Source organism: Dipodomys spectabilis, unplaced genomic scaffold, assembly GCF_019054845.1.
Source record: "Dipodomys spectabilis isolate Male_0828 unplaced genomic scaffold, ASM1905484v1 ptg000197l, whole genome shotgun sequence".
Taxonomy (NCBI): Eukaryota; Metazoa; Chordata; class Mammalia; order Rodentia; family Heteromyidae; genus Dipodomys; species Dipodomys spectabilis.
Genome location: NW_024870874.1, coordinates 13,435,726 through 13,507,814, shown reverse-complemented (window position 1 = coordinate 13,507,814; position 72,089 = coordinate 13,435,726).

Here is a 72,089-nt window from a genome sequence, read left to right as displayed (position 1 = left end):
TCTGCCTTCCCTTCCTGAGGCTAATTTGTCATAGACTAAGATTGTCCTGTTTTCAGCCTACAAGTAGTTTCTTTTGGAGTGAAAACACAAGCTCATAATTTTAGTGCTCCATCCATCAACTTTAAATAGTCTTTTTCTGTTCTCATATTATTCTTCCCCTTTCTACACTTTTAGAGTATAATATGAAGTATATAAACTTACCAATTATAGAACTTCATTTTTTGTTGTTACATAAGAAAAAAATCCCCTGATATTTAGGTTTAACCTTGAATTTAAGTGGTTTCAAGAGCCACAAGCTGGCCTTCAGAACAGATTTTCAATTCATCTCTCACGTGGCTGGAGTATTGCCTTGAAGGATTTTTATTGAGGTCACCATATTTATAGTTACTATATTTCATTGACTCTTGGATAAACAATATTATGAGTTTATCTATTTCTCTTTTTTTTACTGCCTAAACAGAATATTCTTGGGATAATATGTTCTTTCCTTGAGGATTCTGCAATAATTCTCTCATTTACCATAATTTTTGTAAAAGTCTGATTATTCTGTTCGTTCTTTATTTATAAATATTAACTCAATTTTATTAATCAAAGCACCATATCTTTAGTCAATTGAACTTTTCATTTTTCTATGCTACTTTTTGTTGAGCACTGTCATATCCTTTAATTTTTTAAAATATAATTTCAGGGAAAAAATGATGAAATTTGCTTTTTGAGTAGCTTCCTTTTCATTCGGTTTACTTCTGTAGGAGTACCTGTCAAGTTGGCTGATGCTTCTTGTCTTTTTAATCTCTAAAATGTTTTCCAGTTTAGTTTTGATTTCATTTCCTCTGAAACTTGTTCTCCATGTCCCTGTGAATTTTAGCAGTGTTTGGTTTTTATTTTGAAACTTGTTGCATGTTGTTACCCACTATGTAATGGTTTTCTTTTCCTCATTCCTTCTATCTTGTACTTTTTTCTTGTATTTTTTTCTTGACCTTTTATCCTGTGGGGTTTTTTCCTTTTTTTTGAATTGAGGGCTTGTAGTTCCTTGGTGCCATTGTCTTTAGACAAGCACCCTTTGTCCTTGAGGCAGAAATGCCTAAAAATCAGTACTCCTAATTAAGAGGATATATTAAAATATATTTTAAATATTAAGAAAAAACTTAAATATCTCTGACTAATTATTTTTGGTAATGTTAGGATAAACCTGTGCAACTGTAAAATATTCCCTAATGGTGAAGCATGTGAACTGTTTTCTTCTGTTTCCATCTTGCATCCTCTTTTTTGTTCTCTAATCTTTCTGACTGAAGTGTCTTTTAAAGTGGTCTCTAAATTCCCATTGCTCATGCCTGCTTAAAGATGCTTATTCCATGATATTTAGGACCTATTCCTCTTCTACTTTTAACAAAACTTCCTAGCCTGACAGGATTTCTCTAAGGTCCTTCCAAGTATTTAGTCAACATAAGGTGAAATGGCTGGAAAATTGCTTAAATGATATCCTCTCAGATACAAAAGGTTGCCAATCTTTTTTTATTATTATTCATTTTAGGTGTACATACTTATAAGGTACAGTGCAATAATTTGATTCAGGTTCCCAACAAGCGATGATCCCTTCAGTATAGTTAATAATTTGTTCTCAATATGTTTTTTTAGAATTGTTGATTTATGTTTTTTGAATACATGTGTGTTGACCCAGTTGAGGCAGTCTATAAAGCATAGGGAAAGAAGCAACTGCATTGAGGCTAATGGATGATGGAACAGAAGAGCTGTGTTCCATCAAAATGTCATGGTATTGCACAGCCATGAGAAACAGGACTGCTAACATTGGCTATGACAACTGGATGACTGAGATGGCTTCTATTTATCCTTTGCTTACATATCTACATCATTTACTTTGGAGAATTCAGCTACTCCCATCATGAATAGAATTCTATGCAGTAGTCCTAAGTACTATACGACAGAAAATAAGAGCAGATATTCAGAGAAAAATCCTGACTTATTCCTGAAAAGCTGTGCCTTTTCCCACTAGAATCTCAAGAATTATCATCTTGCTTATTAAGTTTACCCATGACAAATGTGGTGAACCAAACTCCACTTGTCTGATTCACTCTGAGAATTCTAACATCTCATCAATGTATACTTTCCTTCTGTAATAAACAATTTTCCCCATTTCCTTGCTTTCTATAGTTTCTGAGTTCTTTCTCTAATGGCAACAAAACCCTGAAAACACTAAGTTGATATCTCTGTACCTCGGTATCTCTATGTCCCCTTGAGACCTTCAAGCCCTCACCACAATCAGAATCTTATAACCACTCACTAATTGAATACATGAATTGAATCAGGATTGTAGCCTTTGGGTTGAAGCTATAAGGGAGGGACTTCAAATGGCAAAAGCTAGTGAGTTTGTTTATGTGAGCCCAAGGCATTGTCTCTAGGTAACATTTTAGAGTTGATTAAGCCTATTTGAATGAAATTTCTGTTATCAAATTTTAATCAGTCTTGCAGAGGAAAGGTATGAAATTGTGAACTGAATTTAGTCACACCTATAAAAGCAATCTTAATATCTTCATAGTGAGGTTGAATAGTTGTTTGTTCACCTTTACAAACTGATACTCTGCAAATGTTTAAATATATAAATTTTAGTAAGGCTTGATTTTTGACAAATCCTAAGAACAACAACTTTGTACATTGTTATTATGCTTTGTTGATGTGCATTAAGGGATGTTAAAAATGTCTTCTATATCTTATTGATATTCCATTAATTTTCAGAGCCACTGTCATGCACAATTGTCTTTAATGGTGACTGTATGAGGATAACTCACTCATAATTCCTTCTGTGACAAACTGAAATTCACACAGTTTTGTGGATACTATGTTTTAAAAGTACTTAGGGAACTCTATTTATTAACAAATTGGACAAAACATGTAGGAAACAACTTTACAAAAGTGTTTTTAATATGTATTTTTATTGTAAAGTTACTATACAGAGGGGTTACAGTTAACATGAGTAAGGTAAGAAGTACATTTCTTATCGAACATTGTTACCCGCTTCATTGTATTTCCCCTGCCATCCCTTCCCTCCCCACCTCCCCAACTCCTGCCTCCCCCCCACACCCAAGTTGTAAAGTTCATTTTCAACTTAGTGTCTTGTACATCTCATTGTTACAATGGGTCGACCTGTATCCTTGATTCAGCATTTTGTTATTTCCTTTCCCCACCCCAAATTAGAAAAATGTATATACAAGATGCAGGACACTGGAACAAATACAGTGAAAACAGGGATTATACCATGGGGGAAGAACATACAAAAGAAACAAAAACACATAGTACATTATAATTACATTAAAACAACAGCAACTAAGATAAACTTCTTGTGTCCCTATCTTGTTGGTAAGAGTGTAAACTTGTACAATCACTTTGGAAAGCAGTATGGAAGTTCCTCAAAAGACTACACATAGAGTCCAGAGGAAGATGTCAGAGGAGAAGCTGGGAACTAAACAAGCTCTTGCATAGAAACCAGTTTTAGTGTTCCAGTGAAATGTCCAAGGGTAGAGAGTCACACCAAATGTGCCATCATAGTACAGACAGTTTGGACAGGGAGGAAAAATTCAGACAGCTTGCTAAGGACACAGATTTGAGCACTTACTGATGACCAAGGGGGCAGCAGCAGAGGCTGCTGCTGCAGTTGCCATATCAACAGAGAGACCACAGGACAAAGGCACCAGAGGCAGTGTGCAAGTGGATTCTACTCACCTACAGCAAGAAATGACAAGGAGCAGACATTTTTATCCTGCTGACCACAAACAGTCAGAGATTATAGATGGCCTGGAAACCAAGGGAAAGGCATGAGTACTCCACAAAACATCCTCACTCCTTTTCACAGAACAACAATGGGAAAGTAGCCCCTCGCCCACCACCAGAGAAGAACTCTATCTTTGATACTGACAAAGACCAGGTGAGCAGCTAGCCCATAACTCAGGCCTTGGAAGAAGACAATAGAAGCCATTCAATAGGTCAAAGGAACCTGACCTGTGGGGCTCAGCTCCACCCCTGGGGAAAGTTGACCCCTCCCAGGAGGAGGAAGTTCTGCCCATGGAAGAGTGACTTTCTTCGCTGGGTAAACAGAACCAGAGGCTTCCCCACCCCACCATAGCACAGGCAGCAAACCTAGCAGCAGGATGGTAAAAGATAAACAATGGAAACTCAGTAAACATAAATCCTGAGAATGGCTCCAGGCTGGGCTGTGTGAGTCTCAGGAGCTAGCCCCTCAGGGAAAAGCTACTGATTGCTGACAAGCCTCACCCCTACCCACAACCTAGCCCCATCACAGCAACTTCAAGCTAGAGAAAACAGCCATCTCCCTCTTTTGTGATATTCAAAGCTGATCATCCTCTCACTGAACTAGCCTGGAAGGATGGTCAGAAAGGCCCTGGTAAGGAAGAACTTCCTTACTCCTGCTGAAACTGATTTAAGAAACCAATCTAGTCAAAGGAAAACCAAACACCGCAAGGAAACCAGAGACTGGTTAGGGACACAGGGGAGACATAAGACCCCACATGAAAAAATTGAATAACTCTTTTCTCTACCTATTTATTTTAAATTTAAAAAAAGTTTTCTACTTTTTCATCATTTTTATTTTAGCTTTTTAAAAAATTCTATTTTTATTCTTTTCCCTTTTGCTCCTTTTTTTTTGCTCTGTTCATCTCTTGATATATACCTGTATTCAATTATTAGACCTTATCCTTCATTGTGTGCAAACTTAATTCAGATATTGATTACTCAATTCACAAACTCTCAGGCTTAACTCCTTTAATTGTAGTATTATTTCTTTATACTTACATTATAATTTTTTAAGTGTTTCATTTTTAAATATTTTATTTTTCCTATATAATTTTTTCAGTGTTTCATTTTTATTTTTTTTTTAGTTTTCCTTTTTCTTTATCTCTCTTCTCCTTTCCTTCTATCCTTTTCCATTCTCTGAATTTAGGTATTGGTTATATTCTTTCTCTCACTTTCCTTCTCCACATTCCTCTAATCTTATTTTCTCCTAACAATTCTCTCTAAACCTATTAATTTCTGTTCTGCTGACTCCTTCTTTGATTTTCTTAGTCCACTGATCCCTAGTTGTTTGTTGCCGAACTAGACTGAATCTGTTGAACTAGATTGTATTTGTACTCATTTTGACTGCATCAAACAATCTGAGCAACTACAGGACTCTGATTGATGCTTGACTTAAAATAGTGTTCTAGCATGGAATTGGTTCTGGTGTCATATCTAAATGGGCAGAACAATCTGGGGAAACACAAGAGAAATGGCAAGTCCAGGTATCTCAACTCCTGCTCACGATAATCAGGCAATGGGGCAGTTAATGAATAATATAGAGGAGACTTCCCAAAATGCTCTACAAACACTACCAATAAACATGCTGGATGAAAAGATAGAAAGCCTGCAAAGGACTCTATGTGAGTGTGATAGAGAAATGAATGAGCATGATGAGGCTAACCAATGATTAATACTGGAATTTCCTGAACATGAAGGGACTAATCAAAGATTAATTGAGGAATTGCTTGAGCAGGATGGGAATAAACAAAGATTAATAGAGGCATTCATGGAATCCACAAACAGAAAGCTGGAGGAATCACTGGAGGCCACAAAGGGAATGCTGAATGAAGCCCAACAGAAGGAAAGGGAGTCCAATGAAACTATAACCAATCAACTAAGGGATTTGAGAATGAACACTGAAAGCCAAATTAAAAAGGTGAGGGAAGTGATGGTAGGGAAAACCAAAGGAGGAGGTAACAATGCTTGAAAGGAATTGTACTCATTACCTACTCATGTAACTATTACCCCTCTGTACAGTATTTTTACAATTAAAAACATATTTAAAAAAAGAAGTACATACAAGATCTAAAACAAAGCTCCAACAAAGTACTTGAAGCCATCAAATCTGACCAATTAGAAGGAAAGGAAATAATAAACAAAGTAGAAAGTCTTGACAGTAGGTTAGACCATGCAGAAGATTGCGTCTTTGGAATTGAAGGCAACCTATATATTATAGAGAAAAAAACATACAACTATCCAAGACAGATCCAAAAAATATGATAGATCTATTCAACATTTAGAAGACACCATCAAAAGGCATAATTAAAGGGTAATGGATGTAGAGGAGGGCATAGAGACAGAAGTGAAAGGTCGAGGAAATTTATTTAACAGGATCCTAGCAGACAACTTTTCAAACATGCAAAAAGATGGGCCAATTCAAATACAAGAAACCTTTAGCTTCTCACAATAAAAATAAATGAATGAATAAATAAATAAATAAAATAAAATAAGAAGCCTTTAGAACCCCAAATAGACCAGACCAGAACAGGACATCCCACTGTCAAATTTGTAATCTGCACAGTATCAATGGACACCAAAGAAAGGATACTTAAAAATGTCAGGGAGAAAAGATCAATTATACATAAGGGGAAAACAATCAGAATAATTTCAGATTTCTCAGCAGAGACAAGCTAAGAAGAACCTGGAGTGATATATGCCATGCCCTAACAACAAACAACTATCAACCAAGAATAGTGTACCCAACTAAACTCTCTTTCATAATGGAAGGACAAATAAAAACCTTCCACAGCAAAGAAAAACTGAAACAATATATCTCCAGCAAACTAGCCCTACAAGAGATACTTAAAGATTCCCTATACATAGAAATCCAACAAGAGCATGATAAAGGCCAAGAAATAGCCCCCAAACAGTGAATCCAAAAATCATAGAAAGAACTGAGTTGGCACAGCCCCCAAGAAGGTGGATAACATGGCAAATACTTCTCAGTCCTGACTCTCAATATTAATGGACTTAACTCTCCAATTAAGTGATATAGATTGTCTAGTTGGATCAAAAAGCAAGATCCTTATATCTGCTGCCTTCAAGAGACACACCTTGCCCACAAAAATAAACTTATTCTGAAAGTGAAAGGATGGCATAAAATCTACCAAGCTAATGGCCACCATGAACAGACTGGAATTGCAATCCTAATATCAGATAAAATAGACATCAAAATGACATTTCCCCATTTGTTAGAAAATGGAAAGGCTTAGAAAAAATTATATTAAGGGAAGTAAGCCAAGCCCAAAGAAACATAGGTCCCATGGTTTCCCTTATTTGCAATATCTAGTATATGTATGAGTCAAGCAGGAAAGGTCAGATAATGTGATGTTAGGAAAATGAACCCTTAAATATGTATTTAAATGTTTTTTTCTTTCATGCATTGGTTTCTAACTCATTCATAAGATTATTTCTTTGTAGCTTTGTATGTCCCTCCCCCACAGTATAACCCCTGCTTTCACTATAGTTGATGTCGGTATAATTTGTGGAGGAGATGGGGAAAAACAAGTCGTTTAAGGATACAGGTGGACCCGATGCAACTATGAGAAGTACAAGTTGTCATGTCAAAAACGAACTTTACAACTTTGGTGTGGGGGGGGGGGATTAGGTGGTGGGGCAGGGGGAGGCTGCGAAGGGATGTGAAGGGTAAACAAAGGAGGAGGCTGCAATGCTTGATAAGAAATGTACTCATTATCTTGCCCATATAATTATAACCCCTCTGTACAGTATGTTCACAAAAAATGAAAAAAAAAACTTGGAAAAAAAATAGACATCAAATTAAAATTAGTGAGAGGAGATAAAGAAGATCATTACATACTAATTAAGGGATCTCTCTTTCAGGAGGATATTACAATTCTAAATATTTATTCACTAAATAACAGAGCACCCAAATTTATCCAAGAAACACTACTTTCCCTGAATCTCATAAAGATCCAAAGACATTAATTTTGGGGGACTTTTAACACACCACTATCCCCACTGGATAGATCAACCTGGCAAAAACTCAATAGAGAAACCTCAGCTCTAAACAACTTCATAGATCAACTAAACTTATCAGACATCTACGGAATATTTCACCCAGCAACATCAGAATACACGTTCTTCTCAGCAGCATATGGAACATTCTCCAAAATAGACCACATTTTATGTCACAAAGCAATTTTGTCCAAATTCAGAAACAATGAAATTATGCCTGCATTTTCTGAGACCCCAAGGGAATAAAATTAGAATTCAACACCAAAAGCCACCAAAGAAAATCCTGTAACACATGGAGGCTGAACAACACACTGTTAAACCAGTAGTGGGTCATGGAAGAGATTAGAAAGGAATTTCAAATGTTCATGATTTTCAACATAAATGAACACACAAATTGCCAGTGCATCTTAGACACAGCTAAGGCAGTACTCAGAGGCAATTTTATAGCTTTGATTTCCTACATCAACAAATTGAAGAGATCTGAAACCAACAATATAACGAGGCACCTGGAGCTCCTTGAAAAAGAGAAATAAGCTAAATCCTAATCCAATAGATGGAAACAAATAATCAAAGTTAAATCAGAAATAAATGAATTAGAGTCTGAAAAACCATAGAAAGACTCAACAAAACAAAGTGTTGGTTCTTTGAGAAAATTAACAAAATTGAAAGATATTTAGCAAATCTTATCAAGAAAAGAACACACCAAAATAAGCAAACTCAGCAAAGAGAATGGAAACCTCACCACAGAAACAACCAAGATTCAGAACATTATAAGGGAATACTTCTCAAACTTTTATGTTAATAAGCTTGTGAATCTCGAAGCAATAGATGAATTTCTAGCAAACATTGACATGCACAAACTAAGCCAAGATGATTTAAAATAACTTAACAGACCCATATCAAGCATCAACATAGACATAACAATAACAGCCTTCCCACACAACCAAAGCCCAAGACCAGATGGGTTTATAACTGAATTCTACAGAGACTTCAAAGCAGAACTCACACCAGTATTCCTCCAACTCTTCAATGAAATTGAAAGTGAAAGTTCACTGCCAAACTCTGTGAAGCCATCATAATCTTAATCCCAAAACCAGGCAGGGAGTTATCAAGGAAAGAGAACTATAGATCCATTTCTTTGATGAACATTGATGCAAAACTTCTCAATAAAACTTTGACCAATTGACTTCAATAATTCATTAAAAAAATCATATATCAGGATCAAACAGGATTCATTTTAGGGATGCAAAGCTGGTTCCATCTACAAACATCAATTAATATAATTCATCACCTCAACAAGAGTAAGGATAAGAACCAAATGATTATAGTAATAGATGTGAAAACAGCATTTGACAAGATCCAACACCCCTTTATGATGAAAGCTCTGGAAAAACTAGGAATCTATGGAGCATTCCTCAATACCATAAAGGCTGGGTATGACACACCTACAACCAGCATTATGCTTAACGGTGAAAAGCTAAAGCCAATTCCTCTAAATTCAGGATCTCCACACTCTCCACTTCTCTTTAATTTAGTATTAGAATTCCTAGCTAGAGCAATAAGACTAGATGTAAACATAAAGGGAATCCAAATAGGGAAAGATGAAGTAAAACTCTCCTTCTTTGCAGATTACATGGTCTTGTATTTGTAGAATTCCATGGACTCCACTCCCAAGTTACCTGAGCTGATGCAAAACTTTGGCAAAATAGCAGGGTATAAAATTAACCCTCAAAAATCAATGGCTTTTCTGTATGCCAATAATTACAAAAGTATGGCTGAAATCAGGAAAATAACTCTTTGTAATAGCCCTACAAAAAATAAAATACATAGGAGTTAATGTAACTAAAGAAGTGAAGGTCCTATATAATGAAAACTTTAAAAACCTGAAAAAAGAAATTAAAGCAGATCTAAGGAAGTGGAAAAATCTCCTATGCTCCTGGGTTGGGAGGATTAACATTATGAAAATGACAATACTGCCAAAGGATATCTACAAATTCAATGAGGATACCTATCAATATCCCAACCTCATTCTTCAATGAAATAAAAGAAGCAATCCAAAAATTCATATGGAACAATAAAAGACCCCAAATAGCAAAAACAATCCTTAACAGAAAGAACAGTGGAGGAGGAATATCAATACCAAATTTGAAACTCTACTACATAGCTATAGTAATGAAAAATGCTTGCTACTGGCACAAGAACATACCTGAGGATCAGTGGAATAGAATTGAAGACCCAGAAATGAAACCACAGACCTATAGCCACCTAATCTTCAATAACGGAGCTAAAAAATATAGGAAGAAAGACAGCCTCTTCAGTAAATGGTGGTAGCAAAATTAGTTAAACACCTGTAGATAACTAAAACTAGATCCTCCAAATGGATCAAAACCTCAAAGTCAAAGCAGACATCCTGAAAACATTACAGAAAAGAATAGGAGAAACTCTAGGACTCCTTGGCACAAGCTGAAATTTTCTTAACATTTAAGTCCCAGAAACACAACAAATCAAAGAAAGGTTGGACAAATGGGATTGCATAAATTGCAGAACTTCTGCATGGCAAAGAACATAGCTAGCAAGATCAATAGAAAGCCCTCAGATTGGGAGAAGATCTTCACTAGCCATACAATGGACAAGGGTCTCATATCTAAAATATACTTAAAACTCAAACAATTAAATCCTCCAAAAACAAATCCTCAAAATATCAATTGCCCCATTAATAAGAGGGCTAAAGTCTTAAAGAGAGACTTCTCTGAACAGGGAATAAGAATGACTAATAGACACATGAAGAAATGCTCAACCTCTCCTGCCATAAAAGAAATGCAAATCAAACCAACATTGAGATTCCACCTCCCGCAGTTAGAATTGCTATACTCAGGAAATCTAACAACAACAGATGCTGGATGGGATGTGGCCAAAAGGGAACCCTACTGCATAGCTGGTGGGAGTGTAAACTTGTTCAACCACTTTGGAAAGCAGTTCCTTGAAAGACTCCACGTAGAGCTCCCCTATGACCCAGCAATCTCACTTTTGGGCATTTACCCAAATGATCACAAACAAGGCCATATTAAAGCTACCAGCACAACTATGTGTATTGCAGTATTATTCACCATTCCTAAGATATAGAACCAACCCAGATGCCCTTCAGTAGATGAATGGATCAAGAAAATGTGGTATATATACACAATGGAATTATATGCCTTGATCAGAAAGCTTGATACTGTCCCATTTGTTAAGAAATGGAAAGAGTTGGAAAAAATCATAATATATGAGGGTTTTGTTTTATAGAAAAGTAAACACTTGCAGTTATTCCTTCTGTTTATCTGTCTATAAGCCTATCTAAAGAGTAGATATCATAGGGTCAAAACAGATGGCTATAATTAGTGAACAGGTTCTAGTAATCAGGAGAAAGAATAATCATAACATTTCTTTCCTCTTCATGTTAGTGATGAGGTTATGTTAGTGAGGTTAATGTTAGTGAGGTTAGTGTTAGTGAGATTACTCATACAGTCAAGGAAATCTAAAATATCAAAATAATAAAAATATGTTAAGGCGGGGCACTGGTGGCTCTAACTGTAATCCTAACTGCTCAGGTGGCTGAGATCTGAGGACCACAGTTCAAATCCAGCCTGGGCCACGAAAGTCCATGTGACTCTTATCTCCAATTGACCTCCAGAAAACCAGAAGTGGCTCTGTGGCTCATAGTTGATAGATTGCCAGTCTTGGGCAAAAGAACTCAGGGATAGTTCCCAGGCCCTGAGTTCGAACCACATGATTACCACCAGCAGCAACAATAACAGCAGCACAAAGGTGACAAGAAAATCTAGGGAGGGATAATATTTTATAGGTTGTCATAAAGAGCACTTTGTTAATGTGATGCTGAACCAGAAATCTGTAGCTAAGTAAGGGTGGACCAGACAAACTTGAAGAAGATATTTGATCAGAATTTTGTGATGTAGAAGTAGAAGCCAAGAGGATGTATAGAAGATATTGGTAAAGCAATCTGTAGCAAGGAAGAGTAAGCAAGGCATGTCTTCCCATATGCTGATTTTTGGTTTTTGGCTTGTTCTTGAGGTAGGAATTTGAGGTATATCCCATGCTATTTATTTGAGATCACTATATTTCTCTTTCTCTTTCTCTGTCTCTGTCTCCTCTCTCTTTCTCTGTCTCTCTTTGTCTCTAGGTCTCTCTCACAGAAACACTCTATCTCTTGGTGTAGGCAATCAGCTATTAATTTTCCTGCTAACAATGCCTTTACTGAATGCCTTTACAAAAATTCTGGTATATTGTGTTTTCATGTTTGTTAGAGTCTAGGAACTTCAGGATTTTACCCTTTATATCCTCAGTGATCATTCAACAAAGTGTTGCTCAACTTCCATGTGTGGGAATATATTCTGCCATTTCTTTTGCTGTTCAGTTCATATTTCCTTTCATTGTCAAATAGAAAACAATGAGTCATTTTGACTTTCTTATATTTGCTGAGACTCACTTTGTGTCCTATAATATGAAATATTTTTGAGGAAGTGCCAGGGATTGCCAAAAATTGTATATTTTGCAGATTTTGAATGAAATATTCTTTTTCAAATCACTTCTTTTTCAGATCACTATTTTCAAATCGCAAAGTAAAGAAGTCAGACACAGCAGAATCTATACTTACTGAATAATTCTGCTTTGAAAATACACAAGAAGTGACATACTCATTCTGTTATCATCTAAAATAGCTCACAAGTCCCAAGGGACCTCTTCTGGGAAATGAAAAGGCTGGAAAGAATTTTACTAGGACTTTTAGGATGGAAGACGTGTGTTACAACCTGATTGTGTGAGGGATAAATACATTTGTCAAAATATATCAAATTTTGCATTTAATATGGATGACTATATAATGTTTGATATTAAAAACATGGAGACCACAGAAACACATTTATAGTTATATCACACAATGTTGATCAGAATGCATTTTACAACCTTAGGCTGATAATTGGGACCATTATTAACAGCTGGGTGCCAGTGGCTCATACCTCTCTATCATCCTAGCTATTGAAGAGTCTGAGATTTGAGGATTTTGATTGAAAGCCAGACCCTAGTGAAGCACATAACAATAGAATTTACAAATTGCTCAATCTTACAAATTTGTTAACTAAGAGGCCAAGTGTTAGTCTTTAAAATGCTTATTTTTATGGACAAGTTATATATTGTGTGATATTAAAGATGTTTCCTCTGTTATCATCAGTCAATAATTTTACTTATTAGTCTTTTCAACTTCCTGATAGGTTAGTGTTGGTTCAATTTCCTTATAGACCACTGTGTGCCTTAACTTTTAAAATCATTTTTAACTTTCAAAAACCTTACCTTAAAAAAAAAAGTACACCAAATCCTGCATACATCAGGTAAATAGAATTGTTCTGCAATTGGTGAAATCAAAATCTAGAGCCCCGGGCTCTCAGGAGCACATGGGGACCATCTGCAAACCCCTAAAACATAGTTTCAAGGTAAGTAGATTCAATTCTCTGCACTTTGCCTACCACTTTTCAATATGCTATGAGTTTGTATCAAATGCACATCAGTTATTGAAGACTTGGGAATGAAAGTACAGATGTTATAAATTACATTTTGCATTTCTTTTAAAAGTTTTGCTCATTTAAACCCTTTTATCATCTAACATTCTCCTTCACAGCTCCCAGTTGAGAGTTATGTGATCTTTGCTGATTCTTGTTCTAGAGCCAGTTGAACTTTGACAGAAAGTACTTCTCTGTAGATTATCACTTCTATGTTTAACTGAGTGATACACTCTGCATCCTTCTTTATTAAGTGAATGGGACAAGGTTAGATATTGAGTAAGACTTTTCAAAGTTAAATTTTCAACAATTCATTGAATCTGTCATAAAGGTGACCAAACTTACATATAGACTAATTGACAAAGGATATTATAATTAAAATAAAATTTGGATTCAATTCCTAGTTAAGCAAATTTCAGCTAAAATGAATTGATGTAAAAGCTTTACTCTTCCTAGAATCCATGGAATCTTATGTATTATTTCTTCATTTTTTTAATCAGCATTTTCTTTTCTATTTTACACACTAATGTTACATATCATTGATCTTCACACTGGAGTATCTTTCTTTTTTGGGACCACGCTGCTTGAGGAAGTTTGTATTACGTGAATAGTTAATATACTTGTTTTTCTGGCTAACCTTATATCATACTTGATTTGTAGAATGCAGAAGATAGGATATTGCAGATGCAAGCCTAAGTTTCAAGATGCATTTTTTTTTACCTGTTTTCTCTGGTGATGAGGTGGTCAAATCTGAACTGGGCTGGGGACAATGGGACATGTAATGCCTTGTTACCTTCATTTCCTCAGCTGTCAGCTAACTGACATGTGTGAATGATGCCATCTTCACTAATCAGGGCCCTGTCCTAATGACTCACAAGGCAAAATCAGCTTGGCTTGGTCCAGATAAAAAGAACTGCCTAGCCCACCATAAATAGCAAGCGACTACTATATTAAGTCAGTATGTTTGGCAATGATTTGTTGTGACTAAAACTAAAGCCCAGTTCTCTATATACCTTATGCTTTCAATGATTTAAAAGTAAAAGTATTCTGCTGATCTTGCTCCAGTCTTTATATTCTCTATTTAATTGTCCTCTATACCTTAAAATTCTAGATCTATAATCTTGCTAGTGGGAAAGGTTTGCCAAGTTATACAATGGGTCATAGAATTTTAAGATCTGTTTGCAGATCTATAATGTCCAATGTTGACGCTTCTCCAAGCTGACCTTCCTGAGAACACTGGCTTCTGCTGCTGTTGCATCTCCATTACATTCGTTCCATTTCCTCTTCATACGTTCCCAGTTCTAAAGACTGCTTCCATGGAACATTTTTAAAAGAGTTTCTACATATTTGTGATGAGCATCCACATTTTCCCCAAATATTGTTTTTTAGGGAATATGAAAGCAAAACAATTTTGGCAACCTGCCCCAGTGATAGCCAAGTGCGTTTTGTAACATCCAAATCCTTTTCATTTTCTCTCTGGTTTGAAAGTATTTCAACAGCTTACTGTTACTCCTGGATGGAAGTCAAATTCCTTGGCAAGGTGCTGAGACCTACTAAGCCCAAATCACTTAATCTTCTGGATTTATTTCTTTAATAAAATCTTTGTTGGCATTATATCTGACCACTTCAAAGTCTCCTGGGATGTGTGGGCCTGCCCTCCTGACATTACTTTGAAGGTCCCCTCCTGAAATGTGTTTGTTTACCCCAGAACAGCTTTTTCTTTTTTGTCCAAGGTCCAGTTCAAATAATTCCATGAGCCTTTCTCTGTGTTGAACCTTATCCTCTCGGACAAATTATCTCCCTTGCTTTCACCTTTATATCTCATCTATTATTATCTTTGCTTTATCTTTATTTTTATGCTCATGTCTTCTTCTTTTTTAAGGTTGTGATGGTAATATTGGAGTTTGAACTAAGAAGAACCTTGTGCTTCTGTGTGCTTGGAAGAGCTCTAATCTTTGAGCCACAGAGTTCAGCCCATTATCACTTTAGTTAATTTTCAGAGAGGGTCTTACAATTTTTATCCCTTTTCTGAGCTTCATACTCTGATTATCTTACCTATAACTTCTGTGTAACTGGGACCACAGAATACCCACCACATCTGGCTTATTGATAAGTATGGGGGTCTTCCTAACTTTTTGCCTATGTGACCCTTTATCTCAAGCCTCTCAATTTCTACTTTTCTTTTTTTTTGGTGGGGGTCTGGTCATGGGGCCTGAACTCTGGGCCTGGGCACTGTCCCTCAGCTCTTCAGCTCAAGGCTAGCGCTCTACCACTTGAGCCACAGCGCCACTTCCGGCTTTTTTCTTTTTGCTTATGTGGTGCTGAGGAATCGAACCCAGGGCCTCATGCATGCAAGGCAAGCACTCTACCACTGAGCCACCTTCCCAGCCCCTCAATTTCTACTTTTCAAGAAGCTAGTATTACAGTTGTGTCAGAAGTCTAGGCCTGACCTTATGTTCATATCTTTTGATTGTGACCGCTTGATATAAGAATTTACTCATGTCAATATCTCTTCAGCACTTGCTCAAAGGAACTTTAGGGAAATAATTTTTAGATGAATAATTGAGTAAATACAAAATAATTTATTCTATGAGAAATGAAGAGCTAGAAAGTTGTTAAAATCTGGGACAGGGGAGACCTTAGGGAATTGGTTTTCATGGAAAAGTAAACTTTCTTACATTTTCTTGATACGAGGCAACTTTAGAACTTGGACCAAGAATAATGAAAGGATATCAGAAGCGTATTCTTCAGAAACTGTCAGGTGATACATAGTTCAGAGGCATGTTAAAGAACTTCATTTAAAAATAAAAACTATTACAACTCATAACTTTTTATATTAATTCTGTTGTCTCTCGTTATGGAGAAGATATGAAAGTGGAGTAATTAGCAGGAAGTGTCAAAAGATTTGATAGAGATGTTGAGTCCTCCCGGTTATCAGTAAAGTACTTGCTCCTATTTCTTACATGTCTCAGGAAATTTTGCTTATATAAACAAAAATTGTAGGCAGCCAGAAAAGGCATACAGATAAATGTATGAAGCCATGAAATATGCTATGTTCAAGTTTGCCTAGAGGCCCCACTTTATGTGCTGTTAAATTCACCTTCCTTTGCAACAGAGACAGTGATATTTATAAATATTAAGGTGCCAGCTCTTCTTTCTGTATCTGATTCCACAGACTCTCTGTGGCTAGTATCTGGATATTTCCAAGCCCAGGGCTGAGGCCTTCCTGGTCTTCCTTTCACCACTGTAGGTAACTTATTGAATCCAATGCCACATGTTTTGGAAGGTTGGGTATGGTTTTATACTCAACAAGAAAGGTGAAAATTACAGATAGGCCAATGGCTTTTGAAAATCCACACACTCTTTTGTGGTTTAAATGATATTATTTTTTCATAATCTGAATCCCTTTATATTTCTGTTCAAAATTCATTTATAGCAATTTGAAGTTAGCTCAGGCAGACAAATCTGCTAAGGTCTTATCTCCAATTAACCAGCAAAAAGCTAACCAGAACTAGAGCTGTGGCTCAAGTGGTAGAGTGCCAGCTGTAGGCAGAAAAGCTGAGCCAGGGTGTAATGCCTAGAGCACCTCCAATGTAAACACATACAAAATAGCAGACACCATAGAGACAAACTTTAAATAGATAACATGTGTGCTCAGATTACAGGACTGATGTAAGTGGGAGTTATGCTTTGCATCTCAAAAAAAAACTCATCAGGAGCTCTATCAATATCCAACATTAGCTAATTAATGAATATTCTCCCTTTCCATTCTTTCTCACATACACAAGCACAAACAAGCCTATATCCACACATGGCCATTAGAATTCAATTCTTCTAGTTTATGAGAACTGAAACCGAAATAATTTCCAATCCTTGTGTTAAAATATGTTGGAACCAAGCAAAAATAATTTAGCTGCTTGCTCCAGGAAATACCTGCTAGTAGAAGATAAGAGAATGAACCAACTAAATGGACTACTTATCAGGGCGAACAGCTTCTTGATCAAGACTTGCTTCAAGACCCTTGGTTCTACAATCCTAGCAACCCAAAGTTATGACATCTAAAACACAGACAGTTTAACTAATGTCTACTTTTTCAAAACTCCTGGAAAAAATCACTTGGTTCAGGCTCTGGAATCTTTATACATATCTTGCTTTCATTTTGCACTTTGAAATTGATAAGTGGGGCCAAGAGAGAGATGTAGACAAATGAAAGGGGGAAAGGAAAGAATTAAGTCAAGATGTGTATATTTCAAAATTAAGAAAAAGGCAGCGGTGGGTCGAAGAGAGGTGAAAATGTTGAAGGGGGGGTGACACTGCTCAAGATGTATTGTACTCATAATCTGCTTTGTTATATGATACCTCTTTTGTATAACTACTTAAAGATAATAAAAAATTACAAAGAAATTGCTAAGACTTTGTTAAGGCTATATTCATCACTATTCTTCACTGTGTGAATCTAAGAAACTCAACTTTGGTTAGCAAGATTGTCTGGTGTCCTATTTAGGGAGACAATGAAGAAAGCTGTACATGAGATGGAATTATGAAGGAATCTAGAAGGATTAGTAGGTAGCAAGGGATCAAAGATGGTGATCCTGAGATGGAGAAGATGACACTGCCAAAAGACTTTCCTTGTCCCATGGACCCAGGGATTCTTGCCTGAGAGATGACACTGAGATTAGACAGGGCTTGTGACATCGGATGGGGTATCCATCCTCTCTAAACCTGAAGACCAGGACAAGGAAGCACAAACACTTCCATGCTTGTGCTCAGTTCAGAGACTAATAAGGGACCCAAGTCAATGCATAGACTTTTGCTGACCAATTGTGTCTTGAGGCAGGAAGAAAATTCAAAAAGCATTAAAGACATTTTCCTTCGGGGATTTGATCAGACTCCAAACGCTGATGTCCCTCCCTACAGAGAGTCTGTATTCTACTTAGATTTCAGTAAACTTGCTACTGTGCTTCATTTTTACTTCATATTTTACTTCATTACTTCATTGGCCACATTACTCCTCTGTGTCATAATCCTAAGTAAAGGATCCATGCACCAAGATGGCACCAGCTGTGCCACCGTTCTTATCTATGAAATCCCATTCTCTTTCATTTCTCCACTAAGTCATAATATAGGCAATGGGAATCCCTTTTCCTAATTCTCCAGGGTCAGCCTTTTAACACATTGGCTTCTAATTTCTTTTTAGTTGATGCTCATGTACGTTGAGTCCCTAGACATGAGGCCCAGACTTCAGTGACCCATCTTCTTCACCCACCACACTTCTCCAGGAGATGCCACACCAGAGCTGATTTCTTTCCATAAATGTTTCCTTGATATTCCAGTCTGTTGGCTTTGTCTACTAGACTCAATCCAGGAATTTCAGTGCAGGTGCCACATTTTGTCATTGTATGACAGTGTTCTCACTCTCCAACTCACCCATCTTGATACTCTCCCTTTTCTAATATCTTAACTATTGAAAAACCCAACTTTTACCATTGTCCTTATGAAATTATTAGTAACAGAGTTCATGCATAGAAATAGAATTAGGATAGTTTTTAAAGCATGTTTGAATCCATAACCTGGTAATAACTCCCTGAGTAACATTTAGAGTTACACAACCTGTTAAAGCCTGTTTCTTCAATGAAAACCAAAAAAGAGAAAGAAATAAACAATATCCTATAGGTGAGTTTATCTTATAGATAGAAATTATTGTGGAGACACAGTTCTTACTATTCTATCTATAGGCTGGGATGCATAGCATATTAGAGAAGTCTGAAAAGAAGTCCCATAGACCATTGAGTTCAGATCAATAAATGAAGTTTTAGGTGAGCTATATTTTGTTGCAGGTGGAATGTGGGATATAGCAGCCTAAAACATCAACACAAATGTTTAAGAAGCATTTTTTCAAATATTTCCATGTTCTAGGACACTCACCTTCTTATTTTTCTGGCTCTAGCTGCTGACCTTATTTTTTTCTTTACAGTGATTATTAGCTTCAGAGTGTAAGTCTGAGAAGGAGATGTGTGTAACTTCTTGTTAGCAGCCCTGTGTAGTACTTGTGAAGACAAAGGATTTTCTTTGGCTCGTATCCTCTCCTCACTCAGGGATAGAATAACCACAAGCCATAGCCTATAAATACTGAACTTTATGATCTATGTACAATGACATCACATGACTTCAAAGAGACAGCAATGCCAAAATGTATTATAGCATATCATTAATTTCCTATGTGTCATTATTTTTTACTACTTGGGGCTATAATTTTTACTGTTAATTTCTTCAATTTACATGTTCATAATATGTGTATATTTTCTTACTGTACTTTGATACCATCTGAGGATACTGGGTCTTTTTTTCTCCATCAAATTAAAAATATGAGTCAGGAAAAGTGAGAGCAGAGGCACAGTTAATTTGAATAAAGTGAGAATAAGTTCATGAAAGCTTCCTGGTGACTGGCAGGTTGATCTAAGCCTCAGAATAGAACTCCCAGCTGGGAGGGTTGCCTTATGCTTTATTGAAATGCTACCCACCTGCTTCCCTGGGAAGGAGGAGGAGGAAGGAAAGAGAAAGTGGAGGAAGAGATGGAAGAAGCAGAGAAGAGTACAGACTTCTTGGTGCAAGAGAGAGAGGAATCTTAGAAATCCTCCTACCTGGAATTCTCACAGGAACTTCCATCCCCTGCTCCTTATAGCCCTTTGAGTGAGTCTCAGCTGCTCTGGCAACATATTGGGTCATTGTCCACCTCACCCCAGGGGCGAGAGGTGTCAGTCCTTTGACTAAATCTGCTTCAAGATCCTCAAGGATATTGGTTTTGTCTGTCTGCCAGGATCTTTCTGGAAGAGGAAATGGTGTTTTCAGGCTGCTATGTTTCCCTGTCTGTCTGTCCCTCAGCCTGAGTATACCTGGACATATTTTAAGGTGATGGATAAAAATCATTAATTGTGTGATGAGTATTTGCCACTTTTGTGTGAGTGTGTTGCGACCATGGTAGATACATCTCAGCGACTGTGGTTAAAAAAATAGAAATAAATATATGCAGTGATATTTTCAGGTTGACCTGACACTGATTTTTTTTTCAAACCAAAAATGATTAGAAGTTTGAAACATAAAAACACTCCACATACAGCAGGGGCTTTCTTTAAAAAAAAGTTTCTAAATTCACTGTTTAAGTGATTGGAACAGAATGTCTCAATAAGCAAGTTTTGATTCCACCATTAATATCAAATGAAACACCTCAGGAGTTGGACATGGCTGCAGGCATTATTTGGAGACAGAATCTCTCCAGAACCCTCAGGTACACAGATAGCAATCGGAGGCAGTTAACAAGCTCTGTACTGTTGTTCTCTGGTTGAAACTGCAAACTCAGGAGCAGTTCTTCAAGAATCCCTTGATCAGAATTCCTCACAGTAGTCCAGCATGGAGGGCATTGAGGGCAAACCAAGTGGTACTTGGCCACATATATGTGTGTGTGTGTGTGTGTGTGTGTGTGTGTGTGTGTGTGTGTGTGTGTGTGTGTGTGTGTGTGTGTGTGTGTGTGTGTGTGTGTTAGTGATAAGGAAGAAAAGTCACTCCTAACACTTGTTTCGGAAACAAGTGACTTACCAGGATACACCTAAGTATTTCTTTATTCTTTCCACCTGCAAAAGAAAATGTTATAAAATACACTTACTAAAACGTATACCTTTATGTCATTGCACTTATTTTTGGTAATAGGCAATCAATGAATGCCAAGAATTATGGATTTATGACCAATGTTTTAAAAGTAATAAATATATCCTAATAATTTAGCAGTAAGAAATTTACTCAAGTATTTCTGTCATGTTGGGAGCTTCCCGAGCAGTTCTATGTGGTCAGAATTTTCTTCAAGGCTATGGTAGCTTGAATGTAGGAGATTCTGCATCTGGATCAATCAGGAGTGTACTCCTGTTCACAAGGCCCTCACCTGCCCTGCTATTTTCATGGAGAAACTGCCAAGGTTTTCTCACTATGTGATACTGCAACAGAGAAACTTAAACAGGGCTCTCAGGGATAAAGCAAGCAATTAAAAATACACCATTAAGAAAATAACTACGCAAACCACAGAGTGGGGGAAAAGTCTGATATTTATCTGGAAAAGGATTTGTATCTAGTCTGTATAATGAACTTTTACAAATGACAATAAAAAGACAATTAGCAAATGAGAATGGATTTGTGTACCTAGCTTATGAAAAGAGATATGAAAAAGTCCACAGGTATATTGAAAACACATTCATCATAATTAGTTTTAGAGAATGCAAATTTAAAGTACACTAAATTGGTTAAAATTAGAGACAGTCAATAGAAAATATTAGCTAATAATGGGGAACATCTATAACCCTTATATTTTTAGGAATGTAAAATGCAACAGTTTTGAAAAACTGGCAATGTCTTGTAAATGAAATATACTTTTAGAATACAATTCTTGTAATACATTCTGCCCCATTACACTTTTATGTATTTACCCAAAAGAATGACAGTACATTTCCTCACAAACTTTTAATTTAAGAGTGCTTACATTGGCCTTTAAAGTGGCAAAATGTTGATCATAATATAAATATCTATTAAGTAGGACATGAATCATCAAGGTATGGTATACTCATAAACAATAAGGAAAATTTAGCACTATGAGTGATCAAGTCACAGATAAGGATCGATCTTATTATAAATATGTTGAATGAAAACAAATGGAATATTAATACATACACAGATATGTCAGGACCCATGGAGAAACTCCCAAAATGTATACTAAAGGATGTCTGTAAGTGTATACTTCAGGAAAGAGATACATTTATTTCTTTAAAAAGAGATTTTATTAATTTATTTACATTTTCTTTCCTTCTTTCCTTCTTTCTTTCTTTCTTTCTTTCTTTCTTTCTTTCTTTCTTTCTTTCTTTCTTTCTTTCTTTCTTTCTTTCTTTCTTTCTGTTTTCTTTAAGTAGTTGTACAAAAGAGTTGTCATTTGATAAAGCAATTTCTTAATACAATGTACCCCTTCAATATTCTCACCCATCCCTCCACTACCAACCTTTTCCCTCACTCTTCATCTTCTTTTTTTAAATATATATATATATATATATATACATATATATGTATATATATGTATATATATACATATATATGTATATATATATACATATATATACATATATATGTGTATATATATATATATATATATATATATATATATATATATATTGTAGGTAGTGGCACTGTGGCTCAAGTGGTCGAGTGCTAGCCTTGAGCTGAAAAGCTCAGGGACAGTTCCTAGTCCCAGAGTTCAAGCCTCCAATGGACAAAAAATAAAGAATATGTTTTTTATTGTAGAAATACAGTACAGAGGGGTTACAGTTGCATGAGCAAGGTAATGAGTACATTTCCTATCAAGCATTGTTACCTCCTCCTTTGATTTCCCCTACATCCCTTCCCTTCTCACCTCCCCAACTCCTCCCCGCTCCCCAATAGAGTTTGTTTTCAACATAGTGTGTTGTGCATCTCCATTGTTACAATGGGTCAACATTATTTCAGTATTTTGTTATTTCTTTTCCCCTCCCCAAATTAGAAAAATGTATATACAAGATGCAGGACACCAACATCAAATACAGTGAAAACAGGGGTTATACCATGGGGGAGGAACATACAAAAGAAACAAAAAAAATCACTTAGTACATTTTAGATATGTTAAAAACCAGAAAGAAAAAAACAGTTGTGTCCCTATCTTGGGGGTTCACTTTACTTAACACCATCTTATATGGTCATATGTACATAGCTTTTGACCTTTTCTGCTTGTCCTAGACTTACACTAGTTATTGCAAATAAGGGAAACTGTGGCTAAACTAAAGCTACCAGCACACTTATGTTTTTCACAGCATTATTTACCATAGCTAAGATATGGAACCAACCAAGTTGCCCCTCAGTAGATGAATGGATCAAGAATATGTGATATACACACACACACACACACACACATTATATATATTTTAGGAAATGGAAAGACCTGGAAAAAATTATATTAAGTGGAGTAAGCCAAGCCCAAAGAAACATAGGTCCCTCACTCTTCTTAATGTTGTAGGTTATATATCGAATTCTCTTCTTTCCCTTTTCTTGTTTATTCATTTATCTGTCTTGCGGGGAGGTAAATAAGGCACAGATGGAAAGACAAAGGGTGAAAAAATGCAGCAGTGTTTTCAGTATTGAAATGAACTCTTTCCCTCTCTTTCTCTCTCTCTATTTACTACTTTTGAGATAAAATATTTAGTATTTGTTTAGGCCAGTTGATGTAAGGTTTTTATTTTTATGGTGATAGAAAATTTTTAACTATCATGACATGTAACATAAAAACCTTGGCATATTCTGGTAGAGAGAAAGATGTGACTCATTAGACAATTTGTAACTCCAATTTAAAAATTTTGTTATTCTTTAGGAAAGACTTGTATTTTGGCCTGCTCATGCTATGTGTTTGTGTGTGTGTATGTGTGTGTGTGTGTGTGTGTGTGTGCATGCACGTGTGCAGTATGCTTGTGTATCTGAGAAAATTGCAGAGGAAAAAGAAGAAGAAAAATGTATGTAATTATTGGCTTTTTAATGTATATAATCCACATATTAATATATATATAAACATATAGAATATGTATGTGAATACAAACAAGAAAAGTAAAGGTATGATTGAATTTATATTTGATTTTAACCATATTTTATTCATTCAGTAAGTATGAGGGGTATTTGCATAATTGAAGCTCCAAAACTGGGTTGATGTATGAAAAAGGATGGGATGAAGGTCAATGATATTCAGAAAAAGATTAAGTCTTTCTGTTTGTATAGATAGTTAGATTATATAACCACTTCCTCTATGAATTCTCATAAGTAAATAACTAGCTTTTAAAGCGACTTGATGCAACTGTCACTCTATGAATAAATGAAGTAGGCATAGGACAGGATGAGGATAAGATAAAGAGCCAGGGATCAGGAATAATGGGACAAGAGAGCCAAGCACTTCCCTGAATGTCTGACTCTGTAGTCTAGGACAAGGAATGTCTCAGTAGTTTTACAGCTTCATCATGTGCCAGAAAATCGTTGAAAAGAGATCTCCTAAAGGTATGGAAATTAAATAAGATTATGATATTACCAGATTATATTTAAGAATTGGTGGTTATTATAATTGTAAGGAAAGGCAACCTTACCATATAAAAATGATAAAAAAAATTAAGAGAAGGAAATATATCATGGAGGGGCTGGGAAGGTGGCTCAGTGGTAGAGCGCTTGCCTTGCATGCATGAGGCCCTGGGTTCGATTCCTCAGCACCACATAAGCAAAAAAGTAAAAAGACCAGAAGTGGTGTTGTGGCTCAAGTGGTAGAGCGCTAGCCTTGAGCTGAAGAGTTGAGGGACAGCGCCCAGGCCCAGAGTTCAGGCCCCACCACCAGACCCCCCCCCCCCCACCAATAAAAAGAAAGAGACATACCTAAGTGGCCCAGCAGGAAGCATATCAAAAGTGAGGCACTAGGAGGTCAGCATAAGGGACCTGTAGTACGCCAATGCCTTAGCAGCCAATTCAGGGTGTAGCTCAACGCTGGGGAGCTTTGTGGATGAAAATTGCATTATATGGATTTTTTGCATCCATGTGTCTGTATCAACATGGAGTCATTAATGTGCAGGGGATACAATGCAAATTTAAGTCACCATGGAAAGCGCTTTGAGAAGGAAAAATAATAGAAGGTCTTTTGGAAAGTCTAGACTGGCTAATTATATTTGGTGGATCACGAACAGTTACACTTTAGGTATTTGAGGACAGTATTTTATAGGTGGATAGATCAGGCACTTGGAGGAATATAATTAAAAATAGACATAATAGTCTATGTGGATATAACCAAAATAAGTTTGAGTGTATGCAGAGCTGAAATGCAGGGACATGCATGCTGGTACTTCTTGAGGCAAATCTGCAAGGCTTCTTTGGGAGCAGAGTTCCTGATAAGTGCATGAGCACTTTCACAGCAGGTTTGGGAGTGTTGTGGGTTCAGCAGGAACATGTTCTGCTGATGCTTCACACTCCAGAGCCATCAAGTAGATGGAGAGCAGACACACTTCGTGCACAGCCCCCATTGTATCTCTCCAAATGACAAAATAGTGGCTTATTCAACCAATGAAAGCAATTTTAGTCATTATGACATACAGGTGAAGAGATAAGGAAAATCTAGTAGTGCTCCAGAAAGATTTTTAAGGAAAAAGAAATATTGCCTTCTCACATTAAGTTCAATTAACCACAGAGTTGCTGTCATTGGGAATGAGCACATTTTAGAATCATTATGTGTTTAAAGCTTTCTGTCATTTGCCTGTATGGTTATGCCTAGAAACAAGTGAAACTTGTAGACCATGGCTGAGTATGGCAGAGCGAGGCTTTAAGGGTAGGGACTCCTTTCCATTGATGAGAGGTATAGAATTTCTTTAGGTTTTATGAAGAGCCGCTTAAGCTCTCATTCAACTGACAGCAATCCAAGACAAGCAGATATATTTGGGCACTTTAACTTTGCATAAAGTATGTGATCAAGTCTTTTCAGCGGAGCCCATCATTTAGAAATGATTACAATCACAGCTGCTACAATGATAAAGCACTTCCGAAGAATTCTGTCTCCAGGTATAGAGCAAGTTATGACATTTTGTGGAATGGGTTTTCACTTGCTTTTTTATCTTAAAAATTTAGATTACTCATCTATATCCAATTATACCACTGAAGATGGAGATTTACGTCTCTGAGCAATGTATATATTTTATTACACTGAATAGTGACAGCAGCTAGTGCCTTTTATGGAAATGGTAACAGGGGAAGGGATTGCAGAGCAATTCTCAATCATCTGCAGAAGCAATCTCAGGAAGCTTGTAAACAAGACCAAACTAAAAATCCTACCATTGCATGTGGAACTAAGAAGTCACGATAGAAATCACAGCTGTGTTTCTCAGTTTCAATTAAAAAATAACCTACTAAACATATAAAATGCCTTAACCTTGATTTTATCCACTTTTTTCCTTTTTGCCTTAATGTTTAAGTCAAAGACAAAGCATCATTTATTCTAGTGGAGATTACAATGAAAGCAAATGTCTCTTGTCTATATACTGCTATAAATAAATATTAAAATAGTCACAAAAGTGGCATAGTTAAGTCCCACTAATTTCTGAACTGTGTGATTTTGTGACAACCATGCATGAATTTAAACTTTATTGCATTAAATTTATTTTCATAGACTACATAATATACATAAAATAGTTCTACAGCAAAATCCAAGTCTGGAAGATCCAGAAGTTTATGACAGTGGGAACAAAGGCATAAAGCCTTTATAAATGTGTTTCCTAGGTGAAGAAAATCTGAAAGCATTCTTCATTTTGAAAGCAGATTTATTTTTTTAATTCTTTCTTTTTGAATATTTTTCTTATCTTTAAATAGTTATACAAAGGAGTTGCCATTCAACAAAGCAGTTTATGAACGCAGTGTGTCTTGATCAATGTCACTTCTTTCAACTTTCTCACTCACCATTCCCAACCCATCCTCTCCCTTACTTCTTAATTTTTAGGATATGTATTGAATTTTTTGCCATTTAACAAAGCAGTTTATGTACATAATGCATCTTGATCTGTGTCATCCTTCACCATCTTCATCACCCTTTGACTCACCTCTACCCTTTGTTTTCTTTTTCTTTCTTTACTTTTCTTTTTTTTACTTTGTTGGTCATGGGGCCTGAACTCTGGGCCTGGGCGCTGTCCCTCAGCTCTTTAGCTCAAGGCTAGTGCTCTACTACTTGAGCCACAGTGCCACTCCCAGATTTTTCTGCTTATGCGGTACTATGGGATCGAACCCAGGGCTTCGTGCATGCAAAGCAAGCACTCTACCACTAAGCCACCCTCCTAGCCCTTGATAGATATAGATTTCTTAATTCTGATAAATATAGAACTTGTGTACTGCGACAGCAATGGTTAGCAAGCCCAGCACTTGTAAGAATGACTTCATGGATGTATGAAGTGGCAACTTGGTACTGACAACACCATCTTTGAGTACTATAAACTTTTAGGTGTTGTTCCAGCATTTTATACGCATATTTAGGTATTTGCATTTGCTTTAATATGTGCACAAATTAATATTGGAATGATGAGTTGCAATTTCAGCAAGGGGGCATTTTAAGATTCATTGTTCACCATACATCTTTTCAAAATGAAAGTTTTGCCAAGCTCTGGTAGCTCACACCTCTCATCTCAGATATTCAGGAGGCTGAGATCTGAGGAGCTCCATTCGAAGATAGCTGGGACAGAAAAAGTCCCTGTGAGTTGCTTATTTCCAATAAACTACACAGAAAAGCTGGAAATGGTGCTACGGCTCAAGTGGTAGAATGCTAGCTTTGAGCACAAAGAGGCACAGAGACAGGACCACGCCTTGAATTCAAGCACCAGGATAAGAAAGTAAGAAAGAGGGGGGTAGGGGGAGAGGGAGGAAAGGGAGGGAGGGAGGGAAGGAAGGAAGGAATGAAATGTACTCATTGCCTTACTCATGCAAATGTAACCCATCTGTACAGTCTCTTTACAATAATAAAATTATGAACAAAAATTAATTTTGCACGTCAGTCTTCGCATTAATTAAATGACGGCAGTTGAGAAGGTGCTGCTGCTGAACATGGTGATTTGTAGGAAAAACATGAGGAAGAAGAAGAAGAAAAGGAGGAGTTGGAAGACAAGGAGGAAGAAGAGGAGGAAGAAGGGGAGGAAAAGAAGACTACTGATATCTTTGTAGAATATTGTATTCTATAAGAAACTCACTTGCAGGATATTTTGGACAGAGTTACTGAGGCCAAAGAATAATTACTTCCTTTGATACAATTCCAAATTTACCTGCTTCCATATATCTATTTCAAAATAATTGCTCATTCAGGGCTGTCTCAATATATGTTTCAAGTCATATGTATTTGAGCTCCAATGATAACATTCCTTGACTTTTTTCCCTATGAAGGTTGCTCCTTCACCAGGTTTTCAGATTCTTTATTAAGCCATGTATGAACATTTCTTCCTCATTCTTAACTTTCTATACACAATTATAATTATTGAAAAATCATTATCAATTATTCTTTTGCAGCTTCCAAAACCATTTCTTTCTTTCTTTTTTTTCTTTGGTCGGTTGTGGGGCTTGAACTCTGGGCCTGGGCGCTGTCCCTCAGCTCTTCAGCTCAAGGCTAGCACTCTACCACTTGAGGTACAGCGCCACTTCCCAAAACCATTTCTTAATATCATTTTCCCTTGCACAAATTCTTTTGTTTAAAACCAATGAAAGACTGATGAAAATCCTCAAGGGAGAATTCTTTAAAAGGCAGGTTTTTACATGTGATTTATCTTTTCTAATGGCAAATCACACTGATCTTTATTTGCTTTTAAAGTACAGTAGAACATTTTTCATTTTGTAGCTGTGCTACTAAAAGCTTTCTAATATTTTGTCAGATATTGTATCTAATTGCCTTAAATAAGTACCAATTTCTTGGAGTACTTGTCAGCAGAAACAACAAAAAATAATTTTCCAATAAATTTTACTTTTAGCAATTCAAAACATTCTTTTCATTCTCTAAAAGAGTTTTGAAATAGCTATGATTAAAATGAAAACAGGTGTGAACATTCTTTCAGGACCAAAAATATTATAGAGAGAAGAGTGGAGATATATTGATAAATCTTTAATGACAAGTTTATGTGAACTTTTTGTTTTGCCTGTTCTGTTTTGCATCACAGATGTGTTCGACATTTCTATCTCCCCTTCATAGGAACTGTTTGGGCGGTGTCATTTTTTTTTCTCTTTTAAAACTCCAGTCCGTTGCATTTCTTTAGTCTGACTGCAAGAGGATGAGTAAGCATATTGTGTACCTCACATTTTTCCCCATGCAACACCTTTTGGTGTATGACAGAAACATCACTATCTCTTAGCTTAACCAGACTGAGCAGCTCTGTGAATGGTTCCTCCACGAGCAGGTTTGCTCCGATGGTCCCTGCAGACCCTCCAGGAGAGTTGCTAAAAGGTTCCCTCAGGCTAAAGCTGGGAGCAAAAAAGAGGAGAGGAGATTTGTGCTGACATTGCTACCTGAACTGCTTTAAACCGTTGTTCCCATCTTACCCCAACACAGAGACGCTCAAATGTGGGATACACAGAGCTCCACCACTCATTCCTTGAATATTCCTTTTGTAACTCACACTGAGTTGTACCCTACACTGGGTACAGCTTTCATTTTGTGGGTGACAGCAAAGATTTTTGTATGTGTGGTCAGGAGTATAACTGTTAGCAAGTCTTCCTTTTATCATACTTTTATCATAAGTATCTACTTTTATTATAATTAGAATTCTGCAAGTATTTTTTTAAGCTTGTGTCTTCTTATTCATGAGAAAACACGACTTGAGTCAAGAATAAAAATCTTTCCGGTTGTCCCACTTTGCGGATTATTCTTTGTAAAGTTTGTTTTAATGAAATGCCAAGAAAGAAAAGAGTATCACAGGTAAAGTCTTAATTTAAGGCAGTTAGGAGAATATTACCCTTTTAACTGGAAATTCTAGAGTCAACCAACTATGATAAATGTAGGTTATTTGCTGTACACTTATGGGAAAAAGTTAAAATTAATTTCCAAGGTATTTTTGCTATTTTACACACACACACACACACACACACACACACACACACACACACACACATTTCTGAAAACCACTGTCTTGGCAACTCTTGGAGTTAGTGGAATAAGAGCCTTTGTACTCCCTTCGGAATGTAGAGAACATTTGAAACAACTGTATCATTTTAGTCAATTAATTCAGTCCTTGGGTAAATTGACAATAGAAATGAAATTGTGCTTAAGTATAAAGTAATTTAAATGTTCTCAGCAGTCACTCTGCAGATGAGGTTATAGCCTTATGCCATTTTTTGAATCATCTTTCCTAATCCACTCTGCTCTAGGATTTTGTCTGCCAGAGAAGCCCCGCAAATATTTCTGTTACACTTACATAGTCCAAATTCTTCGAGATTTTCTACACTGAAGCAGAACAAATATCTACTGAAGTTGGCACAGGGTTGCTCATGTATGTAATCCCGGTTAATCAGGAGACTGAAATCTGAAGATCAAGTCAGCCTGGACTAGAAACGTGGGAAGAAAACTATGGCTCAAGAGTTAGAGCATTGTCTTTGAACAAAAAAGCCCAAGATAGGGTGCCAGGTCCTGAGTTCAAGCTCCAGGATTGGCAAAGAAACAAAAACTTATCCACTATAGAAATCCTTCACATATTTGGTTAAGTTACTTTACGTTGGTTAAGTTACTTTACTTTAATTTGTCTTGTTGTAATTGAAGTTGCTGTCCTGATTTCAGTCTCAATCTTCTCATTGTTGGCACACAGAAAAGCTACTGATTTTTATAGGCTGATTTGATACCCTATATCTTTATGAAGAATCCAATGTATGTCCTACAAAATGAAGAAGAGAGAGGGAAAAGGTGTGTAGGGGGAAAATCGATGAGAATGTAGAGAGGGGTGACATTGATCAAGATATATCAAAATTATAAACTGCTTTGTTAAGTGTCAACTCCTTTGTACAACTACTTAAAGATAATACTGAAAAGAAAAATAAAGTGAGCAAAAAAGTAAGCAAATCCAAAAAGAAAAAATACTGCACAGCAACCTTGTAACTTGCTGCCTCTCCAGTCTCCGTAGACAAGAATAGCCTTCTCGCAGGTGTCCTATCAGGTATAAAAAGAGCCCTACACTTGCGGTCATGTTCAAGAGCACCCCATTTCTGAAGACAGATCAAATTCAGCATTTAGCATCTTTACCTCAGGGCTGGAAAGAGCCAGCAAGATACATAATGAGCAATGATGTGATACCTAAAATTTCAGGTCACAGTTTTAGAGCCCATTGTGTAAGCCATAGATTCTTTATTAAGACATGTTTGGGCAACTGAAGGTCTGCATGTTTGAACTCCTAGTCTCTGTGAAACATGGCTTATGTGCTTGTGCTCTAAATTATTCCCGTTGGGGCATATAAAATAGTGTTGTTACTCGAGGAAGCCATTTCTTCTCAAGATCAACATAGATTTCATGAGAATGTCCAGTTTGTTTGCAGAGAAGCTCAAATGATGGCAATATGAGAACCCCATCATTATATGAGAGACATTGGTATCTTTATGAAACTCCTGAGGACTTGGGGTAGATCTATTTATTCTCTTAAGATATAATGTAGGAAATATTGCTCTAACACAGTGACAGTGGTCTGGAGTTACTGGACAGGCACCTGGTGCCTGTGGCATCAGAATCCTGCATCCTTCCATGCTGCCGGCCAAGATCACGTCCCAGCTGGGCGGTTGTGACCATTGCAGCCAGGGCCCCGGAGTCCCAAACTCACTCTCCCCAGACTCAGGTGAGGTAAGGCTGTGGGCCAAGGCCATATGGTACAGCTTCTGAGTTCTTAATAGTTCTCTCTGGAATATTCATAGGGAGGATAAAAACTGAAGTCAGGAGTTAGATGCTCCATGAGGCAATTAATAATAAGTTTTCCTATCACATCCACAATTAAAATTATATTGTACATGTCATTATAACACAGTACTCAATATCCCATAAGTTTTCCAAATATGCACTGATTTACTTAACCCTTGTTGTCTCAAGTTCTGATTTACCTCCTTTCTTCCAGAGGAAGGCTGTTGAGCTTGAAGGGTTGTGTTAGCTTTGTTTTTGCTACTCTGAGAAATATAGATTGGGTGTGAATTCTTGTTTCATTGAGGCTTATATTTGATACTGAAAAATCTAGAAGCCTAGGGATGTTAGGTATGGCATATTAGTAGTAATTTTGCCATGTATTTTGTATCAGGAGTTGTTCAGTGCTGTCAAGATTAAAACATGCAATTAAAATAATTCTCACTTGTGTTAAAAAATTAGATCACTAAATACATACTTGTTACCAGCCTCTTGTCTACCAGGCTAAGTGAGGCATGACCTACCGCTTTATGAGTGTATAGCAGAAGAGGCATTTGTGGGTGGAAAGGGTGTGACAAACACTGGAGATGGCTACTGTTTCCTATTCTCTTTATTCATCTCCTCTGATCCTAAGAGAAAAAGGGAGGGAAAAAAACCTCTCTCTGTAACTTCATTTTCAGTTCTATTGAAAATGACCTTGTGAGGACATTACTCCCACTGAGAAGAAAGTATTTCTCTTCTCCGTCAAAGGGCCTTTGGACCTATAGGGAATTTTGTCTATACTTTAAAAACTTCCTGGCTTTATTTGTTTTATGCAAGAGCTGCACAGCTGTTTCAAATGAACCTTAAAATATAGTGTTTGCTGGAGAGGAAAAAAAATCCATTTGTGAAATCAAAGCAGGGTAATATTATTCCTCTACAATTATACAACAATTATAGATACAGAGATGTCTGTCAGCTCCAAGAGAAGTGGCTGCGCTGCACTCAAAACCCCAAGAGACAGATCTGTAAGGTTTTGGCATGATATTAGCCTACAAAGACATTTATCCTACATCCTGCCTTCCTATATCCTCCCATCCTGGATCTCTTCCCAGCTTTTGGATTTAAACTATGAAAATGTTCAGTATCTTAAGGGAGATATAGTAAGTACAATGGATAATTTGTTTCACTGCTGTATTTTTAATGTGTCTCGAGACAAAGAAAGTCTTTCTGTGCCAAAATGCGTATGTACTCTTCTAGAGAGGAAGTTATTGGGCTATGGTAATATATTGGATCAATTTGATTAATTCATCTACACAAGAAGTTGTTCTATATATTTTTTAAAAATAATGATTGCCAAGACTTTCTCAACAAGGATGTTTTTATGAACAATTATATGTTTGATATAATATCTGAAAAATGTTTTTTCACTTATTATATGCACTTGGTTTTCTATGTCTGTACTAAAAACAAAATCACAAAAGATGAGCAGATACAATTTTTCAAAGGCAGGAAATTGCTAACAAAAGTTACTCTCTGACATTTGAAAACATTTCTCTTTTTTAGGATTTTTGATTTATAGTCTAACAAAATGAACACCAGGGAGCTGGTAGTCACTGAGGAATATGGAAGAGGGTCAGAGGAAGGGGAGTATAGGTTATTTGTAACGTGGATAACTAAGAGTCATTCAGCAAATTTATTGTGACCTATTTCCATGTAATGCATGTGCGCTAATACGCGCACGCGCACACACACACACATACCACATACACACACACACACATACACACACACACAAACTAGTGGTTGGCAGTGTTCCTAGTAATGTATGTTGTGATGCTTTGAAAACAAAATTGTTTTATATGCCTATTCTTCATATTGATTATAAAAAGACAGCATGGAAATGAACTTTATCACTGTATTTATGTAGTCTGTCGATTGCTTCCATGAAAAGAAGTATTTCACATTAAAAAGTACCATCTTTAACTTTTTTTATGTTGGGTCAAGAAATCGCAATTGTGCTATGAGTGAACATATTCCTTTACATTTTAGATACCTAATTACATTCTTATCCCTTGATAGATTTGCAATGATAGAAGAACTCCAATTCTTTTTTTGGCTGTTAAAGATGTTATCTTGTCAACAAAAGTATTTTCAATATAGCATAACCTACATACTGCAATCAATATATGGTTCTGGAAAAGGCAGATACTGAGAGTACAAAGGGTTAAGTTGTTTACAAAGCTGTCTTACTGTTAAAAGACAATAAATACATAAAATTAGTAAAAAGTCTAATTATAAGGAGGAAAAAACACAGCTAATGTTTCTCAAGTATTGGTGATTTGACCCTCCCACTGAGTAATGGTCTATGTGTTAAACAATGGGCTGTTATTTAAACTGCTCAACAACTGACCATGGATTTTATTAAGTAAAATATATTCATAATTTTTTCCTTATAAAATATTACAGAGAAGTTTTTCTGCATAGCATCAACTATTTTATTACACAATCATAAATACATTTTCATGAGCTGTATATCTGACCTTGAAAATAAGGTTGGAATTCAAAGTTATTATATTTCAATTTCCTGAAAGAATGCCATGAAAATATATAGCCTTTTGTTACTGCCTGATTGTTAAATTTGATAGGGCAGTCATGAAAACAAATACTGTCTTGCACCACCAGAGCTTAAATGCATCTTCATGGATCTAAAAGAACTACTCAGAAGCCAAAATGAGAGTTGTACAACGTGTAGGTTGAGAAATTTAATTTAGTTTACTTTTCTTTTTTATTTATTTGCAGAAGAATGTGGATTGTAGTCCACATTCTGAAATATTTCATCTGATTCATGCTTTATGAGTTTCAGGAATTAGAACAATAGAAGCAGAAGAGTTGGGGGAAAAAGAACATGGATTCTGTAATTCAGCTTCAAATGTGTTAATCTGCAAAGAACAATTAATTGTGCTCTGCGCGTGTCAATCTGTGCACATAATATGTTGACTTGTGAAAAAACAGTCTGAGATGGTTCAAAGGTGAGTCTTCCTTCAATCGGAGTATCGGTAAAATATTCCTACCTATGAAACTACTTTATGCTGTGTAAGTGTAACCATGCATGATCTCAGAAAATCTGAAGGGAAACCAGTCCTCCGCTAAAAATCCTTGGAAATATATCTCATCCAAGAAACACATAGTATAACATTGCAAGCATAGTTTGAATTTAAGTAATCCTTTGAAAGAAGATAAAGCAATAGTTTTAAGATAATCTTAGAACACATCCATCTGTCCAAATACATGGATGTTTGCAAGATTTATATATGTTGTAAGTTACAATCATAAATATCAGTAAAACAAAGAGCATCTTTAGATTTAAAAGTCTTCTCTCAGTTGTTGAAGATACTGTATTTTCTTCTTTAATTTTATTTTCAAGTCTTTTCTGGAGAGTTAAATACAATTACAATTGTTCACTTTTTATATTTTGGTTATATTCATGAGTTACTACTACTCAGATGTCACTGATAACTATATTTTATTCTTTCTTTAATTTTATTTTATCTTTATGTAGTTGAACAAAAGAGTTGCCATTTTATTTTATTCATTATTTCTATGTAAGCCTTACTTTGGCATTATATTGTACAGTGTGGTTTTTTTTTGTGCCAGTCCTGGGATTTGAACTTGGGCTTGAAGAGCATTCCTGAGCTTTTTTGCTCAAGGCTAGCACTCTAAAACTTGAGCCACAGCTCTGCTCACAGCTTTTTGTTGGTTCTTTAGAGATAAGAGTCTCACATACTTTACTCAGAGCTGGCTTTGAACTGCTACCTTCAGCTCTTATCTTTCTGAGTAGCTTAGATTACAGGCATGTGCCACCAGCACCCAGCTTATACAGCATATTTTAAGCAACTTATTTTTGTTCAATAAAGAATATTTTCAGGAAATACAGATACATGTGGTTAAATGAATATTTGGTTTAATTGTTATCCTTGCTAAATAACTATATCCATTGTGTAACTGAGTAAGGTGTGATTGCTTCAGATATTATTCTCTAGTGGACATTTGAGAGGATTCTGATTTCTTGATATTATAAATAATTTTCCTATATCTTTATATCTGACTGGGAGTACACATGTGTGACAATTTGTCTAAGGTGTATACATGTGAATATTTAAAATGTAGCATCAAATGCAAAGCATTTGTAAGTGTCAGTCTTTTCTCCCACCTGCAATAGCTCTCCTTGCAATGAACATAGACTATAAAGGATCCCATTGCACAGAAATTATGCATATTCAAGATAGCAGATTTCCTTCAGACATATCACAAAAACAGGGATGAGAATGTGGCTATAGTCTATTAAGCTAAGCATTAAATAGATTTGTTAAATTATAAAGTAGTGTTATATTTTAATAGAAAATTGGCTTTAGGGGCTGGGAAGGTGGCTCAGTGGTAGAGCGCTTGCCTTGCATGCATGAGGCCCTGGGTTCGATTCCTCAGCAGCACATAAAAGCAAAAAGAAAAAAGCCGGAAGTGGCGCTGTGGCTCAAGTGGTAGAGCGCTAGCCTTGAGCTGAAGAGCTGAGGGACAGCGCCCAGGCACAGAGTTCAGGCCCCACGACCGGACCCAAAAAAAAAAAAAAAAGAAAAAGAAAATTGGCTTTAAAATAGCATACCCAAAATATGTCTGTTAAAATACAGCACAGAGTTTTAGAAAGACAATAAATATTATTGTGATTTTAATAACTGTGTATTAGAATTAAATGTACATTAAGTTTAGATACACTTATTGTAATAAATTAATATTTAAAACTTCTTAGAATATTGATTTATAATATGAAGTATTGCCTTTTAGTGCCATCTATTGATAAACATAACCTATGGAACACAAAGATCTTTTTGTTTGTTGGTCGTGAGGCTTGAAATCTGGGCCTGGGCACTGTCCCAAAGCTCTTCAGCTCAAGGCCAGCGCTCACCACTTCAGCAGCAAGCCACTTCCGGTTTGAGTCTCACAGACTTTCCTGCCGGAGCCGGCTTTGAATGGCCATCTTGAGATCTCAGCTTCCTGAGTAGCTAAGATTACTGGCATGAGCCACTGGCACCCGGCCACAAAGATCTCTTGTCTTTAATAATTTCTCATTTGTTTGGACAGCTTCATCAACTCATCCTATATATACAAAGTGTTCCTTTTTCTCTGTATCCTTTATGATACTTGTCCTAAAGCCCATGATTTTTTCCAGGGGTATGTATTATCTCATTTTAGTTTTTATATGTATTTTCATGGTTACTTGTGACTTGTGATGTGAAGAGAGTTTTCATTGCAATACTGGTTATTCATATATATATATATATATATATAAATGGGTACTAGTTTTATATATATATATATATATATATATATATGTCTGGTACCCATTTTTTAACTAGTACCCATATTAAGTTTTGAGGATGCCTTACATATCCTAGTTATTTGCTTCCATGTTGTATGCTTATTTAATGCTATTTTCCCCCTTGCTTTGTGTGCAGAAGCCTTTTTTTAGTTCAACATAATTCTGTTTGTCTATTTGCGTTTTCATTTCTTGCTTTTGATCCTAGTTCAAATAAATCCGTGTCAATTCCAAAATCTTGTATTTGTAGGTTCATATTTTATATCCTATCATTTCAAGTCTATAATTCACTTTATGTTGATTTTTATGAATGCTGAGACATATGGACCTAGTTTTATTCTTCTACAAAATGCTTTAGAAGAGTGAAATTAGGGGGCTGGAAAGGTGGCTCATTGATAGAGTGCTTGCCTTGCATGCATGAGGCTCTGGGTTTGATTCCTTTGCACCACATAAGCAGAAAAAGAAAAAAATCTGGAAGTGGAACTGTGGGTCAAGGAGTAGAGCGCTAGCACTGAGCTGAAGAGCTGAGGGACAGTGTCCAGGCCCAGAGTTCAGGCCCCATGACCAACTCTCTCTCTCTCTCTCTCTCTCTCTCTCTCTGTCTCTATGTATATATATGTGTGTGTATATATATGTATGTATATAATATATAGTGACTTTTTAGTATTACTTTTTATAGGCATATAATATTAAGGGTCCAATATTGCTATTGCTCTTTAGCACTGTTTTATCTATTTTGGATGAATTGCATTTGTGCATATTAGCTTGTGACTGAATTTAGTTTGATGTGGTATATGTAGAATCTATATTTAAATTTAGGAAATATCCTCATCTTAATATTGAGTCTATGGTTCAATTTATGATACCTTCCTGTTTATTTATATGAATAATTTTTCTGAGATATATTTTGTAACTTTCACTATACAAATATGATCCATTTTGCTATATGTGTCCCAAATCACATTTTAATAATTTTTAAAATGGGAGTTTAAAACGTTTCATTTCTAGATTTTTTTTCTGCCAGAATCTATAATACAATTGATATTATCTATTCAACTTACATTCTCAAGAATGCTAAATTCAGGAAGTGGAAAAGCCTCCCATGCTCCGGGATTGGGAGGATAAACATCGTGAAATGGCAATACTGCCAAAGGCTAACTACAAATTCGATGCAATACCTATCAATATTCCAACCTCATTCTTCATTGAAATAGAAGAAGCAACCCAAAAATTCATATGGAACAATAAAAGATCCCAAATAGCAAAAACAATCCTTAGCAGAAAGAACAGTGCTGGAGGAATAACAAACTTCAAACTCTATTATAAAGCCATAGTAATCAAAACAGCTTGGTACTGGCACAAGAATGGACCTGAGGACCAATGGAATAGAGCTGAAGACCCAGAAATGAACCCACAGACCTATAGTCACCTAATCTTTGATAAGGGAGCTAAAAAATTGAATGGAAGAAAGATAGTCTCTTCAGTATATGGTGCTGGCAAAATTGGTTAAACACCTGTGGAAAACTAAAGCTAGATCCTTATATATCACCCTGCACCAGAATCAACTCCAAATGGATCAAAGACCTTGAAGTCAAAGCAGACACCCTGAAAACATTACAGGATGGAATAGGAGAAACCCTAGGTCTCCTTGGCCACAGGCTGAAATTTTCTTAATAAAGATCCACAAAAACAACAAATCAGAGAAAGGTTGTACAAATGGGACTGCATGAAATTGCAGAGCTTCTGCATGGCAAAGGACATAGCTCGCAAGATCAATAGAAAACCCACAAATTGGGAGTTCTTCACTAGCCTTACAACAGATAAGGGCCTCATATCTAAAATATACTTAGAACTCAAAAAAATAAATCCCCAATAACAAATCCTCCAAGAAACAAATGGCTGATAAATAAGTGGGCTAAAGACTTAAAGAGAAACTTCTCTGAAGAGGAAAGAAGGATGGCCAATAGACATATGAAGAAATGTTCAACTTCTCTAGCCATAAAAGAAATGCAAATCAAAATAACATTGAGATTCCACCTCACCCCAGTTACAATGGCTATAATTAAGAAATTTAATAACAACAGAGGCTGGAGGGGATGTGGACAGAAGGGAACCCTACTGCATTGTTGGTGGGAGTGTAAACTTGTTCAACCATACTGGAAAGCAGTATGGAGGCTCCTCAAAAGACTCTACATAAAGTTCCCCTATGACTCAGCAATCCCACTTTTGGGCATCTACCCAAACGATCTATACAAACAAGGCTATACGAAAGCTACTAGCACACCTATGTTTATCACAGCATTATTTACCATAGAGAAGCTATGGAACCAACTAAGATGACCCTCAGTAGATGAATAGACCAAGAAAATGTGATATATGTATATGACATTGCCCAATTTGTTAGGAAATGGAAAGACTTGGAAAAAAGTGAAGTAAGCCAGGCCCAAAGAAACATAGGTCCCATAGCTTCCCTTATTTGCAATAACTCGTATAAATCTAGGACAAGCAGAAAAGTTCAAAAGCTATGTACATGTGACCATATAAGATGATGTTAAGTGAAATGAACCCCAAGATAGGGATACAACTTGTTTTTTCTTTCTTGTTATTGTTCTTAACGTATCTAAAACGTGATTTTTTGTTTCTTTTGTACGTTCTTTCCCCATGGTATAACCACTGTTTTCACTGTATTTGCTCTGGGTGTCCTGCATCTTGTATATACATTTTTTTAATTTAGGGAGGGAAAGGGAAATAACAAAATACTGAACCAAGGATACAGGTACATTGTAACATCTTATTATAGCAATAAGATGTGCAAGACACTATTTTGAAAAGGAACTTTACAACTTGGCAGGGGGAGTTGGATGGATGGTAGGGGAAAAACAAAGGAAGCAGTAACACTGCTCCATAGGAAATGTACTCATTACCTTACTCATATAATTGTAACTCCTCTGTACACTCATTTTACAATAAAAAATAAAAAAGAATGCTAAATTCATTATATAGATCATTATGTAGCATTTTGTAGGTGACTTAGAAATTTCTCCATGGACTCTCAATTTCAGGGTTGCTTTGCCTATATAGTAAGTTACAGGCCATCCTAGGCTAACCAGTGAAACTTTGACTCAAAACAAAGAAATGAAAGAAAGATCAACTTTAGAGGGAGCAGCAGTGTCTACCAATGGTCAATTTCATTGCCTGAATGTAGAAATCAGACAGACACCTGCTCATGGAACTATTTGGGAAGGCATTGAATAAGTATTTTGATGATGTTTTGTATTTAAAAATGAGAACTCTGGCTTCTCTGTAAGAATAACTTTTAAAAGGCTACTAAGAGACAGAAAATCACTTAATTGTTTCAGTATTCAGACGAGGAATAGTGATAATTTGGCTCAAACACTAGTGGTGCCTGTTAACGGTAAGACTGAAAGAAATAAATTTGCAATGGAATGGATGTGTGCTATGTGAGATTATGGAAAGTAGAAAGTCAACAGATGTGTGTGTGTTTGTGTGTGTGTGTGTGTGTGTGTGCATGCACGTGTGCAGGACACAGGGAAAAGCAGATTTTGGAATAAAAAAATTTAAGTGTTTAAAATATTATAGCACTATAGAAGTAAATCAATACTTTACTCTCATCCATGCAAAGTTTGAAATGCCTACCTTTAAGTATCTCAGTGGAGATATTTAACGGCAATTTCACATATGACACAGACTACATATTTTGCCTGGCTGGAATTGCAAATATGGCTACAACAATACTATAGGTTTGTTTTTTTTTTTGGGTCCGGTCATGGGGCCTGAACTCTGGGCTTGGGCGCTATCCCTCAGCTTTTCAGCTCAAGGCTAGCGCTCTACCACTTGAGCCACAGCACCATTCCGGCTTTTTTCTTTTTGCTTATGTGGTGCTGAGGAATCGAACCCAGGGCCTCATGCATGCAAGGCAAGCACTCTACCACTGAGCCACCTTCCCAGCCCTACTATAGGTTTTAACAATAGATTGCACGTCCTCTGGGGACTGTTGTGATCACACTAAAAAGTCACCTCTTACATGTAGAACCCAGTTCAAATTTACTATTTTTTTAAATTTTTTTTTTATTGTGAAAACACTGTACAGAGGGGTTACAATTACATGGGCAAGATAATGAGTACATTTCTTATCAAGCATTGTAGCCTCCTCCTTTGTTTCCTCTTCCCATCCCTTCCCACCCTCCCCCCGCCCCCAAATTTACTATTTTTATTTAGTGTTATCTTTCATAACATCCATATCTTCATAAAATGTCTCTACAATAGTGACAGTTCAGTGGTATACAACAATCCAAAGTACTGTATGACCATGTGGCAATACAATAAAAATTGAAATTTGGTTTCCTTTAGTTATACAACATTTTGGGACAATAATGGAAAATCTTATCATTATAAAGATACCTAATTGTGGGATTTAAATTCAAAGAACAATAACCATTCAGAAAAATCTAGATATTGCCTTGGCTACATTTTCTCATTTTATTATTTTCTGTAGGCCATATAAATTCAAGCATGAAAAGATCCTATGGCCATGGTTTCCGTTATTTGCAATATCTAGTATATGTATAAGTCAAGCAGAAAAGGTCAGATAATGTGATGTTAGGAAAATGAACCCTTAGATATGTATTTAAATGTTTTTTTCTTTCATGCATTTGTTTCTAACGCATTTATGATTATTTCTTTGTATGTCCTTCCCCCACAGTATAACCCCTGCTTTCACTATATTTGATGTTGGTATAATTTGTGGAGGAGATGGGGAAAACAAGTCGTTTAAGGATACAGGTGGAACCGTTGCAACTATGAGAAGTACAAATTGTCATGTCAAAAATGAACTTTACAACTTTGGTGTGGGGGTAGGGGGGAGAGATTGGGAGGGGCAGGGGGAAGCTGGGAAGGGATGTGAAGGGTAAACAAAGGAGGAGGCTGCAATGCTTGATAAGAAATGTACTCATTATCTTACCCATGTAATTGTAACCCCTCTGTACAGTATGTTCACAAAAAATTAAAATTAAAAAAAAAGAAAAGATCCTATGGTATTTACTCAATGGTGGATGATTTGCTGCATTATGCAGCATCTTCACTCACAACAGTTCATAGTAAGAAACTGAGAGCCTTCTATTAGCTTCTCCTGCACAAAGAGCAGGGCTGTTATTTCTTCACAGGTGTAGGCACTTATGCAGACATCTCCAATGTTCATTTAAGCTAAAAATTTATTTTAGGATCTACCTAATTGAAAGATAAAGATAAAGATATTATATATTATATAAATTTTTGTGTGGCAGGAAAACTTCTGAGCACTTACTGCAGATATGAATGATGAGATTTCAGTATGCTAAGGGTTCTCAAATTTTATAGGTTGGGTCCTTGATGAACACAGAAGAAGACTGTATACAATAAAAGTTAGTGTTAGTCTAAAATGAATAGTCAGTTCTGATTACCTATGCGTATTCTACTTGGAGCTCATGTGATTTATGCTATTGAATAAAATATAGGTGATTCATATATCATTAGTTTCCCTTTATTTTGATGATAATTTTTGTTGAAACATGGGCATTCTTTGCATTTGATATATCAAAAAGTGGTAAAGTTCTACACCCAAATTATCTTCATATCTTAAATTAGTTAAATATCTTCTTAATTTTAAACACCAAGACAAGAACTTTCACATATATTATGTTATTTCATTCATCATAATAAACCTAGGTGTTCAAATTCTTAAACATCAATTCTTACAGAAATGAGAAACATGAAAACATGGAATTAAAGTAACTTTCATCAAGTTGAATTAATATCAAAACCAGAACAAGGTTTAATGATCATGCTCATTTATGAACATCTTATGCTGAAACCATTCATCCTGGTTTTAGATGATTTAGTTATATTCTATATCAACAAGTAAGCCATAATATAATCAATTTTATTTATTTTCTCTACTTCTGCTATATTTCTTTGGAGATGTCCTATAGAAAATAGTTACACATCTGAAGGAGGAGTGAACCAATAAGTTTTTCCTAATAAACAACTTAGATAATTGCATGTTAGGTATTTGAGACACTGTCAAATGGTTACAGTTATTCCATATATTCTTGACACATGTAAATGTAACATTCACTTAAGAATAATTTTCCCTAACAGTAAGGAATAAAGAGTCTTAGAACAAACTTCATGAACACATGACTTCCCATAAAAAGTTTTTACTTTCATGAACTTTAGAAAGGATAACATTTTATTTATATTAAAAATCTACTAAGTTCTACTATTTAGAGTTGTATTATAAAAATTTATGGTTATATAAAAGGCTAGCATGTCCTTAGAGACACCTTAATGAAAGTCTGGCTCATTGTAAATCCTCCTGAAGAGAATACAGAGAGAAAAATACTTTTCAAATTATCTTGCAAAGAATTTCTCTGGGATCTATAGGGAAAACTTTAATAGAATATTCAGGATAAGTGCTGTCAGCCATCTATTGAATTTTTCTGTATTGCATTTGTTTGGGAGAGAACACACATCAATAATGCAAGTACAACCACCATTAGCATGCTCAAATAATACATTTAAAAAGTAAATGCATGTAAATTATATTCAGCTTGATGATGTTTGAAATGTTTACATATGGAAAGGAAGTGGAACAGAACAGAAGATGGGAAATCAGTTTTGAAAAGGGTTTTTGGTATTAAAAAGTTTAATAGGATAAGAAAAATAAACAGAACAAAAAAGGTTTTACTTAAAATTTAGCAAAATTAAACACCTCTCTCATGACTAAAGTCTCCATAGATGATTAAAGTCAATGAATCTATCTTTTTGTTCCAAGAGAGTATAAGAGCCTAAGTTCATGGGTCTGTTGGTAGTTTTGTGTGGGGCTTAAGTAATAGTGATGTTTGAACTCTTTGCTTCCCACTTGTTAGACAAACACTCCACTAGTGGACTATTGCCTCTCACACTTTCTGTTTGAATTATTTTTTGCGATTGGATCTCATTTTTGACTGTGTTGATCTACATTATAACCTTGCTACTCACATTTACCATACAGCTGGAATGACAAGTAAACACCATTGAAGCTAGACTGGTGTGTTGGGGGGGGGGGAAGGGGTTCTAATAAAATTTTAACCGTTCTAATAAAATTTTAACCTAGGCTGGCCTTGAACTGTGATCCTCTTGATTTCAGTCTCCTAAGTTGTAAAGATTATAGGCATGAGCCATCAGCAACCAACGGGTAGCTTTGTTTCTAAATGAATTCTCTTTTCAATAATTTGGCCTTCATTCTCATCACAAGTAATAGTAGCTGAGAAATCATGTACATAGTGGCTTATTTATTTTAACACAAGCTAAAATAAACACATTTTGTTCATATAAAATGAATTTATTTCTGAGCAAACTAAAATAATATCTTGTAAAATAATTTGCTAACAGTACATGAGTTGTAGTGCAATAAGGAATCCATATTCAACCCTAACATCTTTCAGAATTATGATAAAATCTAAATGAAATTGCAATATTTTTAGGACATAATTATGTACATTATTATTTCAAGTAGTAAGTTATTTCTTTTTATATGCTCAAAGGAAGGAGGAAAAGTAACACGTGAAATTTATACTTTTGTACTTATATAAAAAATTAAACTACATATATATGGTAAATCTATTAAAGTATGCCTTTACAACCTAAGAAGAGGCCTAGAGGAGGAGAGATAATTTTAAAAATGATGGCTTTTGCAGTTTAATGATATTATAGTTTATTAAGATAAAACTAGCCTTTGACATGCTCATGGGAACCCAGAACATCCCAGATTTTCAAAATTTCATTGATTAAATGTTGCATGTATTAACTTTTATTGTGGCAGTTCTGGGGCTTGAACTCATGGCTGAGGTGCTGTCTCTGAGCTTTGTGTACTCATGGCTTCGTTTCTATAACTTTAGCAGCTCCACATCTGCCTTTTTGATGGTTAATTGGATATAAGAGTCTTACAGCCTTTCCTGCCTCCCCTGGCTTTGAACTGTGATCCTTACATGTCCACCTCTTTCTTGAGTAGCTAGGATTATAGGCAGGAACCACTAACATAATTTATGTTAACTTTTAAACATAATTAAGATTTTTCCATATGTGCACTCCAATTGCTCTTTTTATTCAAACATTACTATCATATATTTTTCAATATGTCACAATTTTAATTACTTGTTCTTCATATGGCATCTTTATTTTTTTCAGTCTCATATTTTAATGCAAACTTCAGACTTGGTGAAACTTTAGGTAATCATTTTCTTCCAAATTGCCACATAAAAGCTACCACTATCAAGGGGCAAAAAATACCATGAAAAATATCAAAACATCCCTGTGAAGTCCTGATTTTTAATGCCTTAATAAATAGTTGAGTGTAAAATAGTTGCCTTCAGATTGTACTTAGCCCCACACTTCTAATGTCTTAGCTGTGGTTGACCCGATAAAAATGCTGTTAATGGCTCACTTTACCAGAATTTATTGCTACCAGGATGGAAAACCACAGAAGCTATGAAAGTCCTACGATAGCAATATGAAACCTCAAGCCCTGAAATGCGGCTGTATTTTGAAATCATTAAAATGTAGATGAGAATTAAGCTAAAGACGGATTTTGTGATTGCTGTTAAGCTATTGCATAATTCTTAAAATGTACGTATGGGTGAGTGTATATAAATAACTTGCACATTAGTGTATGTTAAAACTGCTCTGAGGGAAAGGGCTTTTCTCTGGCTGACATTCTCATTTAAAAATGCTCTACGATTGATCAAGTAAAATCAGATGAATTTCTCTTTTTCAAGATTGTAATTTTACTCATTTTCAGGTGCTTCCTGTCTGTGACATTTAAGATGAATGAGACATAAGAAGTGCATTTTGTATATATCACACAGTTGCTTCAAAATTTCAAAATCAGAGCTATTATTGTTGTAGGTGACTTTAAGAGTGCACATTCATATACAGATACATCAGTGAAGATTTATATTGAAGATAAAATCTTCATCGATAAGAGTCTTGATGTTGTACTGACTTATTCTATCTAGATACGGATTAAAATACCTCCATATCTACAGACTATGTCCACTGCCTTGGGAACAGTGTGCCAACATTACTTAATTGATTGCTACAGAAATTCAAATCCAGGGAGTTGTGTTAAAATATGAAATTTCTGAGGAGAATTGATTTTTGAGGAAGGATGTTTTTCATGCTTCGTATTTGATAGCTACCCTCCCTTTGAGCCTTTATGCACTTTTGGGGGCTTCTTGCTTTTACTTAGATCACTGCACACTAATGGCAAAATATGCCCTTCACAGACTGCTTAGCTCTCCTCCAGTGCTGCAGTGCCCACTGGTCCTTATCAACTATATTTTTACAAAATGTTACAGAACAGTTTATTACTGGACTTTTTTTCTTTCACTAGTTACAATTGATGCTATAATTCTGGGGGCATGTTGACATTATATTTCTCTTTTCATTTTAAATTACTTCAGCCACCACCATAGGTTCAACTACTATTTATATTCCCCTTGGATTTCAAACCTGACCATTACTTTCTGATTGCTTTTAAGCTGCAGACTCTTCAGTGTGAAAATCCACTTTGGAACCCATTAAACTTAGTGTTTTCCAAACCATGAATGCTCCTCAGCCTAATCTGTTGATGCCTACCTCTTCCCTTGCTGGGTTTATAATATTAACTTACCACCCACTCCCTCTTTCTTCTTGAAACTAATGGAGAACTCTTACGGCTAATGTCTCTTGCTCTAGCCTTGCTTTCTGCCAATTCCATTGTCCATACTACAATTTATTTATACAAGGCACAGGACTTCAATTTCCAGTCAATGTCGTAGGAAAATTAATACATTCTCAAATATCTGTAGGTCTAGTTCTACAGAGAATCATTAAAATTACTGGCATGGATGAGTAGAAGGACAATCCTATATTTCACCTTTCCTTGACTTAAAAAAAAATCAGTTCTTTTTTGTATAATTTAAATAATGCATTATTCTTCAGTAGTTGTACAAAGAGGTTTCAATTCAACATGTTGGTTTGTGAGCACAATGCGTTTTGATCAAGTCCCCCTCTCAAACAGACGTAAGGAGAACATTGGTGGAGTATGAAGGCATGACTGGCTCATTAGAACAGAAGAATCCAGACTGCTTAAAGTCCTATAGGTTTGTGACACACACACGTATGTATATGCTTGTGTTTATGGGTATAATGCATATTATATATGCATTATATATTATATATCATATACAACTAGGTCTGACAATTTATATATGCATATATGTATATAAATATATATATAGGTGTATGTTGCTATTCACACAGCAGTGTCTGGTAGGCAGAAAGGGACCATACCATGCGGGTAAGGACACAGCTTATTAAAACATCATATGCTTATAGACGGCATAGAAGGTAAGTCTGTAATCACGGGACAATCCCAGGACAGTCATGGGACAGTCATGGGACAGAAAGTTGACCTTAAACAATTGTGGGGGAATGTGGACAATTAGCAACTTTTAATCAGTGAGCCGCAGAGTTGTTCAAAGTAATAAAACAAGAAGCATGGTGCAGGTGCGGCTCCATTAAAAAACACGAAAGGAATCTTGAGGCATTGTTCTGCATGATTAACTAGGAGGAGCATGAATGGCACTTCCGGTAAGCCAGGCGCCCCACACGGAGAAGGGGCGCCTCCCTTTCTCCCCCAGAGGGAAAGCATGCTAGCATGCACCCTCTCGGCACATAGGGTCACTCAGATGGGGTCATGCGAGTCCGTGCCTCCGACAGATACATACATATGCATGTGAACAAGGTAAACATTTTAAGGAAATATAATACCGCCAGTGCTTTTAAAATCAAAATATTGCTCTTTAGCTTTAGACAGTCTTTTATGTCACCATATACATTTTTTATTCCTTTTTTAACTCCTGCAAAAATACCATTAAATTTGGTGGGGATTTCATTTGAGTCTATAGGTTTCTACGGGCAGTGTGGATAATTTAGCAATATTAAAGTCTTCCATTTCATAATTGCAGTATGGCTTTACATTTACTTTTGACTTCAATTTCAGCAATAGTTTGGAAAATTCAATAAAGCAAAAAGTCATCCCATGGGATGAAGGAAATTATCCTCAGAACATATATCTGACAAGTAGTGAATATTAAAATATGTAGGAAATTCATACAATTCATTAGCAAATATTCTGATAATCTGATTGCAAAAATGGCAAACTGCAGATGAGTGTGGTAGCTCATGCTGTAATCCAAACCCCCTGAAAGGTAGAAAGAGGGAAGGTCATGGTTTCAGTTCAGCTCAAACAAAAACACGTATTTACAGAGCTCCACCTCAATTAATAGCCAGGACAAGGTATTATGAGTCTCTCGTCTTAATCATCTTGAAGGTACAAGTAGGATTATCATGGTCAAAATCCCTGTTGCAAAAATGGTAGAACTACTCTAAAAAATAACTGAGCCAAAAGGTCATGAGTGTCCCTGTCTAGCAAGCATCAGGCCTTTAATTTAAATTCAGTATCATTAAAAAATATTGGCAACACACTTCAACAGTAATTTCTACAAAGGTAACATACAAATGACATATATGATATATATATTATTTTCATATATGCATATATGTATAGGTATCTAATATCATTTATTTTCAAGAAAATACAAATAAAATCCAGGAAATAATATTTCACATTCCTTAGCACTAGATCTGTCAGAAAGATTACTGTTAATAACGTTAAAGAGAAAATGGAAATCTAACACTTGGTAGGAAAGGTAAATTATGCATCTGTTAGGATTCATAAGACTGTGTGGCGGTTCCCTAAACAGTTAAAAGTGAGTGGTCCTATGAATCCCAACTCCTTTTTAGAATATATCAAAGGGAAGAGATAACTACACCTATATGTTCATTAAAGGGTATTCATGATAACCAAAGTGTGGAAATAATTTATGGGTGCATGGAGAGATGAGTAAATAAAATAGAATGGTCTCCAACATAACATCTTGTACATCTCATTGTTGCAATGGGTCCACCTGTATCCCTATTTGAAAATTTGTTTTTTACCTTCCTCCTCACATTATACCAACATCAAATATAGTGAAAACAGGGGTTATACCATAGGGGAGGGACATACAAAACAACAAAGAAATCATCTTATAAATATGTTAACAACAATAGCAAGAAAGAAAAACTATTTGAGTCCTTATCTTGGAGTTCATTTCTTTCGCCTAACATCAACTTCTCTGACAGTTTCTGCTTGTGTCAGACATATACTAGTTATTGCAAATAAGGGAAACCATGGGACCTATGTTTCTTTGGGCCTGGCTTACTTCCTTCAAAATGAAGGAAATCTTGCCCTACCTTACAACAGGTGGTAAGAGAATTGTATCCTTTGCAGGCGGACAAATGCTACAGAATTCTAATTACATCCAGTATCTAAAATAGTTAAAATTATGGAAACAGAAAGTAGAATGATAATTTCCTGGGCTGGTGCCAATGGGAAAATGGATAGTTACTTTTCTAGAGAAGTAAATAAGTGTTCATTTATGCAAAAGGAAAGGTTATAGTGAATTGGTCTACAACCAAAAGCCCATGATTAATATTATTGTTTAATTCATTTAACTTTTTTGTTTTTGTTTGTTGTAGATCCTAGAGCTTGAACTCAGGGTGTGGGCACTGTCCCTGAGCTCTTTTGCTTGAGGCTAATGCTCTAGCACTTTGGGCCACAGCTCCACTTCCTCATTTCAGTTTTGTTAACAGAGTAGGTCACATGTTAATTTTCCATGCCACAATTAAAAACAATGCAAAACAAAATCCAAGAATGATAGATACCATAGAGAAAATACCACTTCCTTTGGATTTAAAAAATGACCACTTCTCCTTTGTAGTTTCTACTACTGTTGGAATAGCAACCTGGCCCTCTTCCTGTGTCTTCTAAATTAGAAGCAGTAACAATTTTCTTGCAGTTACTAAGTTCTTGGTTTCCTCCAGTTCTTATGAAGTAAAATCCTGTCGTTTTCAGGGAAATGGATGGAACTGGAGATCATCTTTATTAGTAAAATAAGCCAAATTGAAAAAGAAATATATTGAATATTTTCTTTCTAATTCAAAATACGGACAAAGATAGAAATAGAGAGATAGAAATAAACAGGAGAGAGACAGAGAAAGTAATGACAGAGACAGAGAGAATGCAAGAGGATAATATTGGTGTGAAGGGAGAAAACAAATTGGAGGAAGAGGGATTTGGGTGAGGGAAAAGGAGATTAGGATCAAAGTGCTTTATGTGCATGACAGAAATAAAAAGGTAAAATTCATTAAAATTGGTTATAAGGGAAAAAGAAGGACAAGGAAAAGCAATAGCAGAGGTAGATTTAATCAAAGACTATTGTATTACATGGGAAAGTCAATGAAACTCCTTAGTATAATTAATATATATTAATACAACGAACCATTTTTCCATGTAAAAGCTATTTGTTGACTGAATCATCAATTGTTCCTTCTTTTAATTCTCCTTTTTTCTCTGTGTTCTGTGTCATGGCTGTCTTGCACCATCCATCTCCTGCCTCAATGATCTCAATAAGTTCTTTACTCTTTTCTGTTTTATATGTTTTTGTCCCTTTTCTTTCAATAAGAGAAATCTCTAGATGTCAAGTTTCATTTCCATCACCTTTTAAATAGATGTAACTTTCAAAATAAAGTGTCACCTGCTGGTGTTGTATCTCTCTCTCTCTCTCTCTCATATATCCTGAATCCCTTTCAAAGCTTAGCTGACATGTTCCTCCCTTATTTTATGCCTTTATGTTCCATGATTTGCATGGTGAACTGGGCATTCTCTGTTTCTTTTTTATTTGTACTTGTCAATTGCCTCCCTTTAACATTTTTTCTTAGTTTCAAAATATCTACCTGTACTTTCCTAAAACAAATTATCGCAGGTGCCAATTCTTTTGTAGATCTCTCCAACCCACTACACTTTCCTCTTCTCACCTCCATATTGTGATTCTACCATCACTCCTGTCTCCCAGGTGAATGGCAAGCATCCACTTCTTAGGTGATTAGTATATTGAAGCATATGTAGCATCATATGATAAACAGTTGCAAAATAATGTATCAAGAAATGACTGAGAACTGGGTTCTTACTAAAAGGTGTCTCTTTCTTATTAACTCATTCCTTTATAAAAGATTATTCAACCAAGCATTGCCTCTCACTTGAAGAACCATATGAAATACTTGACTTATATTCAAACACACTATGACCCCCCCTAGACATTATAAATGAATGCATATTATATACTAACATATATAGTCCAACTTTCTCCCTCATTTCACTTGTTTACAAGTCAAGCAGTGAGGTCCTGGAATGCTAAAGAGTTCATGACAATTCATTCTCTTTACATTGCAGGATGGTCTGTCATGAGAACATGATATAATGAATGTCGGGGAAGCTATAAACCAAGTTTTCAAAATAAAATTTGTACACTATTGTACTTATCATTTAGGATATCTTAAATCATGAAAAAAGAATAAAAATTAATGAATTAATGAATTAATGCTTCATTTTACCAGCAACCTAAGCTAAGCCAATAGCATTGCCAGCATTTTACAAATGCAAATACTGAGGGTGCATTAATTAATTTGTGAAAAGTTATAGTCATTGGTTTCTGAATCCAATTTTAACTGTAATTTCTATAGTCATTCAATGACTCCTGCTCAATTCCCTTTCTGGAGGTATCAATAGTCACAAAACATTATTAGCTTTTAATGCTTTTCTTTAAAAATCAATCTGTATTTATTAAACAAGCCATTTTTTCTAATTTTAAGAACTTGGCAAAAAATATACTTATATCTATCTATCTATCTATGTATTATAATTTCAATGAATTCATAAGATTTATTTGAAAATCGTAGGTGTGAGTGAAGCTGTAACATCTCAGAGAGAATAAGACATATAGGGTAATCCTATATAATAAGATAACAAATAAAAGGCTGATCAGTCCTGGGCTGAGCACACAGGTGTCTTGCACAATTATAGCTGTAAATGACTTCGGTCATCCATGAGAGAAGCAATCAACAGCAAAGTGATGAGAAACGGGGGCATGCTGACACAGATACATAAATAAGTGCATTCCATTCGTACCACAGAATATCTTGTCCACAATTTATTTTTAGTTTTATGTAGAAGGGCTTGAGTGTTTTGAGTACTGGAAATTCTAGTTTAAATAACAGAAGACACATTTCTTATTGAAATGGAGGTAATATAAGGCATATAAGGCTCACGGATAAGCACGTGCATATCTCAATGTACTGCAAGTACATATTGTCTGAATTTGTATATTTCCTCCCAGAAACCAAATTCTAAGCTCTGATTGCAATTGGGTGCTTTGAAAAAGTATGTAAATTTTTAGACCACATAGCTAACTCTACCCCCTTGATGGCGCCACTGTGGGGATATTTTGACTCTGACAGAATGTTTTACTTCATTTTCTGCTTATTATAGGTAAACTAGTTGAGCCACATTGGATTTTGTCTAAAATTAGACATTCGTAGAAACCCCAGTACCCCGAATTATGTATTAATATGTGTCAGTTCCTCCAGTTAGTTGTGTCTGTCCCCTCGATGTCTCATTATCATGCTCCTGACACTAACTGGTGACATTAAGTTCAATCTGCTTAGTGATCGAACACTTGTTGGGCGCTGGTGGCTCATGCCTGTAATTCTAGCTACTCAGGAGGCTTAGATCTGAGGATCTCTGTTCAAAGCCAGCCCCAGCAGGAAAGTCTCTTATCTTTAATTAACCACCAGAGCCAGAAGTGGTGCTGTGGCTCAAGTGGTAGAGCGCTGGCCTTGAGCTGAAGAACTGAGGGACAGTGCCCAGGCCCAGATTTCAAGCCCCACGACACTCAAAGAAAAGAAAAGAAAAGAAAAGATCTAGCACTTGTTGAAACTTTTTCTTTGGATGACAGCCTACATGCAAAAAACCCCCCCAAAAACCAAAGACAAGTTATTTGCTATATATTTTAGTTAGGGTTATTTATTTGTTTGTATTTATTTGTTTTTAGAGATGGGGTCTTGCTAATTAACAATCTGTTGGTCTCAACCTACTGAAGGTGGAAACGATAGAAAACTATCATCTAATGTGCCAAAAATTGTATTTTGATGAAGTGTGTAGACTTTTAAAAAGTGTTGATGTTTGATATATTTTTTAATTCTTTTTATTGACAGTACTGGGGTTTGAATTCATTCTCACATTCACTCAGTTTTTTTGATTAACTGATCTTGACCCAAACCTTCAAGTCTTCTTTTGGCTTGTTATTTTGGAGATAAAGTTGAGTCTAGTAGACTTTTCTGCCTGGGCTGGCTTTGAACAATGATTTTCTAGATTTCAGCTTCCTAGGTAGCTAGGATTACAATGATGAGTCACCATTACCTGGAACCAAATACAGTACAATTTATTAAGTGGAGACTTTATATTTCTAATTTTTCTGCCTACATATTTTCTACTTTGAATCCTCTGACCTACATCTCCATTTCTTTGTCCCTCCAACACGCTTGGTGGTACTAAATCTATTATTCCTTTTTGATGCTTTTGTTTACTTGTTTATTCATTGATTTACTTTTTCGTTCATTTGTATATATTCTACATATAAGAATATGTAATATTCTATTTATTAATCCACTTAGCTTAGGTGCTGTTCTGTAGTTAAACAGAAAGATAGCTCTAATCTTATGGAAAGAAAGTAAAATGTAAGATTTAAGGGGCTGTAGGACATTTTATATGTTTAATTAAAAAGAAATACTTTAATTCTTAAAATATGCATTATAACTATCTAATACTTCCTGCATGAAAACTTAATTATAACCAGAAAACATTTAGAACTGATAAAAGAACAGGGCCCTAATACTATCCTATCAGTTCAGAGAAGACAGGTAATTCTAAGAAGGAGCTCACTTGTCTTCCTCTCTATAATGCTGATTCTGTATTCCAGAACTCATATTTAATGATGAGTCAAAATCTGTCCCATGAAGATAGCAGGGCATCATTTAATTATGCTCTGAAATTTTAAGCTCTTCTACTAGAAACAGAATTATTTTATGCAACAATAATGCACTTTTAGCCCTCTATCTATAATGAAGCATTGGATAGTACGATATGTAAAATTGGTGAAAGAGGGATTGAAAGTGTGTGTGTGTGTGTGTGTGTATGTAATTTTGAAAGCATGAATACTCTTAATAACAGGCTTTCAAATCATAAGAATAGCCACAGAGAGCTGAGTTAAAAGTTTCCCACCCTCAATCATACTACATTTTTATTTTCCACATGGCAATTAGATAAACTAAATGTCCTCCTTCTTTTGCCAGGAAAAGTAGAGGTATCAATTATCTGAAATGTAATTTAATTTCTTTTGTGTGTCAGACCACTATTGAAAAAGAGATACAGATGGGGAAAATCAGCCGTAATCAAGAAATAATAAATAATTACATTCAGAAGTCTAGTCTAAGTAGCTTGTCCAGACTTTTGTTTGTTACCCAATTACATGACTTATAAAAATGGTGATTAAATGAATGAACAAATGATCTTTTCACAGTCCAGCATTGCAGATTGCTGTCAGATCTCTAATCAGTGCTTGGCAAAAGCAGGAAGACTAGGAGAGATCGAAGAGTGGTGACTCAGAACAAGGGCCTGGAATACACATCAGACAGGAAACAAAACCCAGGTCAAACTAAACAACAGAAACCATCCACTGCTTTGGGCTTATTTTCTTACAGCATATAGAAAAGGGAAGAAGAACTGATCAAAATAAATCACCTTCCCTCTGGGAGTACTGATGTAACTAGTCCTGTTAGGAATGTTTCTTTTTCATTGAAGGCAAAGTGTTAAATATGAGAATACTTTGAATATCATGAATCTAGTTACTAAGTGTTAGATACACTTATGTAAACACATTGAGGTAGTATTGGGGTGAACCATTCTTCCTCTTTCTCACACCAACATAATCCCACATACACCCACATTCACACATGGAAACATTTCATTTTCATCAGATAACAAAACTAACTGTGCACTTCAATAGAAATTGTTTCTGAGTTAGAGCAAATCTGCATTTAAAAGCTTTATATATGACCTGTGATACTCATTGCAAATTTGACCATAATTAAGCCACTATAAAGTTATCTCCAGCAAAAAAAGCAAAAAAGAGGCCAGTCACAATGAGCTTTGCTCATGGTAAAACTCCCTTGGAGATGAAGAAAAGAGGACTGTGGCTTGAGACCAGCCCAAGCAAAAAATAAGCAAGATCATTTGTCAAAGGAGAAGCCAGGTGTGAAGGTACAAGTCTGAAATCCCAGCTATGCGAAAGGCTGAAGTGTGAGGATCATGGTTCCAGGGAAAGCCCAAGTAAAGGCATGAGACATAATTTGAGAAACAACTAAAACAAAAGGGACTGGGGATATAGCTGAAGCGGTAGTGAAGGTGCCTAGCAATCACAAGGCCCTGTGTTCAAAGCTGAGTACCACCAAAGCAAAACAAAAATAGGTGGGCACTGGTGCCCCACACCTGTAATCCCAGTTACTCAGTAGGCCCAGATCTAAGGATTAGGATTGGGGTCCAGCCTAGGCAGAAAAGTCTATGAGACATTTATCTCCAATAAATTACTCAGAAAAAGCCTGAAGTGGCACTGTTGCTCAAGTGGTAGAGCACTAGCTTTGAGCACAAAGAGGATCAGGGACAGCATCTAGACCAGAGTTGAAGCCTTATGACTGGCAAAAAAAAAAAAAAAAGAAAAAAGAACAAAGAAAAAAGTAACAAAACAAATAAGTTTACCATTTATTGAAAAATGTCTACCTAATATTTTCTATTCTGAAAAATCTTTCTTCCAGTTGCCATGTGCTTCTTTATTGTGTATTCCATTACTTGGTGGATAGAATTTTTCAAATTGATATTGATTTTTACATCATAGCAACACTGGGTTGCCCTAAGCATTGCTTTAGCCAACTGGACAGGAAATAGAAAATAATTCATACTATGTACTTGGGAAAGGTCCACAGCCATAGGGAAAATAAATGTACATTTTTGTGCATATTGGCTGGTTTAAAACCTAGTTTCATAATCTCAAAACGTTTTTGTTTTGTTCAAGGAATCACAGCACAAGAGAGGGACAAGGACAAGGAAAATTCTGTCACCGCTACACTGGCTCAGTAGAAGCAACAGTCAGGAGGGACCTCCAGCACAGGAAAGCTGCTGAAGTCCTTTGTTCAAACTGCACCCTTTGTGAGATGGACAGAGCTTCACATTAGTCCCCAGTTTAGCTGTAAATATATCCTTCTGGCTTGAACCAGTGATAGATCAGCCAGATTCTCCTTATACCTTTGAGTTTGCTATCTTGCTCTTACCTGTCATGTTAATCTTTGTTATATCTAGTGAGGTTTTCTCACTCTCTGTGGGAAAGTTTTTGATGAATGTAGTGATCTCTCCTTAAATTCCTAAACCAACCTCCTCATTCTCAACCTTTCACAGCTCAACATACCCATTTTAAACTATCTACAGAGTGTGGAATATTGCTATTTAGATTTCAGCTGCAAAGTTGTTTCGGTGACTTCTGCATTTTAAAGGTCTTTATTGCACCTGAAAGCTTATACGTTTTGGGGATTTCTTCTCTACTATTAGGTAACCCTGGAGTCTACAGAGTTGCAAGTCTGCCTTTATTGATGGTATAATGTGCCTTTGCCACATGAACCTCTGTGCTTTGTATCATCCTGACTTATGATTCCTGTTGTTATCTCTGTGATTTAGATCCCTTTTCTAACCCAATGGTTATTGTTAAATGGTACATTGTCTTTTATCTCATCTACTAGAAGCCAAATTTCAATAAATTACTACATTAAGCTTTCTAAATTACCATCTTAATTATATACCCAACCATTTTGGATAAATATTCAGTAATTACTTTGTTTAATAGAAAATGTTAGTAACGCATATGATGCTTACCTGCTCCAACATCAGAGTTCCATTTTATGTATTGTATGCCCAAATCAAATTATTTACTTTTTTTTCTGTGCATGCTTAACCCTTGCTTTATGTTAACATCCTCTGGTGGACATAATTTTGATCTTGGTATATTAAATAATGAATTACATTCAAATATGTCTTTAAATAACATGAAGCACTCATGAGAAAGAAAATACCCATGAAGCACTGTGGTCATTGGTCATTTTCTGGCCTCAGTCTTTAGTGGCTCTCTGTCTCTATCCCTAATGTATCCCCACACTAGGAAACAAGTTGGTTGTATTTTGTTTTGTTTTGTTTTTAATGTTCTCTGCCTTAGTCCAGATGGCAGGCATTCACCATCAAACCCAACTTTTACTCTTCAGATTGGGATCTCATGAACTTTTTGCTCTCAAAATGATTTCCTACTGATTGCAATCTCCTGAGTAGCTAGGATTAACAGATATGATTCACTGCACTGGGCAGAGACATACTTTTTAATTCCCAGAACCTGTAAATATGTTAGCTAACATTGCAAAATTGACTTTGTAGATATGCTTAAATGTAAGGCTCTGGAGTTGGAAAGGTGAATGGACATTATCATGAGAAAGCCCTTAACATTGCCTTGCTTAGAAGAGTTTAATGGAGTCCAGAAAAGAAGGTCAGAAAGATGTAATGGGAGAAGGACTTCAGTTCCTATGGCTGCCTTTGAAGAAGTGTAGGAAGTGTGAGCCAAGAAATGTGGGTAGATTCTAGTAGCTGTAAATGCGAGGAAACAAATTCAACAATCCTCCACCCAACAGAGAAAAGATTTGCTAACACTTATATTTATGAGGTCTGCATTGGATTTCTGACAGAAAGAACAATAAGAAAAGAAATTTTCATTGCTCTGAGCCATTAGTTTACAATAATTTTTACAGCAATAATAGAAACTAATGTTAAAGGAATGAGATTTTAAGTCAAACAAATAAGCAATACTTTGTCAACACTGAATTTGATTGATAACAGCATGTAAGTCATCATTCCCAAGCTGGTTTATATGATCTTGTATATTTATCCACATCTCTAGATACATGCTGTAAAGAATATTGTACAGTATTTACTTTACTTGTCATATATTTGCACAAAATATGCATGCAACAAAGCAAAGCTACTTTTAATATCATGTATATAATCAAAATTGCATGAGCTAGATGGGCGCCAATAACTCATGCCTGTAATCCTAGCTACACAGGAGGCTGAGATCTGAGGATCATGGTTCAAAGCCAGCCCAGGCAGGAAAGTCTGAGAGACTTTTGTCTCCAATTAATCACTAGAAAATTGGAAGTGGCGCTGTGGCTCAAGTGGTTCAGTTCTAGCCTTGAGCTGAAAAGCACCCAGGCCCAGAGCACAAGCTCCACAGTTCACCACCACCAACAACAAAAAATTGCATGCGTTAATTCCCAATATGATAATATGATGTTCTACTCAACTCCAATGAAGGAAGGAAAGGAAGATAGAACATTATTGGAAATGACATTTAAATAAGTCCCTTTGACCCAAGTGAGTGAAAGAAAAAGGAAAACATTTAGAGTGAAGTTCACATATCAAAGTGGGAAAGTAATTCTGTTTTAAATCTGACCTTGTGAATTGCTGAAGGCAATTGCCAGATAGATAATGATCTTCCTTCAAAAGGGTAGGGTTGCTTTCCAAACTTAGGCAGCACCAAAATCCTGGGAAAGATTACATTCTCTATAGGAGTTGGAATCATGGAGTTAAGTGGATAGTATATAGCTAATGCAAGAATAATGTCACTTTCTCTCTTTTTTTTTTCAGTTCCAAAAAGAATTTCACTCCCCTATCAGTACTTGACATTTAGAAACCTAGTAATAAAATTACAGAATACCAAATATTTTATTTAATCAATGAAATACAATTTATAATTTATGTTGCAATTAATTTATGTCTTTATATGTTATATAGTTGTGAAAATAAACTTACTATCTATTTTGAAGACTGAAAATAGAATCACCTCTTTAAAAAGTTGCCACATATACTTTTGTTTAAACACACCATGTTTCCCCTTCTGTTCTGATCCCAAGAAGTTGAAATAAATCCAGAAGTTTAGTTAACACACATGTTTCTCCTCCTGTTCTTATCCTAAGAAGTTGAAATCTATCCAGAGCGGTTTTATCCAGCCCTTGTGCTTAGAGTAGCATCAGAACAGCAGGAAGGAAAAAAAATGTTCTGATTTTTTCCCTCTTTGGGGAAAAATAGATCTATTTCATTTTATGAAATTTTCAGTGATGCAGAAAATGCAATATGGAAATAAAAAGGCCATATGTGTTTATCTATGCAAATCTAATGCCAGACTAACAAGGGTAGAAGGGAAGGAAGGAAACAGAACAAAACATCAATCTCCTGGGTTTGATTTAAATTTTAGTGTGACATAGAGGCAAAGAACATGTTCCTGGTTCCTGGGCAGTTGTTCTGCTTTGAATACTTTAGGATTTTGTAGTGTAAAGGAGTAAATGTACGTGTCACAAATTTTCCATATGACAGTTGATAAAAATGGTAAAATAAAGTCTCTTGGGATAAAGATGTGATTGGGCACTATTCCTAAGACTGCTGTGAATCTATGACTCCAAATACCATTTTGATCCCTATATCTCATATTGCTGCTGGAAATATTCCATGTTTAGCTTCTCTGAGTATTATGCTTGGGCCTGACCAGCATAGATCAGTAGACTGGAAAATGCCTTTACCTAATGCCTTTAGGTAAATGTTTTATTCTCACACTTAGTCTCTCAATAAATAGAGTATCATTAAATCTGGAGATGTTTGAATGAGTTGATAAATCATTCATGCTTGCCACAATGAAGATAATGGATGGCTCTAAGGTCCATTCTACTTTAAAATGTTCTACTTGACATTTCTTTTCAGTGATGTCTGTGTTCTGGGCATTATGTCCAATTCTAATTAAGCATATACTCTTCTGTGAGTGCTAAGTTTTCAAAACAAAAGTGATTCTTTCTTGGCTTATGGAACATCTCTGCTAAATCTTCTAAATTGGGTTGAGTAAGAGATACTACAACCTTTTTCCCCTTCAGATACAGGCTGAGGTTCTATATTCTTAAACTAAAGCTATGCTCACATCAGAGCAATTAACTAAATAATTGCCCTAATGGGATTTTAACCTTACCCTCAATTTTAATTCGATGATTACTTCAGTGTGAACTCCCTCTAGTAAGATCCTTGTAAAAAATTTTGCCTTTATCTTCCCAAACCAAAGTCCATTATTCTATATCTTCATCGAAGTTTCCTCATTAAAGATATAATCAATGTTAAAAATAATATGCTTCAAACAGAAATACATATCAGAAATAAAGGTTTATATTAATGATAACCTACAGATAGATAATGTTAAAATTCTAAAAAAAAAAAAAAGTCTTTCAGACTCCTATTTCTCATTCTCACTCTTGCTCTTTTCCCTCTGAAGTCATTTATAGATGTGCAGACAAATACAAGTATATATATATACATATATATATATATTATAATACACACACAAATGCGTACACACATACTTATACAATGAAGCTACTTCCAATTATCATCTTGTTCTAGGTGAGTTTCGGTATCAGTAGTTACAACTTAAATCTAAGCCAAATGTCATTACTACAGAATGAACTTCTGTATAGCAAACCATAGGAAAGGGAAAAACCTACTACAGCTAATGGGATCACTAAAGCTCCACCCAGCCTTCAACTGCTAATCATCATTATGCTGCATTACTCACTACCACCACTTCAGGAAGTTTGATAAACAATAATTACCAAATTGTAAAACATCTAACTATGAAAACTAACAAAAATCTTAGTCACAGCTCACTAAAATCTTAAACCTTATAAGCTGTTTTTCAATATTCAATACTTTTAGAATTGGTATGGATAAAGAATTGATTATGGATGCATACTGTATACTGAAGCAAATATTTACCTTGAAAGTTTATATTCTTTTGCATTTTGAAATGTAAAAGTATTTTCATTTTTGTTTTTGTCTTCTTTCCTTCCTTCTCTCCCTCCCTCCTTCCCTTCCTTCTTTCCTTCCTTCCTTCCTTCCTTCCTTCCTTCCTTCCTTCCTTCCTTCCTTCCTTCCTTCCTTCCTTCCATCTCTCTGTCTCTGGCTTTGTCTTTCTGTCTTTCTGTGTCATCAGTCTGTCTCCTACTAGTGATTGAATTCATGGTGTTCTTCACACTTGCTAGACAAGGACCTGTCACCTGAGCCATGCCTCACATCTTATGCTTTAGTTTAGTTTTTTTTTTAAATGGTCCCTCATTTTTGCTGGCAAGCACTGGGATTCTTCTAACGTCTGCTTCTCATGTAGTTGGGATTTCAGGTATCTGATACCATACCAAGCTCAAAGATTTGATTTAATAAATAAAAATGTTCACATCAACAGATAAGATGACTTGGTGATGGAAAAGGCAAATATTCACACTGAATCTGTTTGGGATGCTATCAATGTCATATAATTTTCAGAAATAATAATAGGAAAGATCCCCTTACGGTAATAAATGAATGATAAATGTTCAGTGTGTTTTATTTCACCTAAATTCAGCTGGTGAATCTTAATTGTCAATCTGGATTGAACTGAGAAAATTCTTTGGAATTAGTACAACAAGCTTTGGGGTGTCAGTGAGGGTTTCCAAGTGTGATACATGTTGGTCAGATACCAGCCCTGAATGTTGGAGATATTCTGGAGAGGGGATGGCCACTGGATCAAAAGTTTCAGAAGAATTTTCCTGCACAAGTATGTTCTTGCAGCTCTCTGCCTTGGCCTAGCACCAGGTGAGCAGCTCTATTCCTCCATATACTTCCACCCTGATGTTCTCCTTGTCACTGGCCTGAAAGCCTAAAAGCGACTGATGAAGCCAATCATGAAATTAAACCTCTGGAACTGGGAGCCACAATAAAACATTACTTTTTTCCAATTGTTTCTGTCTCTAATTTAGCCCACTGGCCAAAAGCAAACATAACAATGTATACACTTATTGAAACATCACATGGTATTCATCAATATGTAATTTTGTGTATCAATTGAAAGTAAATTAATGAAATTAAAAGAATTACAAATGTTCCAAATGACCTTAGAAGGAATATTTAGAGTAGACCCCAAGACAAGTATTATAAAGACCCCCAGTGATTACAAAATGCATCCAAGCTTGAAAATTTATCTCTTTACATGTTGATGCCTTTTACCTATTAGCTAGTACTCTTCTACAAAATTTGATCACCTCCAAACTCATCAAACATTGAGTTAGCAAAAAATCACTTAAAAATGCACTAGCAGGAGGCTGAGAACTGATAATTGTGGTTAGAAGCCAATACAGGCAGAAAAGTTTCCATGAGAACTTATCTCCAATTAACCACTCAAACATCAGACATGTTGCTGTGGCTCAAGTGGAATTATAAAAAAATACAGAATTGTGCATTGTAAAGGATTTTTACCTGTCATTTTGTCAGGCTTCCATTACCAAGCAGAGATACTGTAAGACACCTGTTTCACTAGATTCTATGTTCTTTTCCTACTGCCATCATAATTGGTCCTTCGTGTCTGCATATCAGTTTTGATCATTCCTAACCTTCTTGTTCTACCTTCCTTAGTTTAGCACTTTTTCTGCATCTGCAAAGGCAATTGACTCCATCCAATGAGGCTTATTTAGATTTCAAATATTTGATTGCGTGAGTTTTTAAATAAAGATTTTTGTCTCAGGGTGATAAAAATGAGGGCAGAGGCATTTTCTCAGGGCTGATCTATTTAAGGAGAAGCCCTAGGTAACTGAAAGTGACAGCAGCTCTGTTGCTGCTCAAATGATGTGGATTCAAGCATAGCACTAACAAGATGCACATACAATAGTGAAGTATAGTCCCAGGAGAATATAGAGGTTCACAAATGCTTCCCTAATAGTGCTCAGTTCCCTAGGAGCTTAGGTTGAGTTTATAATGGTTGAAGAATTCCAGCTGTGGCACTTGTTAGTGATAGTGGCAATCCTCAGAAATTCATATCTTAATAACAGGGCTCAGAAATAAATAACAAGGTAATGTTGACACATATTAACTTTCTGGACTAAAATATAGATCTATGGTTTGAAATTTGTTCTTTTAAGATTTGTTTGTTTTAAATGTGAGTATTAAAATCTGAGCTATTAAGAGATGATTAGCTCATGAGGAAACCACTCTCTTTGACTGGATTAATACTGTTGTCTGGGGTAGGAGTAGTTATCACAGGAGTGGCTCCTTCATGTACCCTTAGGCCATACTGGGAACACCGAGGCCCTACCAAATGGAACTTCTCAATAATGCAGTTCCCAGTCTCTAGAAACATGAGCCAAATAAACTACTCTATAATTTACCCATTCCTTTTGAAGCATTAGAAAACAGAATATTGTGAATAGTACATAGATGAATGATAGATGATAGATATAAAATAGATGCATAAATAGTTGATAGCTGATGGATGGATGGATGGTTTATGTAGATGGATGGATGGATAGATAATAAATGGGTAGATGGATAGAAATTAGATAGATTGATAGATAGATAGACAGACAGACAGACAGACAGACAGACAGACAGACAGACAGACAGACAGACAGATAGATAGATAGATAGATAGATAGATAGATAGATAGATAGACAGATAGACAGATAGATAGACAGATAGATAGACAGATAGATAGATCACATTGTGGCAAACTGATACTTCAAATTTAGAGGAAAGATACTGTGTGAGAGATGGAGCCTCACAGAAGACATTTCATTCTTGTTTTTTTGTGTTTTGATTTTTTTTGGTCACTGTGGGGCTTGAACTCAGGACCTGGATGCTTTCCCTGGGATTCTGTGCTCAATGCTAGTGCTCTACCACTTATAGCCACCATGCCACTTCTGGCTTCCTGGTGTTTAATTGGAGATAAGAGTATCATGGACTTTACTGCCCAGGGTGGCTTTGAACTGGGATCCTCAGATTTCAGCATCTTGAGTTATTAGGATGACAAGCATGAGAGACCACCAGGGGCTACAGGAGATATTTCTATGTTGTGCCTTTATTTACATTGCTTACAATTACACCTGTAGGGTAGTTAACAATTGTAAATAGCAATTGTCAGTTTCTGACAATGTGTTGTTCTTTGTGCCTTCTTTACCATTTATACTCAGTTACTATGAATGACCTAAAAATGTTTAAGAAAATTAAATTAATTTTAATTTAAAATTCCATCTTGGTACCTCTCACTGAATATGGTTGTACTGGTAGCTTTAGTGCAGCCTTGTTTGTTGTCTATTGGATAAATTCCCAGGAGTGGGATTGCTGGGTCATAGGGGAACTCTATGTTTAGTCTTTTGAGGAACATCCATACTGCTTTTCAGAGGGGTTGTACAAGCTTACGTTCCTACCAACAGTGCCATTTTGGCCACATCCTTGCCTGAATTGGTTGTTGTTTGTTATCTTGATAATGGGCATTCTAACTGGGGTTAGATAGGATCTGAATGTTGTTTTGATTTGCATTTCCTTTATGGGCAGAGATGTTGAACATTAGTCAAATGTCTATTGGCCATTTTTACTTCTTCAGGTAAGTCTCTTTTTAAGTCATTAGCCCATTTATTAATTGGGTTGTTGTTTCTTTGAGAGTTTGATTTTTGCAGATTTAATTTTTTTGAGCTCTAAGTATATTCTGGATATTAAGCCCTTGTCTTATGTGTACCTATTACAAATCTTTTCCCATTCTGTAAACTTTCTATTTAATGTGGTTTTTAATGAATTAGACTTTAATTGGTGGCTATTATAAAAGCACTGGTGTGAAATACAATTGTATTTCTCAGTTTTCCTCAGAGACAGTAATTTTTATGAATGTTAAACAAGTGAGTAAATGAATGAATGAATGGAATGCTGACATTGAGATGGCATATTTTATATTATTTAAAATTTATATTCTTTAAAATTTTATATTCTTTAAAATTTTCTTTTACCTAAGTAAAGTGGGCAAAGGCATTTTTATTTTTATCATCAGTGTTCTCACACAATATTTAAATATCTTACAATTTAGTAATTATCAGAATTTAGCAATCTTTGTGCAGTGGTAGCAATAAATAATGCACTATAGTGGTGTCAACTGTTAAGGCCTGGGTAGGGCTTGAGTTACCTCAGGAGCTATAGGAGGTTTCTTCCTTTCCTGTGGTATCATAATCCCCAAAACATGTTAGAGGAACAAGGACATTTTCTCAGTTGTATATAAATGACTCAGCAAACAGACTGAAACAAGTTTTAATGTACCTACAAAAAGTCATCTTTGAGTCTTCCTGTTTTCAAAAGCCGGATCAATTACTCAATATGATGGTAGTGGCTTTAGTAAGTTTAATCTTCTCCAGATGTAGGTTATTACCACTTATTGTCATTTTAGACACACAATTGCTTTCCTACTTTGCAGAGTGGGAAATAACAGGAAAGAGAGAGGAAAGGGAAAGAAGGGAAACAGAACCAAAGAGTGAGAAAGAACATTTTTAAAGTGTCTTCTTAAGATGTAAGATATATGTAGCAGATTTTGTCTTGGTCTTACATGTCTTGTTGGTTTTTATTTTCTAATTTAAAATCTTATTTTCTCTTTTAAAATTTGAAATTGCACAATATTAAATGAGGATCATACAAAATCCTGTATATGTTTTCTACGCAAGCAGCTTTAAGGAAATTAAGGTTCACTCATAGGCCTTTAAACCAAACCCTAGTGGCTAGAAGTCAGTTTTATACAGTGTAATTGCCTTGTACAGTGTAATCACATGGAGGATTTGCACAATTTCCAATGCATGTGCCCTGTCCTGACACAGAGATCCTGGTTTAACAAGCCTTTGAATGCAAGTCAGTCTCTGGCAATCTTGAAAGCTCCAGAGAGAATTCTAAATGGCAAGGCTAGATTAAAATTTTCTTTTTATTCAAAACAAAAGTTATGGTTTGATGGATACTTAGGGGAAAATCTGCAATTCAGCCAAATGTTGTTTCGTAATGTCCAACAAAACAAAACATAGCTTTAACTTTGCCCCATTTTTTTAAACTAAAATCTCCGAGATGAAAATGGGATCAATAGCCTTGGTAGCTTCCTGTCCACTCACATCCAAGCACCATGACCTCCATTGTTTGCTTTAATCAGCAAGCTCAGAAGAAGAGAGCAACTGGCCACCTAGAAGACGTTCCAAAATGCTATACTTTTTCTTTGTTTGTTTGTTTTTGTCAAGTCCCTATATAGGACAGGCTCTCCTCAAATCAGTAAACTGATCTTCCTTAATCTTCCTTTCTCAATCTCCTAAGTACTAGCATTCACTTGTTTTCTGTTCTACCCAGAGTCAGATTTCTTTATAGTACAAAACAGTTTAATAAGGTCAAACCCCAAAAACAGCTTACCTAAGAATATACTGTGTATTTGATATATTAGACAAACATTAGCTATGCAGTCTACACCATGATGTCAGGGGGTGCCTAAGTGTTTATACATGTTCTGAACTCATGCTATGTGAGCAAGCAATGCGTTTTCAGTTTGGACAGTGAATAAATAGAATTTACCACTCATGAATTTTGATCCCAAACTCTGGTAAAAGTCAGAGATTGAGAATAGCTGTCAAGTTTCAGCAAATTCTAAGGTGAAAAAAAAAATCGATTTTCTTACTAGGAAATCAGCTGGCCTGAAACAATGTAGCAGCTTACCATATCCAATATCAAAATGAAATAAGATAGTTGAAAACAGGCTATGTAAAACATCTCTTATTTTAAATCAGCTCCTCCAGAAAATTTTAAAAAGAAATTGGTCATTTTAGAATGACTGTAGATTTTCCCATTATTATCATCTTGCAATTCCGAGGAACATTTGCTACAATTAGTGAATCTATACTGATGAGCTATTTTAAACTAAGGCACATGCTGTATTCCAATTTCCTTCCTTTAAATGTATGTCTTTTTTTTTACAGCATAAGAGTCCACGTGTTTAGATCACATTTAGTCATGTCCTTAGTCTCTGGTGACTTTTTAAAAACAATTTTTCTTTCTTTTTTTATTGTGAGAATACCATACAGAGGGGATACAATTACAAGATAACAAGTACATTTCTTATCAAGCATTGTTGCCTCCTCTTTGTTTCCCCTTCCCATCCCTTTTAGGCTTGGTCTTCTGTGTTTTGGTTTTAGGATCTTGCAAGCTCTATGTTTGATTCTGGGTATATTGTACAATGTGCTTCCTTGAGATTAGTTTGATGAGTTTTTTTCTAAATTTTTTTTTAAAAAGCAAAGGTATAGTTTCTTCTCAAAGTTCAGAGAGGTAAAGTGCTATTTGATCAATTCATGGCAATGATTTGACTATTAACATGACCTATGATTGTTAAAACAAACTTCGCTTTCCCAGTGGAAGACTGTTTCTTCATGTGAAATGACTTTCTTTCCCTCTTTTCCCCATTGTTCTCTTGGAAAGGAAGTCTTCTCTGTACTCTGTGAAGAGTAGAATGATAGACCCTTTTATGACAGCAGAGCACCTACATAAAATTATTTGGGATTCTTCTCCATGAAAATGTGTCTCTTCTACTGAATTTATTTATTTAATATTATTTGTATTAGAATAAAATCAGAGTACATTTTTTATACTTTGAATTATAATGCAATATGTTTAGATGTATTTTCTTGTTCAAATTGTTTCTGCTTTTGTCACTGGGAGCTCTTTCATTTGTTTCGTGTATCTTCTGACATAACTCTTTTTTATTTTTTATTTTATTTTTATTTTTTGTGAACATACTGTACAGAGGGGTTACAATTACATGGGCAAGATAATGAGTACATTTCTTATCAAGGATTGCAGCCTCCTCCTTTGTTTACCCTTCAGATCCCTTCCCAGCCTCCCCCCACCCCCCCCCACCCAGAACTCCTCCCCCCCCCACCAAAGTTGTAAAGTTCTTTTTCAACATGACAACTTGTACTTCTCATTGTTGTAACAGGTCCACCTGTATCCTTAAACGACTTGTTTTTCCCCATCTCCTCTACAAATTATACCGACATCAAAGATAGTGAAAGCAGGGGTTATACTGTGGGGGAGGGACATACAAAGCAATAAAGAAATAATCTTATAAATGCATTAGAAACAAATGCATGAAAGAAAAAAAACATTTAAATACATATCTAAGGGTTCATTTTCCTAACATCACATCATCTGACCTTTTCTGCTTGACTCATACATATACTAGATATTGCAAATAAGGGAAACCATGGGACCTATGTTTCTTTGGGCTTGGCTTACTTCACTTAATATAATTTTTTCCAAGCCTTTCCATTTCCTAACAAATGGGGCAATGTCATTCTTTCTGATGGAGGCATAGAATTCCATTATGTATATATATCATATTTTCTTGATCCATTCATCTACTGAGGGGCATCTGGGTTGGTTCCATATCTTAGCTATGGTAAATAATGCTGCAATAAACATAGTTGTGCTGGTAGCTTTAGTGGGGTCTTGTTTGTAAACATTTGGGTAAATGCCCAAAAGTGGGATTGCTGGGTCATAGGGGAGCTCTATGTGAAGTCTTTTGAGGAACCTCCATACTGCTTTCCAAAGTGGTTGAACAAGTTTACACTCCCACCAACAATAAAGTAGGGTTCCCTTCTGTCCACATCCCCTCCAGCATCTGTTGTTATTAGAGTTCTTGATTTTTGCCATTCTAACTGGGGTGAGGTGGTATCTCAATGTTGTTTTGATTCGCATTTCCTTTATGGCTAGGGTAATTGAGCATTTCTTCATGTGTCTATTGGCCATCCTTCTTTCTTCTTCAGAGAAGTTTCTCTTTAAGTCTTTAGCCCACTTATTTATTGGGCAGTTGTTTCTTTGAGAATTTGTTGTTGGGGGATTTAATTTTTTGAGTTCCAAGTATATTTTAATTATGAGACCTTTGTCCGTTGTATGGCTAGTGAAGATCTTCTCCCAATCCGTGGGCTTTCTATTGATCTTGCTAGCTATGTCCTTTGCCATGCAGAAGCTCTGCAACTTCATGCAATCCCATTTGTCCAACCTTTCTTTGATTTGTTGTGTTTCCGGGTCTCTATTATGAAAATTTCGGCCTGAGCCAAGGAGACCTAGGGTTTCTCCTATTCCATCCTGTAATGTTTTCAGAGTGTCTGCTTTGACTCTGAGGTCTTTGATCCATTTGGAGTTGATTCTGGTGCAGGGTGATATATAAGGATCTAGCTTTATTTTTCTACAAGTAGTTAACCAATTTTGCCAGCACCATTTACTGAAGAGGCTGTCTTTCTTCCATTCTATTTTTTTTTTTAGCTTCCTCATCGAAGATTAGATGGCTAGAGGTCTGTAGGTTCATTTCTGGGTTTTCAATTCTATTGCATTGGTCCTGAGGTCTGTTCTTATGTCAGTACCAAGCTGTTTTGATTACTATGGCTTTATAGTAGCATAACTCCTTTTTTATAAGCAAGTGTTTGCATATGTGTGTGTGCTTAGGAATTGCTTAATTTGTCACAGCAGAAGATTCTGTGAGTTCATGTTGTTTATTTTTCTTCTCAATTCTCCAAGGAGCCATCTCTCCTAGGAATACTGGTTCCTGTTAGTGGATAATGGAATTAAGAAGTCAATGTCTGTATCTAAGGTATCTTTCCTTTTGCTCTATTTTTGCTACATCTACACCTTCTCAGTAGAAAGAGGAAGAAAGTGTATGTGTACATACAGTATATGTACAAGCATTTATTTGTGTATGTCGCCATAGATAGCTACTTATCTTGTTATTAAATTAAGCACAACTTTAGATTGATACTTCTGTCTTTAATCTATCACCACATAAGGGAATTCTAGGCTGTTCTTTTGCCTAACTATAATCTGGTTCCCACTGCCTGTCACATCTATACTTACCTGTTCACTTCTTGTAGGCACATATACTGGTATCTGAATGATGAACCATTACCACTATGGGGAACAACTTTGACAAATGGCTTATATTGTTTATCTTTTTCTCTTTCCTTTCTTTTTTTGTCTTTCATTTTAGTTGAATCTCACTTTTCCAGAATTATTGGAGTTACTAGCCCTTTGTTCCATCGATGTTTTATGCATATTTAACACATTATTTCATTATGATCTATATTCTAATCTGTGATCTCCTACACTTCTGAATGTATCTATAAGTCAATACTTATAATAATATCTGTGTATTTTACAGCATATCTTTTATACTTCCTTTGTAATACATATAGCATTTTTTTAGATTTGATTCCTTTAGACTGGGCAACTCTTTTTTTTTTTTTTTGGCAACTCTTGAAAAACAATAATCTACCTACACCCAAAATTGGTTGGGTAGCAGAAACAGCATGACCACACATAACAAGAGTGTGTGGAAAGACAAAAGTCCAACATCAATGTGTTTGGGTAGTGAAGCTCTATAGGTTGTGATCATTGTAGAGAGTCATATGATCCTTGCTGTAGTACAATAAAACTGGTTTCACAACCCCCCAAATTTCCCTGCCATATACATCTCCCTGTCATTACTTCCACAATTGGCTTGATTTCAATTCTTCTAGATATGCCTTTTGCAAATATTATGTAAGTGGAACAACATAGTAAATGGTGTTATTGGTATAGGTTTACTGGGTAAAATATACTTTTCACCCTCTATATTTTCACTTGTATCAATACTTTTTAAATTAGTAGCATTTCATTGAATGGATGTACTGTTGTTCATTGCATATTCACCTATTGAAGACATCTCAGTTATTTCCAGTTTTTACGATTATGAATAAAACTGCTGGAAGCATTCTCAGCAGGTTTTCAAATAAGGTTGGTAAATACCTACGAACACAATTGCTGGATTGTAAGGTAAGTCTATGTTTAACTTTATAAGAAATTGCAAAACAATCTTCCAAAGTAGCTGTATTAGTTTGCGTTTCTGTCAACCAGCAATGAATGATAGTTTTTTATAACAGGTGCAGTCACACTTCACTTAACATTGGGGACACATTCTGGGAAATGCATTCCTGGATGATTTCACAGTTGTGCAAACATCACAAAGTACTCATACAAACAGAAAATATATGTGCTGGCTGCTGGCATACAGGACATAAGGTTTTCCAGTAAGCATTCTAAATAAGAAATACCAAACTTTAATATAATGACTAAAGGTAGGGTAAATACATAGCCAGCAAGTATAATTTATTATCATTACCAAGTATTATGTGCTGTACAAAATTGTGTTATACTTCCTTATGACAGTCATTGCAGTGTGCTCACATCAGCATCACCACATACAAATAATGGATTGTACAGCTTGGATGGATTTATCTGAGGTGATGGAAAATTTCAGCTCCTATATAATCTTATGGAAACACTCCATTTATGCGACTTGTCTTTTATTCACGTTATTTACATAGCATATGACTCCAGTAAGACATGCATTAAGAATTATTTTATTAATAGGAGAGCAAGACTAATAACGTGATGACAAGAAAACCAGACTAAATTCTCAGGAAAAGAAGAGGAGCTGAGTATATAGCTAAATCTATTAAACATGAGTTTTGACACTTTTTTGAAACTTTCATCGTCATGTTATTATCTATTAATGTTATGTGTTGAGTCAAATTTAGAAGGATTCGTCAATTTTGCCAGTTTTTTTGCTTTCTATAGATTTTCACTGTGGACATAGTATTTTAAAAATTAGGTTTCAAATATAAATATTTTAGCAATATATTAGACAATATATTACTGTAAGTTAAGTGTATAGCCATGTAAGCATGCATTGCTTCTAAAATATTTCTTTAGATCATATAAGTTGCTCACTTTCACTTTCACAAAAGAACAAATAATGTATAACAAATTTCTGTAATTTTTTAAAAATT